At 35.0% G+C, this 60,466-nt stretch overlaps 1 pseudogene across 1 annotated transcript; it reads right to left on the bottom strand.

Moving 5' to 3' along the window:
• Nucleotides 1-3,051: 3,051 nt before the first annotated feature.
• LOC149176694 (protein PMR5-like) lies at nucleotides 3,052-48,504 on the bottom strand (annotated as a pseudogene). Its single transcript, XR_016258356.1, has 7 exons — nucleotides 48,444-48,504; nucleotides 48,287-48,312; nucleotides 48,152-48,229; nucleotides 3,905-4,161; nucleotides 3,629-3,800; nucleotides 3,358-3,547; nucleotides 3,052-3,235 (listed from the first exon to the last, which is right to left on the bottom strand). The product of XR_016258356.1 is annotated as a protein PMR5-like (transcript).
• Between the last annotated feature and the right edge of the window lie 11,962 nt (nucleotides 48,505-60,466).

Below are 60,466 nucleotides of genomic sequence, written 5' to 3'. Positions count from 1 at the left end.
TAAGGTATATAAACCTTAATATAAATATTGTAAAACATAAAATAAACATGGTTGACCATGGGTGATTTCCATATTGAGACAATCCTTATCATAATATAACGTCGAACCATGGTTGACCATGGTGGGTCATGATTGATTTTCATATCGAGACAATCTTTGTTACAATGCAATGTTGGACCATGGTTGATCTTCATGTTGAGACAATCAATGTCACAATGCGATATTCAACCATGGTTGACGATGGTTAACCATGGTTGGCTATAATTAATGATGGCTAACCATGATTGATATTATAAACCCAAGGGATTGATATTATAAATCCAAAGGAATAATAAACCCAAGGGATTAATACTAAAACCCCAAGGTATTATGAACCCAAGGGACTAATATTATAAACCCAAGATATATAAACCCTAAGATAAATATTATAAACACTAAAATAAACATGGTTGACCATGGTTGATTTTCATATTGAGCCAATCCTTGTCATAATGCGACGTTGGATCATGGTCGACCATGCTTAACCATGGTCAATTTCCATATCAAGGAAATATTTGTCACAATGCGACGTTCGACCATGATTGACCATGGATGACCATGTTTTCTTTTATAAAACATGGTTGAACATGGTTGACCAATGTTAACTATGATTGAACATGATTGACCATAGTTGACCATGAATATCATATTTAGACAATCTTTGTCATAATCTGACATTGGACCATGGTTGAGACAATAATTGATATTCATATTGAGACAATCTTTGTCACAATGTGATGTTGGACCATGGTTGACCATGAGTAATCATGGTTAACTAAGATTGATTTTATAAAATATGGTTGTTCATGATTTACCATGATTGAATTTATAAAACATGATTGACCATGATTGATATTATAAACCCAAGGGAATAATAAACATTAGGTTTTAATACGAAAAATACAAGGGACTATAAACCAAAGTGAATAATATTAAACCCTAAGAATATGAACCCTTAGATTATTAAACACAATGGATTGATATTATAAACCCAAGGGAATAATAAACCCCATGGATTAGTGCTAAAACCATAAGGGACTATAAAACATGGTTGACCATGATCGATATTATAAACCCAAGGGAATATAAACCCTAGCGATTAGCACTAAAAACCCAATGGATTATAAACCTAAAGGAATAATATTAAAACCTAGGAATATGAACCCTTAGATTAATAAACCCTAGGGTTTTATATTATAAACCCAAGGGAATAATAAAACTAAGGGATAAAAATTATAAACCCAAGGTATATAAACCTTAAGATAAATATTATAAACCCTAAAATAAACATGGTTGACCATGGTTCATTTCCATTTTGAGACAATCCTTGTCACAATGCAATGTTGGACCATGCTTGACCATGCTTGACCATGATTGATTTTCATATCAAGACAATCTTTGTCACAATGCGACGTTGGACCATGGTTGACCATGGTTAATTTTCATATTGAGACAATCATTGTCACAATGTGATATTAGACCATGGTGGACTATGATTGACCATGGTTGACCATGATTGATATTATAAACCCAAAGGAATAACAAAGCCTAAGGATTGATATTATAAACCCAAGGGAATAACAAAGCCTAAGGATTGATATTATAAACCCAAGGGAATAATAAACCCATTGGGTTATGAACCCAAGGGATTAATATTAAACCCAATTCCAACAAATATTTTAAACCCAAGGCATATAAACCCTCAGATAAATATTATAAACACTAAAATAAGCATGGTTGAACATGATTGATTTTCATATTGTGACAATCCTTGTCACAATGCAACATTAAACCATGGCTGAGACAATGATTGATTTTAATATTGAGATAATATTTGTCACCATGCAACGTTGGACCATGGTTGACTACAATTGATTTTAGAAAATATGGTTGATCATGGTTGACTGCGATTAAATTTATAAAAAAATGTTGACGATGGTTAACCATGATTGATATTATAAACCCAAGGGAATAATAAACCATAGGGATTAATACTAAAAACACAAGGGACTATAACCCTAAGTGAATAAAAAAACCCTAGGAATATGAACCCTTAGATGATTATACCCAAGGGATTGATAGTATAAAATGAAGGGAGTAATAAACCCAAGGGATAAAAATTATAAGCCTAAGGTATATAAACCCTAAAATAAATATTATAAGCCCTAAAATAAACATGGTTTCCTATGTTTGATTTCAATATTAAGACAATCCTTGTCACAATGCTACATTGGACCATGGTTGATCATGCTTGGCCATGATTGATTTTCATATCGAAACAATATTTAGCACAATATGATGTTGGACCATGGTTGACCATGGTTTATTTCCATATCCAAACAATATTTGCCACAATGTGACGTTTGACCATGATTGACCATGGTTTGCCATGTTTTGATTTTATAAAACATGGTTGAACATGATTAGCCATGGCTGACCATCGTTGACCATGATTGTCCATGGTTGACCATCATTGTTGATCATGATGAAAGGGATTTTAATCAAGGTTGATCGTGGTTGATGAAATTTATCCATGGTTAATCATGGTTGACCATCATTGACCATGGTTGATCATGGTTGACCATAAAGATATTGACCATGGTTGACCATAATCAAGCATGATTAACCATCATTTATCATGGTTGACTGTAGAGACATATCAAGATAGCCAACAACAATTAACAACACTAAACAACAGTAAACAAAAACCAACAACAATTAACAACATATCAAGACAACCATTGTCAAAACCAGAGGTTGGACAATGGTTGACCATGGATGATTTAAAATGAAAATATCAAATTAAAAATTAAAAATGAAAAGAGATTATAAAACATAACACACACACATAATTGTGAAATATAATAAAATATGTTATCGAAAGAAATGATGATTCATAACTATAATATTTTTAAGTTTAATTTTTATATTTAATTAATAGTACTGCAAAGCACAAAGATTCATTAAAAAATCAAGCAAACGCCATTCATCACAAGCAATTTTTTCACATTTTCAACCGGATCTGAGATTACTAAACCTGGAATGCGAGGGCGAGAAACTGCGGAAAAGGACTTCCGTTCTGCTGGTATCGATGTTGGAATCAATCCACTTTACCCACGTAGTCATTCCTTTCCGGTAAGCCACCATGAAATCCATGCTCGTGTATAAAGTATTCCCTTCCTGCAGGTAATCCCAACTGCTTTGTTTTTTTACCCGAACAAAGTGTCAGTCATCCAGTCCGCCATTAAAGATCACAGTGCCATAAAAGATCAGAGTAAAAAATCTAACAGTTACCATTAATGGCTTGCGTAAAAGTACCCTCTGAGATTGCCTCTGTGAGTCCACTAATGGCCCGAGTTAAAAACAAGAATATCGGCTCCCTTCCATCCTCTGCCATTACTCTCGGCCGAGTCCAGACGAAGCACCACTTTCTGCTTTCCTTGAACCGTAGTGGTCACCATATCCACCAGGTAGGAGCTCGATAAAATGACATTGTAACTCGGTAATCCTGCCAATACCCAAATCATAACAATTTAGCTTAATACAATAACATCACAGAGATCATATTAACTAAGCTACCAGTACCCACCATGGCTCTGAAACTGGAAAGAATATCTCCAGAAACCACGTATGTTCTGCCTTGCGGCAACGCTGCGTGAAGAAGGCAAATCATGGACTGCCATTGATCTCGATCCAGTGAATCTCCCACAAACATTAATGTTTTCCCCCTCAGCTTCTGCAGCATGTCCAGCGCGTTGAATCTGCGACAATAAAACAGCAAAATCATTTTAATCACTGCAATATAATATTTAATTACTCGAGCAAAGTGTACATATAAATTTATTTGGGATTTTTGTATTCGTGCCTTCGAAGGTTGCAGTAACCAGGCTTCCATCTCCATTTCTGGTAGTCCGAATCAGGTCTTCCATTCTTCTGACAGTTGAATTCGCCATCGATATAAGGGCATTTACTCCAGTCATACAGCGGGTACGATAAATCGTGAACCCAGTGCCCAGAGAATATATTGCATCTGGTTCCAATGGCTATATCCGACATTGTGAGGTTCTGGATGGATTTAACTTCTTCTTTGCATAACAGGGCTAGGTACAATGCACAGCAGAACTAGGAGGTGAAAAAGAAGGCAACTCAACTAATATTTGGAAAAAAACATTGAAATTGCAACTCATGCTTGCTAGATGACACTTCAAATCAATGGTTGAAAGTATCTCACTTGATGGGACAGAACTGGATAAAAATGGGACAGAACTGGATAAAAATGTTGACAAGTGTTAATGCATAGGAAAACCTATCGACCTAATTACACATAATGATATGGATGGTTATGAAGGAATTGTGGAAAACAGATTGAAAAGGTATGTAAACTCATTGAGTAACATTGGGACAAACGGATGGAAATGCTCGATTTAATACAAAGGTAGCTGGGAAATGCAATTGAAAAATGTGTGTGTTTCATGTGAGAATTTAGTGGATAAGTGAACATTACGACACTATACAGAACTTTTACGATCACAACACAACAGCGATACAAGGATGTTGCCGCTAGATATACCTCATTATCACCAACCAAGTTCAAAAGTATCTAGCTTTCACCTACCCCATTGACTAAGGAAGTCATGAGAAGAGCACTCTAAACCAAAAGGTTGGAAGAATTGATGTAACGAACTCTTTCCAATTCTGCCCATTTCAATCCTGCACATAAAGATAAAACAACAAAAATCCTTCTCACATCTTTCCGTTCCTGCTGAAATGATCGCAAACGCAGAATTCTGGGACGTGTAGAGCGCAAAACATGAACAATTTAATGCAGTATTTCGAATCTTCAAAGCGATCATTTCAGATATCGGATGGAAGACTACTTGGAGCGAAGACTTTGGAATGCCTTTGGATGAGTTTCGTATAAATGGGCCTCAAGCATTTAATTACTCATGAAAATGGAATGCCAAACAATTCCATGTGACTCAATTGGTACAACACGTTTCATGTGACTCGTCCTTCAAGGGTAAGGGAAGTAATTCATGTTATTTATTTGGTGTCAGTATTTCGAATCTTCAAAGTGATCATTTTAGATATCGGATGGAAGACTACTTGGAGCGAAGACATTGGAATGCCTTTGGATGAGTTTCGTATAAATGAGCCTCAAGCATTCAATTAATCATGAAAATGGAATGCTCTGTATCACATAACTGACATGACTGGAGCATAACAAAGAATTCCATGTGACTCAATTGGTACAACACGTTTCATGTGACTCGTCCTTCAAGGGTAAGGGAAGTAATTCATGTTATTTATTTGGTTTCATGTGAATCGTCTCATGTATCCATCACATCAGAAATACATGGCAGCTTTGACCGGCGAATGAATGCATTGGAGAATCTTTCGGTCGGGAGATTCCGTGGTGCCAATCAGAAATCGTCGCTCAATGCTGCATTAACGCGTGAGCGAATATATCTGAACCCCTCTTAAGTTTTGGGCAGAATGTCCCATGGTGCCAATCACAATCAAATCGGGTTAATATATTATTCACAGAAATGTAGTATGAGATGCCAATGCTTTAGATTCGAGGCGATATATCCAAAAATATAAATTGCGTTTAGTAGTAGCTTAACATCGAATTACATAGACGCCAAATGACATTGCATTTAATGAAACAAGCTTCCCACATATTTCAAAATTTCGAATATAGGAATTAAAAAATAATCGACATGAAAATTGTAAGATAGTTAAAATATTCAAATTAACAATTATTTTTAAAAAATTAAGAATATTTTAATTTATAAATTTATTTTTATTTACAATTATATAAATGAATTGTTGAATTGGGACTTCTGTCATCCAAAATAGTTATAAGGAGTAAATCACATATAGAAAGACCTTTTTCGACGTGTTTAGAACCAGTCAAGTTGAAGAAAGAGATCCAGCTTTGCGTGTTAAATAGTCTGAGCAGGGCCTCCAACAACTATCTAGATTAACGGCTAGCTTTGACTTAGGGACAGTCAAAAAGTCAAATTGATTATTTCAAGAAAGATAGTAATGACCATAACTATATATAAATATATAATTATATAAATGAAATAATTTAAGAAGGGGTTTACTTTAATAATTTGTTAAAATGTATAATTTAATAATTAAAAATTTTTATTAAATGGGAATTAGTTAAATTGAAGACCTAACTTATTTATAAATAAGGTAAATGTAATTAAATAAAATAAATAATAATAATACAAATCAGCAAATAAATACATAATAATAATATATATTTGCTAGATAAATAAATAAATAGATAAAAATCTATATAAAAATAAAAAATAATAATAATATATATGAATTAGTTATGAAATAAATAATAAAGTAAATAATGATAAGAAAATAACTAATATATATCCGTTAATAAATAGATAAATTACCAACACTAACAATATATAAAAATTACTTACCAAAAAATAATAATAATAATATATATTCCTTAATAGATAAATAAAATTAGTATATAATAAAATAATAATAATATTTATCAAAATTAGTTACAAAGAACTAATAAATAAATAATAATAATAAAAACATAACTAAATAAATATTTGTTATAACAATAATAATTAAGGAAAAGGGGACGACTCAACAATAAAAATAAGCAAAATAATAATAATAATAATATATATTCGTTAATAGATAAATAAATAATTAATTAAAATATATATATATATATATATATAAAAGATAAATTAATTAATTAAATATATATATATATATATATATATATATATATATATATATATATATATATAATAAGTAAATAAATATTAGCTATGATAATAGATACCAATATCAATTAAGGAAAAAAGAGCGACACAAAATAAACAGGAGAAGGCTTGGAAAGAGTCCAGAGCCAAAAAGGATAAACCCTAGGAGATAGGAAGGCTCCAGGGAAACGACGAAAGCGAAAAAGATGAAAGAGGGGGGGAGACTAAGATGAAAGGGCAGGGATCCAACATCTACTGATCTTCCAGCCGTCAATAGAGATGACAACTGGAAGATCAGTAGATGTTGGATCCCTGCCCTTTCATCTTAGTCTCCCCCCCTCTTTCATCTTTTTCGCTTTCGTCGTTCCCCTGGAGCCTTCCTATCTCCTAGGGTTTATCCTTTTTGGCTCTGGACTCTTTCCAGGCCTTCTCCTGTTTATTTTGTGTCGCTCCTTTTTCCCTGATTGATATTGGTATCTATTATCATAGCTAATATTTATTTACTTATTATTATTATTATTATTATTATTATTTTATATATATATATATATATATTATTTTATTTTATTTATCTTTTATATATATATATATATATATATATATTAATTAATTAATTATCTATTAGCGAATATATATTATTATTATTATTATTATTTTATTATTTTTTCGTAACTAATTTTTATATATTGTTAGTATTGGTAATTTATTTATTTATCAATGGATATATATTAGTTATTTTCTTATCATTATTAACTTTATTATTTCTTTCATAGCTAATTCATATATATTATTATTATTTTTTATTTTTATATAGATTTTTATCTATTTATTTATTTATTTAGCGAATATATTATTATTATTATTATGTATTTATTTGCTGATTTATATTATTATTATTTATTTTATTTAATTAAATTTACCTTATTTATAAATAAGTTAGGTCTTCAATTTAACTAATTCCCATTTAATAAAAAAATTTAATTATTAAATTATACATTTTAACTAATTATTAAAGTAAACCCCTTCTTAAATTATTTCATTTATATAATTATATATTTATATATAGGTATGGTCATTACTATCTTCCTTGAAATAATCAATTTGACTTTTTGACTGTCCCTAAGTCAAAGCTAGCCATTAATCTAGATAGCTGTTGGAGGCCCTGCTCAGACTATTTAACACACAAAGCTGGATCTGTTTCTTCAACTTGTCCTGACGATGAGCCACACTTGCTGGCTCGAAACGCATCGACAAAGGTCTTTCTATATGTGATTTACACCGAAGCTCTTCTTATAACTATATAAATGAAATTATTTATTCAAATCTTCAGGTATAGATTCAAACTTCATCTTTAAATAAAATAAAATTATATACTATCAAGAGTGCACGGAGCTCTTACAAATTCATTCATTCTCATGATGCTTGGGATTGGTAATTTGACAATTTCCATATCTAACAACACTGTTAATATTGTCTAAGAGATAATTAAAGATTTTCTTAAAAAGTGTAATTTTAATTAAAATGCAAAATCTAAGTAAAATTATTAATATTAGACATATATATAATAAGCTTATATATAACTAATACAACTATATTAATTAATAAATGTAGTTGATATATATTTATAATTATAATTATTAATTAATATTAATTATTATTATTTTTATTTTTATTTTTATTGTTAAATAAATTTAATAACATTATTAATTAATAAATGTTAATGATAATTAATTTATTAATTTATATTTTATTCATTATTAATTAGTTCATTAGATAATTAATTATTTATTTATTAAATAATAAATAAAAAAATTTATTTATTTTTATTTTATTCATTAAATAATTAAATATTTAATTTAATGCATAATTAATTAAATCATTTATTAATTATTTGGTGATGGTGGTGGTGGTCCACTAAGTCCAATGTGGTCTATTGGACCTAAAGAAATGAGAGTCTTATTGTCATTTTCAAAATCTTATTTATGTGATCAAAGAGCAAGGAAAGAAGCGTTACAAGGTTGTTATAATTGGTCTGACTTAATAAGTCAAGAAGATTGGAGGTGTGGCTGATGATAGGGAATTGAGAGTGTATGTGGGCAAGAGTCGGGTAGTCTAAAAGGAAGTGATTTTCATCTTCCGCCTAGTTAGTATAAAAAATTTGACAAATTCTATCGTCCTAGGGAGTCTTGGGAGTAGACTACCGATCAGTTTAACTAGGAAGCTTGTGAGAGTTAGTTCTAATCCTAGCACTATTCATTTTCTTCTTAGTGCTAGTCAACATAGAGAGATAATTTTGGTTATCGGGGGTGGGGTTGATCACCTCCTTATAGTACCTTAGCTTAGTATTAAGGGATTAATACTAAAATCCCAAGGGATTATGAACCTAAGGGAATAATATTAAACCTAAGGGACTAATCTCATAAACCCAAAGTCCATAAACCCTAAGATAAATACTATAAACACTAAAATAAACATGGTTGACCATGGTTGAACATGGTTGAGACAATCCTTGGACCATGGCTAAGTATGCTTAACCATGGTTTATTTTCATATTAACACAATCTTTGTGACAATGCGATGTTTGACCATGATTGACTATGATTTACCATGGCTGACAATGTTTGAATTTATAAAACATGGTTGACCGTGGTTAACCATGGCTAACCATGAATAACCATCGTTGAGCATGGTTGACGATGATTATTATATTGAGACAATCTTTATCATAATGCGACGTTGGACCATGGTTGAGACAATGATTGATTTTCATATTGAGACAATCTTTGTCACAATGTGACGTTAGACCATGGTTGACCATGGTTGAATAATATTAAACCCAAGGTATATAAACCCTAAGATAAATATTATAAACACTAAAAGAAGTTTGGTTTACCATGGTTGATTTTCATATTGAGACAAACCTTGTCACAATGTGACATTCAACCATCCTTGACCATGATTGATTTTCAAATCGACAAAATCTTTGTCATAATATGACATTAGACCATGGTTAACCATGGTTGATTCTCATATTGAGATAATATTTGTCATAATGTGATGTTTGACTAGGGTTGACTATGTTTGAATTTATAAAACATGTTTGAATATTATCGATATTATAAACCCAAGGGAATAAAAAACCTAGGGATTAATACTAAAAACCCAAGGGATTATAAATCTAAGAGAATAATATTAAACCCTAGGAATAATAAACCTTATATACCCAAGAAAATAATAAACCGAAGGGATAAAAATTAAAAACCTAAGGTATGTAAACCCTAAGATACATATTTTAAACCCTAAAATAAACATGGGTGATCATGGTTGATCATGGTTGATTTTCACATTGAGACAATCCTTGCTACAATGCAACATTGGACCATGGTTGTCCATGCTTGATAATGATTGATTTTCATATCGAGACAATATTTGTCACAATGGAATGTTCAACCACGGTTGACCATGGTTGGCTATTATTAACTGTGGTTGTCCATGCTTGATATTATAAACCCGAGGGAATAATAAACACATGGATTGATATTATAAACCCAATGGATTAATACTAAAACCCAAGGGTTTATGAACCCAAGGAAATAATATTAAACCCAAGGGACTAATATTATAAACCCTAAGATAAATAGTTTAAACACTAAAATAAACATGGTTGATCACAATTGATTTTAATATTGAGACAATCCTTGTCACAATGTGACATTGGACCATTGTTGATCATGCTTAACCATGGTTGATTTTTGTATCAAGACAATCTTTGTTACAATGCAACGTTTTACCATGGTTGACCATGATTGACCATGATTGACCATGGGTGACCATGTTTGATTTTATAAAATGTGGTTCAACATGATTGACCAAGGTTGACCATGATTGACCATGGTTAATCATGGTTGACCATGATTATCATACTGAGACAATATTTGGCATAATGCAAGGTTGGACCATGGTTGAAACAATGATTTATTTTCATAATGAGGCAATTTTGTTACAATGGGATGTTGGACCATGGTTGAACACGATTGATTTTATAAAATATGGTTTACCATTATTGAATTTGTAAAAAATGGTTGACCATGATCATTACTATAAACCCAAGGGAATAATAAACCCTAGGGATTAATACTAAAAACCCAAAGGGCTATAAACCTAAGGGAATAATATTAAACCCTAGGAATATGGACCCTTATATTAATAAGAAGAAGGGAATAATAAACCCAAAGGATAAAAATTATAAACCCAACATAGATAAAATCTAAGATAAATATTATAAACCCTAAAAGAAGCATGGTTGACAATGGTTGATTTCCATATAAAGAAAATCCTTATCACAATGCAACGTTCGACCAGGGTTGACCATGATTGATTTTCATATCGAGACAATCTTTGTCACCATGTGACGTTGGACCATGGTTGACCATGATTGATTTTCATATTGCGACAAACATTGTCATAATGTGATATTTGACCATGGTTGGCTAGGATTGACCATGGTTGACCATGATTGATAATATAAACCCAAGGGATTGATATTATAAACCCAAGGGATTAATACTAAAACCCCAAGGGATTATGAACCCAAGGGAATAATATTAAACTGAAGGTTTAATATAAACACTAAAATAAACATGGTTGACCATGGTTGCTTTTCATATTGAGACAATCCTTGTCACAATGTGACATTGGACCATGGTTGACCATGCTTAACAATGGTTGATTTTCATATTAAAACGATGTTTGTCACAATGCGACATGTGACCATGGTTGAATATGATTGACCATGGTTGACCATGTTTGATTTTATGAGACATGGTTGACCATGGTTAACTAAGGTTGACCATGATTATCATATTGAGACAATATTTTTCATAATGCGACATTGGACTATGGTTGAGACAATGATTGATTTTCATATTGAGACAATATTTGACATAATGAAACATTGGACCATGGTTGATCATGATTAAGACCACGATTGATTTAATAAAATATGGTTGACCATTATTGGAATTATAAAACATGGTTGACCATGATTAATATTATAAACGCATGGGAATAATAAACCCCAAGTATTAATACTAAAAACACAAGGGACTATAAAACATGGTTTACCATGATCAATGTTATAAACCCTAGGGATTAACACTAAAAACCCAAGTGATTATAAACCTAAGGGAATAATATTAAACCCTAGGAATATGAACCCTAGGGACTGATATTATAAACCCAAGGGAATATTAAGCCAAAGGGATAAAAATTATAAACTTAAGGTATATAAACCTTAATATAAATATTGTAAAACATAAAATAAACATGGTTGACCATGGGTGATTTCCATATTGAGACAATCCTTATCATAATATAACGTCGAACCATGGTTGACCATGGTGGGTCATGATTGATTTTCATATCGAGACAATCTTTGTTACAATGCAATGTTGGACCATGGTTGATCTTCATGTTGAGACAATCAATGTCACAATGCGATATTCAACCATGGTTGACGATGGTTAACCATGGTTGGCTATAATTAATGATGGCTAACCATGATTGATATTATAAACCCAAGGGATTGATATTATAAATCCAAAGGAATAATAAACCCAAGGGATTAATACTAAAACCCCAAGGTATTATGAACCCAAGGGACTAATATTATAAACCCAAGATATATAAACCCTAAGATAAATATTATAAACACTAAAATAAACATGGTTGACCATGGTTGATTTTCATATTGAGCCAATCCTTGTCATAATGCGACGTTGGATCATGGTCGACCATGCTTAACCATGGTCAATTTCCATATCAAGGAAATATTTGTCACAATGCGACGTTCGACCATGATTGACCATGGATGACCATGTTTTCTTTTATAAAACATGGTTGAACATGGTTGACCAATGTTAACTATGATTGAACATGATTGACCATAGTTGACCATGAATATCATATTTAGACAATCTTTGTCATAATCTGACATTGGACCATGGTTGAGACAATAATTGATATTCATATTGAGACAATCTTTGTCACAATGTGATGTTGGACCATGGTTGACCATGAGTAATCATGGTTAACTAAGATTGATTTTATAAAATATGGTTGTTCATGATTTACCATGATTGAATTTATAAAACATGATTGACCATGATTGATATTATAAACCCAAGGGAATAATAAACATTAGGTTTTAATACGAAAAATACAAGGGACTATAAACCAAAGTGAATAATATTAAACCCTAAGAATATGAACCCTTAGATTATTAAACACAATGGATTGATATTATAAACCCAAGGGAATAATAAACCCCGGGGATTAATGCTAAAAACACAAGGGACTATAAAACATGGTTGACCATGATCGATATTATAAACCCAAGGGAATATAAACCCTAGGGATTAACACTAAAAACCCAATGGATTATAAACCTAAAGGAATAATATTAAAACCTAGGAATATGAACCCTTAGATTAATAAACCCAAGGGATTTATATTATAAACCCAAGGGAATAATAAACCTAAGGGATAAAAATTATAAACCCAAGGTATATAAACCTTAAGATAAATATTATAAACCCTAAAATAAACATGGTTGACCATGGTTCATTTCCATATTGAGACAATCCTTGTCACAATGCAATGTTGGACCATGCTTGACCATGCTTGACCATGATTGATTTTCATATCAAGACAATCTTTGTCACAATGCGACGTTGGACCATGGTTGACCATGGTTAATTTTCATATTGAGACAATCATTGTCACAATGTGATATTCGACCATGGTTGACTATGATTGACCATGGTTGACCATGATTGATATTATAAACCCAAAGGAATAACAAAGCCTAAGGATTGATATTATAAACCCAAGGGAATAACAAAGCCTAAGGATTGATATTATAAACCCAAGGGAATAATAAACCCATTGGGTTATGAACCCAAGGGATTAATATTAAACCCAATTCCAACAAATATTTTAAACCCAAGGCATATAAACCCTCAGATAAATATTATAAACACTAAAATAAGCATGGTTGAACATGATTGATTTTCATATTGTGACAATCCTTGTCACAATGCAACATTAAACCATGGCTGAGACAATGATTGATTTTAATATTGAGATAGTATTTGTCACCATGCAACGTTGGACCATGGTTGACTACAATTGATTTTAGAAAATATGGTTGATCATGGTTGACTGCGATTAAATTTATAAAAAAATGTTGACGATGGTTAACCATGATTGATATTATAAACCCAAGGGAATAATAAACCATAGGGATTAATACTAAAAACACAAGGGACTATAACCCTAAGTGAATAAAAAAACCCTAGGAATATGAACCCTTAGATGATTATACCCAAGGGATTGATAGTATAAAATGAAGGGAGTAATAAACCCAAGGGATAAAAATTATAAGCCTAAGGTATATAAACCCTAAAATAAATATTATAAGCCCTAAAATAAACATGGTTTCCTATGTTTGATTTCAATATTAAGACAATCCTTGTCACAATGCTACATTGGACCATGGTTGATCATGCTTGGCCATGATTGATTTTCATATCGAAACAATATTTAGCACAATATGATGTTGGACCATGGTTGACCATGGTTTATTTCCATATCCAAACAATATTTGCCACAATGTGACGTTTGACCATGATTGACCATGGTTTGCCATGTTTTGATTTTATAAAACATGGTTGAACATGATTAGCCATGGCTGACCATCGTTGACCATGATTGTCCATGGTTGACCATCATTGTTGATCATGATGAAAGGGATTTTAATCAAGGTTGATCGTGGTTGATGAAATTTATCCATGGTTAATAATGGTTGACCATCATTGACCATGGTTGATCATGGTTGACCATAAAGATATTGACCATGGTTGACCATAGTCAAGCATGATTAACCATCATTTATCATGGTTGACTGTAGAGACATATCAAGATAGCCAACAACAATTAACAACACTAAACAACAGTAAACAAAAACCAACAACAATTAACAACATATCAAGACAACCATTGTCACAACCAGAGGTTGGACAATGGTTGACCATGGATGATTTAAAATTAAAATATCAAATTAAAAATTAAAAATGAAAAGAGATTATAAAACATAACACACACACATAATTGTGAAATATAATAAAATATGTTATCGAAAGAAATGATGATTCATAACTATAATATTTTTAAGTTTAATTTTTATATTTAATTAATAAATATATAAAAACTCAAAAACATAATATCATTGGGATAATGGCACAAATATTATGGAATTGAAGAGAAGGGATGGCTGATGAGCCCCGGAAATGGGTAACTATATGGGCTCATTTTGCCTATTATTCTCATTTAATCCACAATTCTCCATAGTTTTATGCATGCTTTTCAATATATTTATGTTAATTGTGTGAAAGGGAATAGTCACTTTATCACAAGGTCCAATACGTGCTTATTGCAGATTTTTGGACATTTTTAGACCAAGATCAAGCATTTATGAGTAGATTGGCAGCCAAATACGAGGACACAAGGCTGAGGTTTTGTAGGAGGGGTGTCTACTACACTAAATGACCCCTTCCTCAAGTTCTCCACCATCAGCTTGGAGTTCTACAACGCACCAAAGATGATTTCAAGGGGCAACCGAGCAGGTCTAGTGAAGTGGTCGATTAGCTGCAGTTTTGGGCAGCCAAGCTCCTAAAGTTAAGGAGGATTGTTGGGGGTCCTCGTATGCATAAGTAGGAAGGCTTCAAGACTTGGTAGTTTAGTCATTTTGTTAGTCTATTTTCTCACTTTAGTGCAGCTCTGTATCAACACATTTTCGAGCTTCTTCTTGTAGACAGTTTTTGGGATGTAACTATTATTTTTTTTATCAATGAAGATGAATCCAACTTTTCACTAGCTATGATCTTTCTTAGGAGGTTGTAGCTCTTTAGGTTGGGCCCAACCCAAGTGCTAGTACCTCCTTTGTGTACTTTTATGTGTTTTTATTACATTCATAGACTAATTTATGTTATTTAGGTTAAAATCTTGCTTCATTTCTTAGGTTGTTTTTGATAATTAAGATAGTTGTTCATGCTTTAGGTTGATTTCGCCCTCCTTGGGATCATGAATTGAGACCAAGGTACACTTGCTACCACAAAAACATTGTTTTTTCCTTCCAATGCAGTCACTAGTGTTAGATTTTAGGTTGGAAAAGTTGATATCAGTTGTGTTTCCATGTTTAGATCTGTTCTTGCTCAGTTTTCATAAGCTCTCTTGTATGATTTTCTATCTATGAACTGTTGTTCATCATATTTCTGGTTTTTAAGAGTAGATTAGGTCAAAATAAATAGATCTCTATTTTTTAGTCTTTGTTTGGATCAGTTTTTGGAAAGTAATGTGTAGAACACCTGTAATACATTCCTACCTACCCTTCCTCCATCATACAACCTGCTCCAGCCCCTCACTCAATATTTCTTCCCTTCATTCGCCACACTCTCCCAACTTACGCTAATTTCTACATTTTTGTGCAACATTGCTTTCTTCATCCTTGAACAAATCCAACCATCTTCATCACTCCTTAGCTTCATTACCAGGTCCTACACCTCTTAACATCCTTATCCATCCTTCATTTCCACTTCCCCACAGTTTTTCCTCCATCAATATTCTAAAAAATCACTTTCAACCTGTTCCTGTAGAACTTCCTGTAGAATTTCCTGTAGATCCCCCATAGCCTCTTGTAGAAGATAATGCAAGCAGTTTTTTGAGATCTGAGCATGGTGGAAATCTCCAGAAGGGTGCTAGGGATGCCTTAGGTCCTCTCCACACCTTCCTAACCCCATGAAATGCCCACTCCATTTTCTTTCACCAATAAACCTTTGCACAGTAAAAAATAGTTAAAACACATGCATAATAATTTTGCATAAAATTGCTCAAAAATACAAAAAGATGAATTTTCCATATTTTTCTTCAAAAATAGCTTAAAAACATGTATTTTTCCTCTACAATAGTCCATGGCATCCATTTCAGTAGTTTTACATCTCTTTTCTTGCACAAGTAGGGTTAGTCAGTGAAACTAGGGTTTGTTAGGGTTTGCACTTCCTTTCAGCTTTCATCTTCTTTCTGCAAGTAGACTAGCCTCTTTTGAGTTAGATTTCATCCATCATAGTTAAAAGATTCTTCTAAGAACTCATAGAAGTTGGCTTAAGATCCTAGCGCACTTGTGCCAACTGATCAAGTGACAGTTTGCAGTAAGAGCTAGTACTTGTGCATATAGCATTGTCGCTTCCAAGTTTGTTACGAACTACCGGGTTGATAACAGTAAATACAGTGACATTGAATTCGGCTAGGGTTTCCTCCACCTACAACCGCAAAAGGGGGTTCTATACCTGTGCTCCCTCCTCGCCCAGCGAGAGCCTCGGGCCACATTTGCTCTCCTTTTTTGACACCTTATGGCACCTGGCATCAGGTTCGGTTTTGATTTTCTTCTACCCATCACTTTTTGTCGATGAGTATGGAGGAGGACTTGGTAGACTATACGGATGACCCGAATGATTCAGTGCCCATTTGGACTACTACTCCTTCTCCACTGTCAGTCGCATCACCATCTGCTGTCCCTGTTACTTCTATCAATAACCTTAGGGATGGCTCCGAGTCTTACCCTACCTGCCCTAGCTCCTCGCAGCCAATCATCTCCTCACCTATGGACTCCAATCCCTAGATGGGTTCTGATTACTCTCCCCCTTCTCCGGCATCCCAACATTTCCTGGCAACTTGTTTGGATACAAATACCCCCTCTTATCCTCCAGGAAATGTTATTACTTTTCCTTATGTTAGCTTCCCTCTCAACTCTCCTTCGGAGCCAAGTCATATGTTTCCTTCCTCAGTGTGCCCTATTAAACCTCCTCTATCTCATTCTACACCCTCCTCCCATCAAGATACTGCACCCCTCTCTTTCGGTTTTTTTGAAGGCCCTTCTACTGACCTGTCTGCATGTGGTTTTGATCCTAGGGTTGATGATGTTCAGGATAACCCCCATGAGCCCTCCTCCACTCCTCAGGCAGACAAGTCCTCCAAGTCTGCGAAGAAGTCTAAGTGTGTAAAATCTAGGAACAAGGGAATTTCTCTCTGCTTTTGGGAAGGGCTCCAGATGGGGGATTTTATTAACACTGCAGACAAGGTTTTGGTCAGGAGAGTGTGTGGTCACACTTACTCTAGAATGAGATTACAGCAGTAGATCATTGAAATTTGGGGGCAGGTACTCTTAGAACTGCCATCGATCACTACTCTCTCACATGGGTGGTTCGCTCTCCAATTTCAACATGCAGATTATACATCTTGGGTGCTCTCAAAATATTGGCACATTCAATTGGATCTTGTCCTTCTCAAGCGGTGAAGTCCTATGTTTGACCAAGAATGTGAAAAATTCGGGGGCTGGACCCATCTGGGTTTGCTTATTGAGTTTGTTGCTTCACTTCTGGTCTGAAGGCATCTTCATCGCATTGGAAATGCTCTCAGAACCTATCTAGATTAGAACAAATCTTATATTTTTTCAGGCAATATGTCGCTCACCTGCATTCTGGTCCATCTAGACACCTGGGAGGGTTTGGAGGAGGAAATTACTTTATTTTGGAAGCATTTTACTCATATCTATATTCTTGACTCTGAAGGGGTGTCATTTAGATGTAGAAACTTTCATAAGGTGGGGAACTTGTACAAGGAATGTCTACTGGTTCTATCATCCTCCCCCCATGAGAATGCACCAAAAATCATCATATTAGAAAACCAAATTGGTTCTCAGGACAAGTGGATTCCCAGAGAACTTAGAAAAGTAGTCAAAGAAAAAATTCCGGGAGAAAGGGAATGTGACAAAGCTGGTTTACCCTCCCTCGCCCCCTCTTACGAGGTCTAATGCGACGACCAAAACAATGCTCTCATCGGGTAATCCTTCTTCCTGTACTTCCTCCATGACTCAATGTTACATGTCATCTGCATGCTCATCGCGCCCACTGACCTATCCCTCGTTTATTCCTCCCCATTTTCTCCAACATTCCTCCATCCTTCTCTAGTCATTCTCCTTCATTCCCTTCGATTGAGGCTTTGGATGCTTCATGTCCTTCTCACTCCTACAATTTGCTCTCCTTGGAAAAAATTTCTTCCTTCGACGTCTGTAGAATTGGTAGACATTCATCCATTTCTAAGGCCATCCATCAAGCTAGTATAGACGTGGGTCAAGGAAGAAAAATTTCTATTGATAGGGTTCTTAGACCAAAGAACACCCTATATTCTCCACACCCCTCCCCATGAAGTGGCTATCCCTAAATTTCCACAGGCTAGCTAGGCTTACTAAAAAGATAGCCTTTAAAAGACCCTTGGACACTGAATTGGTGGATGTGATATTCCTACAAGAAACTCTTAGACTTATTGACCAGATTATCCTCGCTTTGGAATCCCTTATCCATGGTTGGAAATTCCAAGTCCTTGATGTTCGAAGGCAATCTAGGGGAGTTGATTTTGGGTTCAATCCATGGTCTTCCAGGCTTATTAATATTTGGGGATGAGTTGGTTTCATTGGCGCAGACATCTTCTCATCAGACTTGGGGAAGGAACTAAGTTTGATCAATATGTATGGTCACTGTCATAATCGGACTACTTTTTGGGACCACTTCCTCAATTTATCTCTTTTGCAAGAAGACAATATCATATTGGGAGGCGACCTCAATTTTTCTATGGGCCATGCTCAGTCCTCGGGGCGCAATTCTCAGATTGATCCCCTATTTGATTTTATGGAACAACTCTTGGAAAATAATCGACTCATAGACATTCCAATGGCTCGGCCTCAACCTACCTGGAGGAACAGAAGGACTGGAGAGGCCATGCTGGCTCAAAGACTGGATCATTCTCTTATCAAAGAACCTCTTATTGGGTTTCTTTCTATCTAGAGACAATGGGAAGGACTAGGTGGACTATCTGACCACTCCCCCATTTACCTTGAGATCATTGGTCATGCTCGCAAGCCTAAAGCCCCATTTACGTTTAATGCTACCTGGTTAAAGGACATGGACCGCATCAAATTGGTCTTGGAATTTTGGAAGGATCACCCCCTTGATTCTAGACGGTTTATCACTGAAGGATTTTCCAATAACCTTCTTAGACATAAGATATTAACCATTGATTGGGTCAAAGACAAAAGAATGAAGGATGTATATGCCTACACTCTTTCTCTAATGCAAAGTGTAAAAGGTGTTTGAGGATGATCAACTCAGCAATGTTGTTTGTTCTAATGCCCAAACCGATCTAAATTTTGAAAAAATGATTATTAGATAGATGAAAAATGACAACTCCTCCACAATCATTCTCTTAGGAAAACCCGTCAAAATAAGCCCATGGCAGACTCCTATCTATGAATTTAAGGATAATAGTTCTCTAAGGCATAAGTCGATCATTGTCTAGAATGATGGTGTATAAAGATATTATATGGGCATATGCCTATGACCAAAGAGGTTCAATACCCTTAAAAATAGATTTGTTATGAAGCAACCAAATAGACCAGCAAACAATAATAGGGAGGTTCCTAATTTTAGCAGGTTGAGAAGATTTCCACCATGATTGCTAGGCCTCAAGGGTGGATTACCACTGTCATCTTAAGGTAATTGAGAGCGAAGACAGAACCAGAGTCTAGAAAGGTTGAATGGAGGGGTAGTGAAGGAAAGGGTGATTAATCGACTTAGATGTCTTTTGGTAAAGGATGTACCAGGTAGGTCCATGGAAAGAATGCCTCATTAAGTTTTCTCCCATAGGGGCTTTATATCATAGGACAGTCCAAATGAATAGTCTAGTACGAGGTGGGGCCTTCAACGTCCACAATGCACTCCACCACCAGTCAATAGCAGGGGGCTTATGAGCAACATAAATGATAGTATACCCTTCCTTTGGAGTTTATTTTCCATGATGAGCATGAACCCATATGAGTTCATCCTCCCCATCACTAATCCTTACATGAGCTTTAGCAAGAGAATTAATGTAGTTGATCCAGTCTTGATGCCAAATGTCAGGCATGTCTAATTATAAAGTAGATTTCCAAGACTGAGAAAAATATTAGTGTTCTTTGGATTTTCTATATGAGATAGATATGATATAACAGAATTAGATAAAAAAAGTATGAGATCATGAGGAATCCTATAAGCATTACCACAACTGAACCATGGATCCATACTAATGGAAACAGAGGAACCAAATCTTATTCTCCATATCAGTCCATCACGGATGAATGTTATGGAATTTAAAACAGCTCGCCAAATGGATGAGATATTGGAGTTGTTCTAAGTAGGGAGTCTGACCCAATCAATGATGTGAAGAGCCCATATATATTTCTGATGAACCACCTCTATCCATAAAAATTTTGCAATGAGGACTTGCCAACCCATCTTGGCAGCAAGCGCTTTAGAGAAGTAGTCAAGATTCTTTAGTCCCCCAACCTCACCATTTCTTGGGTAAAGAAATCAAATCCCATCTGGCCCACGCATAGATGTGGCCATCCTATTTCCCTTTCCATATAAATCTGCAACACATCTGTTGAATTCTCTTCAAAATACCCTTAGGTATCCATGCCATGGACATCCAATAAACTAAGTGGCTTCCAATACATATTTTATTAAGACAAGATGATGTGCACTAGAAAGATATATGTGATGCCAAATATTCGACCGCCTTTCAATCTTGGCCACTATCCAGGTCCAATCAACAATTTTATAATGGAGGGGTTTGAGCCGAAACCCAAGATACTTGAGCCCTTCATCTAGGGGTAGAACTGCATAGCAAAATCTCTGGTGAGCATAACGAATCTCATGTGGTGAGCATCTAGAAGATGGGATTGTAGATTTCCTATGATTACACTCCATACTAATGGCTAGACTGAATAATTTCAATATAGAAAAAAGTGTTGAAGAATCACCAATACCCCCATTAAGAAATATTAAAACATCATTGACAAAAAGAAGATGTGAAATAATGCAATTATTGGTGATCTTAATTCTCTACAGATGACCAAGCATTTGTTCTTTAGATATGAGCTGACTCATACCTTCCATGACATGTAGAAATAGGAGGGGGGACAGGGGACAACCTATTTAAGGCCACACTCAGAATGGAAGAAAGGGGAGGGTGATTCATTTATAAGAACACTGTATGAGACCTTGGTAATGCAACACGTAATCCAATTCATGAAATTTAGGGGGAAACCAAAATGAGTAAGGAGTTTTCTTAGATATAACAAACTAGTATGACCAAAATCCTTTGATAAGTTAATCTTATGGATCATTCCCTTGATCTCTTAATAGTGATAGAGTGTAAGATCTCCTGAGTAGTACCAATAAAATCATGGATTTGATGGTGATTTAGAAAGGAAAATTGTTCAGATGAAATGTGAGGGGACAGAATAGGTTTAAGATGATTAGCAATGATCTTGGCAATAATCTTATAAATGCAATTACAGAGGGAGATGGATCAGAAATCGTTGAAGGTCTGAGGGGAGTTAGTTTTGGGTATAAGAGAAATGAAAGTCGAGTTGAATGCATCATACATTTGACCACTAATTCAACAGTCCTCAATAACCTACAACAGATCTTTCCCAATTAATTTGAAGAAGGCCAAGTAGAATTCAACCAACCATCCATCTGGCCCAGGGCTCGTATCCTTTTTAAACCATTTTAATTTTCCCTCCATTTCCCCCATAGAAACATGCTTATTGATATCTTTGGTTGTGTCATTATCAATGAAGTGAGGGAAGAGACCAGCCACCCTAATAATCTCGGCTAGGGAGGCTTCCCGAGGGGCCTTGTAAAGCTGACTGAAATATGATGAGTCGAGTGATGCAAGTTGATTGAAGGTTTGGAATCTCTAGCCTTCCTCATTATTCATCATCCATATGGTATTGATATCCCGAAGACCATTTTCAAATTGATGATAGAACTTTGTAGTATCATCCCCTTCTTGTAACCAAATGGCTCGACTCCTGAGTTGCCAAGTTTCTTCTCTATCTTTTAGAATCCTATTCCTTTCGGCCTCCAGCTCATTAAGATGGGATTTAGCTTCAACATATGTGTAACCTCTCCCATCAACATCTTATAGAATAGCGAGATCAAGTTCAATATTGGCAACTCTAAGATCATCATTAACTGGTTCAACAACATATCTATTTGTCATGTGCACACACTTAGGAATATTATGGATGATGTTCTACTTTTGAAATCACATTTTGATTCCATTTATTGTCATCACATCTATAGGGAACAGGTTTCTGACTGATTATCCAAGGAAGCCTCGATCTAGCCTAGGGGTTTATTACTGATTCAGTAATAAAGGGGACATAACTTCTATGACTGTTTCCATCGCCCATACATTCATCAGAGGATTCAGGGGGCAGATAGGCCTTGATTTCATGGATTTTTTTATTCTGAGACAAACTTTTTCTTCTAGTACAATGGTTTCTTTATGTACATATCTATATCAAACTTGTAATTATGTAATTCCCTGAGGGGCTTTTTGTATAAGAACATCTGAAGATGGACTACCGCACTATATTGCATTTGCTTCGCAAAGCATCTACAATATGTAATTTTCAGCTTATTAATGAAAATTACGATTTTGCCTTGGGGAGAATATATATATATATATATAAACTTGATATTTATAATAACATTTCTTCATATATAACTTATTATATACAATTCATATTAGAAAATAAAATTTAAAAATGTCAAAAAAATGCCATGAGTATATGTCTATAACTATAGGTATGATTAACATAGATTCATTTCAAATTTGGATATATATATATATATATATATATATATATATATATATATTGTGTAAAAAAAAAATCAGAAAAATAAAAAATTTTGCATTTTGAAATATTTAATCACTTAACTTAATAAATTTGAATTTGAAGTTAAAATAAATATTACTCACCATCACACTCCCCATAGGTATTTATTATGATAATGTTAATACCATGAAATACATACTATGTTGCCTAGGATCAAATATATGTCAAATTAGATGTCAATACTATAACCATGTCATGACATACAATAAATTATCGATCCAACAATTTATTGTGATAATGTTAATACCATGAACTACATACTATGTTTCCTAAGAACAAACATATGTCAAATAAGATGTCAACACTATAACCATGCCATGACATACGATAAATTATCGATCCAACAAATTAACTATGAATCAATATGTTTAGCTACTTTTCAAAAAATAGCTGTTTAGCTACTTTTCGGAAAATAGTATATATGAACATGAAGAAAGAAAAATAATTTCATTTCCTTGGTTTAGTAAATATTTGTTGTTTACATATAATTGTGCTCCAAAGACAATTTTGAAAAATTGCCATTGAAACACAATTACATTTAATATTCCTAATAAATTTATGATACCATTAATATTACACTCACCCTCTCACCAATTATTTTGTTTGTTTTAACAAATCCAAAAAAAATATAATAAAAACAACAACATTGAAATGAGTATGAAATTCAAACAAAATATATACAAAATTAATTACAATGACAATTTTTATATCAGCAAATATCAAATATCCCAAATATAGTGCACTTTATAAATTTAAAAATGAATTAAAACAAAAAATCAGGTATACAAACTATCAACATGTATCAAAAACATGAATATTAAAAAAAGCATATATCAATATGTATATTATTTTTTATCAACGCCACTTGGTCAAAAGAATTTTATGTTTATTATTAATCATTAACTAATTGAATTTAAAAAGACAATGATTAATTTGTAAAAATGAGGAGAGAGTTTAATTATTGAGTAAAAGTAAACAATAGGCTTTTTATCAACAGCATTTACTAATGAGGAAAGGTCTGTTACAGGGAAAGAGTTTAATTCCAGAGTAAAAATGAGAGAAAGTCTTTATGCCCAATCTAATCTAACTATTCAATATCTTTGTTTTTCCGTTGAATTTCAATTTTCTCTTTTTCTTTTTTAAGTTATTTAAAATTAATAACTTAAATTATGTTTTTCTTAATAAACACATTATTTTGATTTAATTAAAAAGGGAGACATTTGCTAATAAAACATATAACACATATTAGCGTGTGGCTAAATGAAATAATCAGACTTGGCAATACGAGAAAAAATCACGTCGAATCTCATCAAGCATAGAACAAACATCCACTTTCTAGCTCTGAAAGACTTACATTGGAAAAGCCAAAGTCGAAGTTATTAAGAAGAATCAAGCGTGGTGGTCATACGACTGTTGGTTATAACTTTGTCAGTCAAATATCAAAGTGAAAGGCCAAAATGTGGATCCTACTACAGAATTCGATCATTTCCACTTGTAGGGTTATAACCTCGCTTGGTCACACAAATTTAGATATGCTAACGGATTAAAAGCGAGGACTGGGATGCATTAATCCTTTCAATATCATGGCCGCCTTTGAAGCCAATTCTAAAATATGGATTGACCCGAAGTAAACAGATTTGAAAACATCCAGTCTCTAGTCAATGTTGAGCAGCACTGACTTAAATTCTCACGTGGAGCTCTCATCAATGCCAGGGTCCTCTCTGGCTCATCGCACCCTCAGCTTCATCGTATTGAACCCCCAAACGTTGCTTTCGCTACACTAAAACTTCTACTGAAATATCAAATAAATATGGAGCTTATGTTCAATGGCCATAGAAGCCAGTTGTTCATATTCGGGATCATCTACCATCCATATCACTTTTGAATGTAAAGTTCTATCACAACACATGTAAAGTGTTTGCCATGTGTAGAGAAATTACCCGAAAGGAAAATCTATCTTCTTGAATTAAAAATATTGTACAAAACATTGTATTAGCTGATATTTTGAGTTTAAACTTTCACAACCTGCACACTATTATAATAATGAAAATTCAGTTTATCAACAATATAGAGGTCCTCATTATCACCAACCCAATGTTTGATATGATCCATTTGTCCTATTTACTGTAAAATCAAACAAGCATTTATCATGAATATCTTCACTCATTACAAAATGTATCAAGTTTCAAAATGTATCAGCTTGACAGCGAAGAAGAAAACACACAAATATTAGTGATTAGTATAATGTACATAAGTCTAGAGGATTATAAGATGATTTCACCAAAATTTATAGCATAAGACAAAAATGAGTTATGTCATTGAAACTCTAATTTTGTAAAAGTAAATGGATTTGTGAGTGGGTGAGAAGCTACGTAGAAAGCTTTTGTAGGCGGCCCTACCCATATGGATAAGAGTAACGACAATCCTCTGTTCCTTATGTTTTGCATTTGTCGGAATTATTTAATAATTGATTTATTAATAAGTGCACTTTCTAGGGGATAATGTTTAAACTAGGTTATGTAATTGTTGATAAATTAGCTAGTAAATTTTATGTTATGAGTTATCATAATTACGGCAGTAAACTATTATTCAGTAAATTATTAGGGGCACTAGATTAGTTAGATAATGGATAATCAAATTAGAAATATGTCAGCTATATAATCATGTATTCATTGCACTTATGGAGATATGAGATTCCAATGAGAGTTCCGCTCATGGATTGAGAATCAGACTTCTCTTATCAGAGCTATGTTAAGGGAGTTGATTTATGTGTAAACTATGAGTTGTTGGCAGGAGGTTTCAAAAGTTTGTGAAAGCCATTTGCAAGAGTTTTCATAATTTTTTGAATCCTGTGCATATTCAAGTTATTGGTGTTAGTGCTCAGCAGTTAGCAACAACGACCAACAATATGAATATTTCTAAGACACAAATACCAGTTTTTAAAGGCGAGAACTTTGGTTTTTGGAGATTTAAGAGAAAACATTATTTATTTCATAAGATTTGTGGGATTCCATAGAAAATGGATATATTGCTCAAACACTTGCCCGCTGTACTCAGGACCAAAGAACACAACTAGAGGAAAATCATATGAATGATTCAAAGGCTCTCTTCCTAATACAACAAGAAGCAGTGCATGATTCTATCTTTCCAAGGCTAGTTGGAGCAACAAAATCAAAGGAGGCATGGGATTCTTTGCAACAATCATATCAAGGAACTGATAAGGTAAAAATTGTTAAGTTGTAGTCCTTAAGCAGAGAATTTTAAACTTTGTGCATGCAAAACTCAATCTATTCGAGGTTTTCTCGCTAGAGTTATGGGTATAGTGAATGAAATTAGGTCTTATGGAGAAGATTTAAAAGATCAAAAAAATTTTGAGAAGATTTTAAGAAGTTTGCTTGCAAAATTTGATAGGGTTTTTGTTTCTATTGAGGAGTATAAGGATCGAACTCAGTTGTTTGTGAATGAGCTAATGGGGTCTCTTCAATCTCATGAGCAGAGAATCAATAGATCTTTTGAAAAATCTATTGAGTAAGTTTTTCAAACGAGGAAATATTTTCAAAGACAAAAGTGGTTCCTCTCATGAGGAAAGCCAGAACACTTCTGGAAGAGGAAGAGGAAGAGGAAGAGGAAAAACATACAGAGGAAGCAGAGGTCGAGGAATATTTTTTCTGCAAACAAAAAAGGAAGAGTTAATGATGATAGTGATGGAGGTAAAAGATTTAATAAATCCCAAGTTCAATGTTTTTATTGTAAAATATTTGGCCATTATGAAAGAAATTGTTGGAAAAAACAAAAACAAAAAACAAGCTAATTTCTCTAAAGAAAAAGAAGAGGTTGCCACTTTATTCTTAGCTTGTGATTCAACTAAGAATGTTTCCAAAGAGGTGTGGCTTATGGATAGCGGTTGAAAGAATCACATGATAGGAAACAAGGATGGCTTTGTAGAGATAGATGAATCTACATAATCTGATGTACTATTGGGAGATGACAAGCGAGTCGAAGCTAAAGGTAAGGGAACAATTGTTGTGAAGACAAAACAAGGAAAACAAAAGCACATTAATGATGTTTTATATGTTCATGGTCTAGCACATAATCTTTTTAGGGGTGGGGCAGCTCCTTGGAAAGGGATATTTAATTGTTTTCAAGGACAAGCAATGCATAATCTATGATAAAAATGATCAAAGTAAAATTATTGCTAAGACTAATATGCTGCAAAATAGAATTTTTTCTTTCAATCTCCCTTGTAAAGAAAGTACAACATTGATTGTTGCTTATGATGATAGTTCCTAGCTATATGGCACATAAGGTATGGACATTTGAATATGAAAGGCTTGAAATTGTTATATGACAAGAAAATGGTCAAAGGGTTGCCACTTATTGGTTCTATTGATAAAGTCTGTGAAGGGTGTATTGTTGGTAAGCAACATAGAGATTCATTTCCAATAGGAAAATCATTGAGAGCAGGTAAACCATTGGAACTAGTGCATGCAGATATATCTGGTTCTATGCAAACTTTGTCTCTCAACAAAATTAAGTATTTCAATATTTTTGTGGATGATTTTAGTAGAAGAACATGGGTATATTTCATTAAATAAAAATCTAATGCATTTGTCATATTTCAACAATTTAAAGCTCTTGTGGAAAAGCAAAGCGGTTATTGTCTATAAACATTACACACATAGAGATGGGGAGAATTCACGTCTAATAAGTTTGATTCTTATTGTAAAAATGAATGGCATTCAAAGGAAATTGACAGGTAGTTATACTCCCCAATAGAATGGGATTGTTGAACGTAAGAATAGAACAATTGTTGAAATGGCTAGGAGCATGATGAAAGGTAAAAGCCTTCCAAACATTTTTTGGGCTGAAGCTGTAGCTACATCTGTTTATTTTCTTAATAGACGACCAACAAGAAGTGTGCAAAATATTACCCCTTATGAAGAATGGTGTGGAAGAAAACCTTTCTCATTTTAAGAGTATTTGGTTGCATTGCCTATGCTCATGTTCCTACTGAAAAGAGAAGAAAGCTTGCTGATAAAAGTGTGAAATGCATTTTTATTGGATATTGTGAGGAAACCAAAGGTTATAGATTGTAGAATCCACAAACTCAAAAATTAATGATTAGTCGTGATGTGTTCTTTGATGAGAAAGAAGAATGGAAGTGGAATCAAGATGTGCAACAACAAACTCCAAGTATTGTTGTATAATAAGATGAATATTTTGTTTCTGTCAATCCATCCAGTAATCAAAATACTTCAGAGGCCACATCCACTCCATCGTCTTCTGCTACTTCAAGTCCTATTTCAAGTCCAAGTCCTCCTCCTAAAAAGGCAAAATCTTTAAATGAAATGTATGGCTATACTAATTTTTCTTTGATGTTTCAGATTGAAGCAGAGCCAAGATCTTTTGAAGACACGGGAAAAGAGTTAGTTTGGTGCAAAAAAATGGACGGAGAGATGGCAACGATTAAAAATAATGAAACATGGGAGCTTGTGGATCCTCCTACTGAAAAAGAAGTCATTGGGGTGAAATGGTTGTATAAAACCAATTATGCAGTTGATGAATCAATACAAAGGGACAAAGCAAGGTTAGTAGCAAAGAGATATGCTCAACAAGTAGGTATTGACTACAATGAAACATATGCTCCTGTTGCAAGATTTGATACAATCAGAACTGTATTGGCATTGGAAACACAATATAGATGGTTAATTTATAGATTTGATGTTAAATCAGCCTTTCTAAATGGTGAGTTGAAAGAAGATGTATATGTTCACCAGCCCCAAGGATATGAAGAAGTAGGAAATGAACGCAACGTCTACAAACTGAAAAAGGATCTTTATGGGCTTAAACAATCTCCAAGATCATGGTATAGTAGAATTGACACTTATTTTTTGAAAAAGGGGTTTAATAGAAGTGAAAATGAACACACATTATATATCAAGTCAAATGGTAATGATATAATAATTGCGTGCTATGTAGATGACTTGATATACACGTCTTCAATTGATTTGTTAGTGGAAGAGTTCAGGTAGGCTATGATGACTGAATTTTGAATGACTGATTTGGGTTTGCTCCATTAATTTCTTTCCATAGAAGTGACACAAATGAATGAGGGAATGTTTATTTCACAAGAAAAATATGTTTCAAATCTTCTTAAAAAATGGAAAATGGAAAATTGTAAACCCATGAGCATACCCATGAATACAAATGAAAAATTTTCTGTAAAAGATGGAGCTGAAAAGGTAGATGCTCAATCGTATAGGAGTCTGGTAGGAAGCCTTTTGTCTCTTACTACCACTAGGCCTTATATAATGCATGTAGTAGGCTTGATTTCTGGATTCATGCAAAGTCTAAGTAAAATTCATTTTGGAGCAGCAAAAAGAATTTTGAGGTATCTCTATGGAACAAGAAATTATGGAATTTGGTATACTTCATAAAATAATTTTGGGTTGGTTGGTTATACAAATAGTGGTTGGGCTATAACTTTTGATGATAGAAAAATCACTTCACGTTATGTATTCATCCTTGGATCAGGTGTAGTATTTGGTGTTCAAAGAAGCAACCAACTATTTCATTGTCCTCTATAGAGGCAGTGCATATTGCAGCAACAACAACAACATGTGAAGCAATTTTGTTGAAGAAAGTATTGTTACATATAAAACAAGAACAAAAATATGCCACAACTATTTACTATGATAACTTGTCTACCATTGCCATAACTAAAAATCCGGTGTTTCATAATTGCACCAAACACATTGATATCAAATATCATTTCATAAGAGACTGTGGCAAGAGGAGAAATTGAAATAAAGTTTTGTACAACAAATGAACAGCTTGTAGATATATTTACCAAAGCACTACCTAAAGGGAAGTTCGAATAGATGAGGGATATTCTTGGAATCACCTCATTAAGCATTAAGGGGGAGTCGTGAGGATAATGCTTCAACTAAGTTATGTAATTGCTAACAAATTAGCCAACAAATTTTTTGTTCTGAGTTATGAGAATTAGGGCAGCAAATTAATAGATGTAGTCAATTATCATTCAACAATTTATTAGGGGCAGTATATTAGTCACAAATGGATAATCAAATTAGAAATATGTTGGCTATATAATAATTTATTCATTGCACCTATGGAGATATGAGATTCCCATGAGAGTTCAGCTTATGGATTGAGAATCAGACTCCTCTTATTTTTTTTCATTAGTTTTGTTTATGTTTTCATATGTATGCTCTTCATAGATTTAACATACTCAAATCAACTAACTGAACCAGGATCAAATAAACTAATTGAAATCCCTAATCCCTAAACCCACACTGTCAAATAACATTTGAACGGAATGCACAGAAAGAATGTTAAATATAAAAAAACATCTGAATTGTACATGCTAGGGTTTTCGGGCTTCATTTATCCCTTGGGTTTATAGTGGTGAACCCACAATCTCCATAATATCTCTAGCCATGACAGACATGACAACTTTTGGAATTAAATAAAAAACCATAACCATGGTGGTAGAAATATCATTTGTAGGAAAAACACAACAATGTTAATCCATTGCCCAATCCCGTGGAAAAATTTCGTCTGCACCACAGAATCTGCAATCTCAATTTAGATGGAAATAGATGCTAAAGCTTTCCTCTAGTGTTTTGGGCAGCAGAGCCCCTGGAATGCTCTGGTTGAAATAAAAATCAAATTTACCAATGTCATTAATTGTTTTTGGTGTTCGTCCACAAGTAGTTTAACCTGGAACTATCTGAATCGACGGAGTAATAAAAATTATCTTAGTCCATCACTCGACTTGACTCAACGGTCAACACTCAGTTAATTGATTCTCTAATTTTATCCAACTCGTCATGGAGGATTAATTACAATTTCTCACACTCCCCCTTAATCACGACTGTATGACTCAACATAACTCAAACATGATTCAACATGAGCCAACTATGCTTGTTATGCTTACAATTGAATTTGACTCAATTATCACTCAAACATGCTCGTTGGTCTGTGTCTCAACTAGGCTTACAACGACTTAATACTTTCACAATTTTGAATTTTCTTTTTCTCTTCTTCCAAATTTTATATCCTCCATACTGCTTCATTCTCTGTTGCGCTTTCTTGTTGTAGGCTCCATATTCCTTTACTTGTTATTGCTGCAATTTTTCTTTGAATTTTCTTGAATTTGTGCTGAAACATGATTTAACCTTGTCTATTACATCTTCCTCTCCGAATATTCTTTCAAATATGGATTTTTGCCACAACATTGCATATTCAAAGTGTCTTATTTTCTCTGCTTCTTGCGCTTTATATTCACGACTTTCTTTCTGCCATATTTCTTAATAGTAGAATCTTATCTCTTCTTGACTCCATTGCTGAAAAATGGTTTCAATACATTCATCTTTGTCTTTAGAAACATCCATATCATTCTTTTCACTCTCATCATTAGGTATTGCTGCAGTTTTCCTGTAATATGCACACTCGAGATCATTAACCACCATTTCATTCAATTCTTTTATTCCAGCGGTTGCTTTAAGACTGCCATCAATTTGTTCTACTGGTTTCTGAATCGATTCTTCAATGAGCTTCAAACACATCAAATTTATTAACAACCTTGCTTTCAACTTCTTCTCCCATGCTATTTTGAACACCTGCATATTCAAAAAAAATGTTAAAAACATCTTTAATATGACTCTCTTCAGTGAAAGCTTTCTTCTTTACATCTTCCTTCTTTTCAACAACATGGAGGTTGTCTTCCACTGTTATGTTGTTAGTGGATGTTCTCATAAAAAACTCTTCAATCAATTTATCATGTTCTTGATCATTAATTGTTGCTAGATGACATACTGCTTCATGAGAAGTTCCAACTGCTTCATATTTTGCTGCTATAGTGGCAACTTCAACCTTCAATGTTTAATCAAACATGGTGCTTATCATATTTCCACAATCAATCCCTGTTTCAAAAAATAAACCACACATATTATCAACATAATGCTCATTCGTGCTATGGTGGGATATCCGGGTATTCCTGTGCTCATTATCAATTTCATTGACAATTTCAAATTCACTAAATCCATCACCTGCGACTGGATTCACCAATTCAGATATCACTTTGGAGTCATCATCCAAATGTGTCTCATCAGTTTGGGATTTACAATTATCTACATAATCCACGTTACAATGGAGTCCTTCAACATTTATTTGCTCTTGCTCTGTTTCACATGCAAAGGCTTCAACTTCTCTCTCTGCAATTCTTGTTGCATCTTCATCCATATGCATGCTTGCATAATGGTTTTCAATTTTATGGTCTTGACAACCATCATCCACTTTTGAGTGGGATTCTCCAAGCTCTGTTTTCCTCTCAGAGTCTTGCTCATCTACTCTCAGATCTGTGGCTGACTTCTTTGCTTGTGACAAACCTGATGTTGCATGTCGCTCCCCGTTGCACCAAACTTTATTTCCAGGACTTCCATGCTTCCTTGGAAGTTGTACTTTTGCTACCTTGCACAAACAATTCTCATCCAATGTCTATTTTATAAAATTCAGTGCTAAAGCATCGCATACTTCATCATATGGGTTATTAGACTCGTACTAAATTAAATCTTTAGCTTGAAGAAAAGTTAACATCTTGATAACCCAATGATCAAAATATGTACATGTAAACATAGGAGGTGGTAGTAGATCAAAGCTACACCAATCACCCTCAATTTCTTCTTTGTCTTCTGCTAGACTTCTCAGTTCCTCGGCTGTGGCCTAAACCTCTCTAACCATGGCAACAATCTCTGCCTCTTCTTTTCAATTCCTTTTATTGGACTTCTTCAGTCATACTTTGCAACCCATCAATGTTGTCATTCCTTTTCTTATCACTGCTTTGCTGATTGCATGAGGCTGTTTTCCATATCGCCCCTGAAAAAAAATATAATTTTCAATATGTGCCCCGTAAGGCATAATCTTCACCAAAAAAACTGTCATGCTTGACAAAACACCAAAGAATTTTGCAAACTACCACACTTTTCAAAGCCCTAAAATCTTGCTAATAAAAATCCGATAAAAATTTATTCTTTCTAATAAAAAAATCCCAAATTTTATGTTTTTTTTTTTAATAAAACTTTTAAAAAATCGTTTTCCAAAACCCTTTTCAAAAAACCCTTTTTGAAAACTTTAATAAAAAAACTTTTCACCACTTTAATACCATATAACAAATATGTCACTTATATATTGAAAAAAGTCTTTTAATATGGGGCAAAACATACCCACGGAACTTAGATACCATTTAAGCTTTTCCTTACCTTGACTTTTACATTCGAGGCTCACGTCGATTTCAAACCCTCTACGGGAGGTGGTTATCCATGGACTTCTCACGACAACGCTGGTTGTGGCCATCTAATAACTCGACTTTGAATCTTTTATCGAAAAAAATTCCTCTTGGCTCTATTAACGAGACCTTGTTTGATGATGCGTTGCATGCGAACACTATCCACGATATAGACGGACTGCGGCTCTATGCTAAGCCCACGAGCATTATAACACCCTGAATACTATTGTACGGTGTGTTATAGCTGAAACAAGAGAGAAAAATTATTTCTCTCTTTTCTCTTACGGATTTTGGCTGATTTGCTCTCCATGGCTTTTTTTAACCCTATTTTGATTAATTTGTTGGAAAGGAAGAACCAAAACATAAATTCATATACAAATCACATTTGCTGCGGCTTTTTTATCAATCACACAAAACATAATTCTTATAATACCAATTGAATCACGTAATTGTTACTACAATTAAATCATGTAATTGTGACTCCAATTGACTCATTTAATCATATTGACTCATGTAACTAATCCCAAAGAATTGGCCAAAGGGTTCATTGTAATCCTCGAAATTGGTACCAATTCTCGTTGAGGTTTTCGAAATCAACGTGAGCCTGGAATGTAAACTTCAGGGTAAGGAAAAGCTTAAATGGTATCAAAGTCACGTGGGTATCTTTTGCCCCATATTAAAAGACTTTTTTCAATATATAAGTGACATATTTGTTATATGGTATTAAGGTCGTGAAAAGGTTTTTTATTAAAGTTTTAAAAAGGGTTTTTGAAAAGGGTTTTGGAAAACGATTTTTTTAAATTTTTTTTTTAATTAAAAAATTAAAAACATAAAATTTGGGATTTTTTTATTAGAAAGAATAATCTTTTACATGGTTTTTATTGGCAAGAGAGTTTATGGATTTGAAAAGTTTCGTAGTCTGCAAAATTCTTTGGTGTTCTGTCAAGCATGACAGGTTTTTTGGTGAAGATTGTGCCTTATAGGGGTGCATATTGAAAATTATATTTTTTTTCGAGTGCGATATGGAAGACAACCTCATGCAATCATAAAAACAATTATAAGAAAAGGAATGACAACGTCATGGGTCACAAAGCACGTTTGAAGACGTCCAAGAAAAGGAATCGAAAAGAAGAGGCAGAGATTGTTTCCATTGTTAGAGAGGTTCATGCCGCAGTCAAGGAACTGAGAGGTCTAGTAGAAGACAAAGAATAAACCGAGGGTGATTGGTGTAGATTTGACCTGCTACCACCTCCAATGTTTACAAGTAAATATTTTGATCATTGGGTTATCAAGATGTTAACTTTTCTTCGAGCTAAAGAGTTAATTGAGTATGAGTCTAATAACCTATATGATGAAGCATGTGATGCTTTAACATTTAATTTTATAAAACAAACATTGGACTAGAAGTGTTTTTGCAAGGTAGAAAAAGCTACAACTTCCAAGGAAGCATGGAAGTTCCTAGAAGAGGAGTTTGGTGTAAGGAGGAGCGACATGCAACATCAGGTTATGTCACAAGAGAAGAAGTCAGTCACAGATCTGAGAGTAGATGAGCAAGACTCTGAGAGGAAAACAGAGGTTGGATAATCCCACTCAAAAGTGGATGATGGTTGTCAAGCCCATAAAATTGAAACCCATTCTGCAAGCATGCATATGCATGAAGAAGATGCAACAAGGATTGTAGCGAGATAGGTTGAAGCCTCTGTGTGTGAAACAGAGCAAGAGCAAATAAATGCTCAAGGAATCCACTGTAATGTGGATGATGCAGATGATTGTGAATCCCACACTGATGAGACACATGTGGATGATGATTGCAAAGTGATATCTTAATTGTTGAATCCAGTCGCAGCTGATGGATTTTGGGAAGTTGAAATTGTCAATGAAATTGACAATGAGCACAGGAATGCTCGGATATCCCACCATAGCGTGGATGAACATTATGTTGATAATATGTTTGGTTTCTTTTTTGAAACATGGACTGATTGTGGAAATATGATAAGCACCACGTTTGATGAAACATTGAAGGTTGAAGTTTCCACTATAGCAGCAAGATATGAAGCAGTTGGAACTGCTCATGAAGTAGTATGTCATCTGGCAGCAGTTATTGATCAACAACAGGATAAAACGATTGAAGAGTTTTTTATGAGAATATCCACTAACATCATAAGAGTGGAAGAAAACCTCCATGCAGTTGAAAAGAAGGCAGATGTAGAGCAAAAAGCTCTCATTGAAGAGAGTCATATTAAAGATGTTTTTAACATTGTTTTTGGATATGCAAGTGTTCAAAATACCATGGGAGCAGAAGTTGAAAGCAAGTTTGTTAATAAATTTGATGCTAATCTGAAGCTCATTGAAGAATGGATTTAGAAACCAATAAAACAAATCGATGTGAGTCTTAAAGCAGCGTCTGGAATAAAAGAATTGAATGAAATGGTGAATAATGATCTCGAGTGTGCAGATTACAGGAAAAAAGCAGCAGTACCTAATGATGAAAGTGAAAAGAATGATATGGATGTTTATGAAGACAAGATGAATGTATTGAAACCATTTTTTAGCAATGGAGTCAAGAAGATATAAGATTCTTCTATCAAGAAATATGGTAGAAAGAAAGTCACGAATATAAAGAGCAAGAAGCAAAGAAAATAAGACAGTTTGAAGATGCAATGTTGTGGCAGCAGTCCATGGTTGAACGAATATTTGAAGAGGAAGATGTAGTAGACAAGATCAAATTGTGTTTCAACACAAATTCAAGAAAAGTCAAAGAAAAATTGCAGCAACAACAAGTAAAGGAATATGGAACCTACAACAAGAAAGTGCAACAGAGAATGAAGCAATTTCGAGGATATAAAATTTGGAAGAAGAGAAAAAGAAAATACAAAATTGTGAAAGTCTTGAGTCGTTGTAAGTTGAGACATAGACCAGAAGGCATGTTCGAGTGATAATTGAGCCAATTTCTATTGTAAGTCTAACATGCATAGTTAAGTAATGTTGAATCATGTTTGAGTTATGTTGAGTCATACGGTCGTAATTAAGGGGGAGTGTTAGAAATTGTAATTACTCTCACATGAGGAGTTGGATAAAATTAGAGAATCAGTTAACTGAGTGTTGACTGTTGAGTCAAGTCGAGTGATGGATGAAGAGTTATGTGCAGTCCATATTTAGAGTATGAGTTAACTGAGTTAAGCTTATGTGAATGTCAAGATATTTTAGGTGATTCGCTACATGAAAAAGGTTAAATACCCTTCACTGGGTTCATTGTAAGAATCATGTTTTGTGTGATCAAATAAGAGTCGCAGATCATGGATTTGTGTGTGAATTATTTGTTTTTTCTCCTCTGCCTTTCCAACAAATCAGCTTCAACCTTTAATTCTTCATTTGAAGTTTTCAAGTGGTGACTCGTAATGCAGTTGGTTTGCTTTGGACTGTGATTCTCTATGGATGGTGGTTGGACCTTTCTTAAAGTCGATGCTGGTAGTGTCTTTTCACTCTCACGACAACTCTCCACCGTGACATATCGCTCACACAGTGCGATGGAGATTTTTTATCACTTACATGGTGGGGATCTACAAGTTGCAGTTGTAGATTCTATATCTTGACCTTGCTCTGATATCAATTTGTTGGAGAGGAAGAGGAGACAAAATAAATAATTCACACACAAATCCACGAGTTGCGGCTCTTCTTTGATCACACAAAACATGATTCTTACAATGAACTAGGTGAAGGGTATTTAAGCTTTTTGACTAGTGACTCAGTTATAATATCTTGACATGCAACCACACACTAGAATTCATCTATCACTTAACTTGACTTGATTCAACATGCCAACACTCAACCCTCAATCACTCAGCTAATTGACTCTCTATGTTTAGCCAACTCCAAATGCAGGATTAATTACAATATCTAACAAGTAGAAGATGTTTCACATTAGCAAACGATAATGCAAATGCTTCGCATGATCGGCATGATATGGGAGAATGGAAACACTCAACTCTCATGTTTCCATTATTTTTTATAACTTTCAAATATAGTTTTTCCATTGCTTAATGTCGTCGATGTGCGACTCAGACGACGAAGCATATTTTGGCCATATTTTCCTAGATCTAATTTTGACTTTTTATTTACATTTAAAAAAGAAATTCAAAGTCACCTCTTCCACCTGAGGTTGAAATAGGATTCCTTCAACGAATTATTGGAAAGGAAAAGGAGCTCAAACATAAATTCACACATAAAACTCACGAGTTGTGGCTCTTCTATTAATCACACAAAAACTTGATTATTACAATGAACCCGGGGAAGGGTATTTAACCTTTTCCAACTAGCGATTTGCCTAAATTATCTTGACATGTAATAACACACTTGACATGCAACCACACACTATAAGATCGACTATGAATTATCTTGAATTGATGCAACACTCAATTAAATGACACTCTAACTTTAGCCAACTCCTCATCCGGGAGTAATTAGGTTATTTTAACACTCCCCCTTATTTACAACTGCTAAACTAAGACTGACTCATAACAACTCAAGCATGCCTACTGATCTATGTCTCAGCTAGGCTTACAACACCCAAGTTTCTTCTATTAAACTCAAACACTTAGTTAATATATCAGCCAATTGTTCACTAGATTTACAAGGCTTCAAGTGAACTTCTCCATTGCTCACAAGTTCTCTAAGTGATATTTATTATCAATATGCTTGGTCTTTTGATGAAACACACTATTCTTGGATAGTGCAATTGCTAAGGTGTTGCCAAAATATATTGTTGTTGATCCTTGTTGTTTATACTTGACTCCATCAAATACTCTTCATAACCAAACTGTTTGACATGTTGTTGATGTTGTTGCTACATATTCTTCTTCTGTTGACGAAAGTGTCACAATCGGTTGCTTCTTAGATGCCCATGAAATCACACCTGAACCAATATGGAACACAAAACCACAAATGCTCTTCCTATCATCTAAACTACCTGCAAAAGAACTATCTGTGTATCCAATCAAATCCTTCTTTTTTGTGCTTACATACATTATGGAATAATCTCTAGTTCCTTCTATGCATCTCAAAATTATTTTTCTTGCACTCCAATGTGTGTCTTTTGGAGTCTCCATAAATCTAGAAATCAAACTCACTCCTTGCTTGATATCCAGTCTTAAAGTTGTGAGATACATGACGTTGCAAACCAATCTTTTGAATATATTTGGATTGAGGTTTGATCCTTCATCATCCTTGCTTAACTTTGTACCTGTTGCAACTGGTGTAGGGATAGTTTTGTAATTCTCCATCCTGCATATTTTCAAAAAATCCTTGGCATATTTATTTTGACAAATAAAAATTCCTGTTTCATATTTCTCAACTTCTATGCCAAGAAAATATTTCATGAGACCAAGATTTGTCATCTCAAGTTATTTCATCATGGCTGATTTAAATTCATCTAACTAAAAATCACCCGTAAAAATCATGTCATCAACATATAAGAAAACAATCAAAATATGTCCATGCTCATTTACCTTTTTGTACAACGTAGGCTCAATGACACTTTTGCAAAATCCATTCTTGATCATGTAACTGCCAATTTTGCTATACCAAGCTCTAGGTGCTTGCTTGAGTCCATAGAGCACTTTTTTCAACCTATAAACTTTATTTTTGTTACATTCAACTTCACAACCTCGAGATTGCTGCACATAAATTTATTCTTTTAGAATTCCATTCAAGAAGGTTGATTTCACATCCATCTAATATACTTTCCACTTGTTCTGAGTTGTTGTGGCTAGAACTTCTCTTACAGTATCCAATTTGGCTACCTGAGAAAACGTTTCTCCAAAAATTAGGGGAATTTTGAGGTCTAAAATGGGACTCCTAATTAAATTATAAAATAATAGTGGAAATAATAAAATAAGATTATATTAAATCATCAAATTTTAGAGGGAAAAAAGAAAAAACTAGCTTTTCAAATCATGTTTTCAACTTATCTCCCTATGGGTTTACTCAAATTTCGAGCAGAAACACTCATTGGATGCATAGTTTGATTTCTCATACAAGGAATACCCATATTCCAAACTTTTGATGGAGCTTACTACACACAAAATGATAAATACAAGAAAAACATTATTGTGATAACGTTTTTTCATGTATTTCTCATTTTTCGTGTAGTAGGGTCCATCAAAAGTATGCAACATGGGTACTCCTTGGATGATGAATTAAAATTTTCATCCAAGAGTACTCTCGCTCGAAATTTGAGTAAAACCTAGGGGAGATAAGTTGAAAATATGAGTTGAAAAAATAGATTTATTATTTTATTATTTTTTAATCATTTTACTTTTTTACTCCAAAAATGGTGAATCATCCCCCATGGTTGACATCATCGTCTTGAATCCTATTAGTTCTTATAAAGTTTATTTTGGTTGTACATTTTTCTTAGGAGGTCAATTTTAGACCTCGAAATTCCCCTAATCGTCTATTCCAGGTTGCTGCGAGAATCTGTTTGCTACAAGTCTTGCTTTAAATATGTCAATTTCACCTTTCTCATTCAACTTTGTCTTGTACACCCACTTTACACCAATGAGATTTTTGTACTTTGATAAATCAATCAAATCCCATGTATCATTCTTTTCAGTAGCTTCAATTTATTCATCCATGGCTTGGACCCAATTTTCACCTCTGATTGGTTCTTCAAATGAAGAAGGTTGGAATGAAAACAATGCAAAATTTGAACTAACATCCAAATCATCATAAGTATCTTTCAGAATTCTCATCTTTCTCTTACCATTACTTGATTAATCACCTGATTGGTTGTTAGGAGGACCTTGATCTTTTGATCTTCTTGAAGATCCATGCTACTCAGAAAATCTTGGAGTCCTTGTTGGTGTTTCTCTATTTGGTGTCTTCACCTGTGATTCTGGCTACTCCTTTTCTGCTACTTCATCTTCTTCCATCAGTGGCACTTGTGCATCAACTGTTTTATCTATACTACTATTCCACGACTCTTGTTCTTTGGACACAACATCTCTACTAATTATGGTATTCTTGGTGATAGGGCTATACAATTCGTAAGCTTTTGATTGCTCACTATAACTAATAAATATGTATTTTTCACTTTTATCATCCAATTTTTCTCTTTTCTCTTTAGTCACATGTGCATAAGCTACACATCCAAATACTCTAAGATGAGATACGGCACAAGAAATACCTGACCATGCTTGTTATGGTACTCGGTTCATCACACTCTTTGTAGGAGATATGTTGATCAAATAAATATCACTTGCAACTACTTCTACCCAATACGCATTAGAAATGGTTCTACCTTTCAACATACTTCTTACCATGTTCATAATTTTTATGTTCTTTCTCTCTGTTACACAATTCTATTGCGGTGTGTACCTGGTTGTAAATTATCTTATGATTCGTTGTTGTTTGCCGTAATCATGGAATTCCTTTGAACCATATTCTCGACAACGATCTAACCTCAATACCTTGATTTGTCGATCAATTTGGTTCTCTACTAGGGCTTTGAATTCTTTAAACCTTGCAAAAGTTTCAGACTTCTACTTCAAGAAGTAAACCCAATTCTTTCTGCTATAATCATCAATGAAAGTGAGGAAGTAACAACTTCCACCAATTGACTGTGGCCTCACAGGTCCACACAATTATGTATGCACTAGCTCAAGAGGTTGGTTTTCTTGCTATGCAACTCCCTTTAGAAAAATTTCATGGTGTTTCTTTCCCAAGACACAACACTCACAAGTACTAGTAGGTTCTTTGATGGGAGGTAACCCTCTGCCCATCTATTTGTGCTACAATAATCTTAAACCAGAAAAGTGCAAGTGTCCAAACCGAAAGTGCCATAACCAATAATCATCAAAACACGCAATTGTAAAAGAATTGACCTAATCATTGTAATTCATAATTAGAGGAAAGAGTTTGTTCTTCATCATCTACACCTTCGCTATCAGTTGCTTGCCTCGAGGATTTTCATATATAACACATTCTTGACCTTTAAAGATAACTCTCTATCCTTTCTCTGCCAATTGACCAACACTTATGAAATTATGTTTAAGACTAGGAACATAATACACCTCAGAGATTTTCTTTGAGCCGCCCCCCCCCCCCCCCCCCCCCCCCCCCCTCCTCTTCTTGGTCAGAATTTTGACCACTCCTTTGCCATCTACATCCATAATCTTTTCAGTCCCCAACTTTACCTCTATTTTCACAGATTGATCCAAATTTGCAACCAAATTCTTGTTTCCTGCCATGTGGTTACTGCAACCATTGCCTAATATCCACACACTACCAAAAGGCTCATGCATGGTATGGAAATCTAGAAACATGGATTTAGTACTCTCTGTAGTGACATTAGCTCCCTGGTTACCTTGATCAACTATCGTCTTCTTGCAATCACGAGCATAGTGACCAAATTTATTGCAATGATAACATCTCACCTTTGATTTGTCAAATCTTTGATTATTGTTGAAGTTTATGTAGTTACTTCCAATTTCATGTTCATGCTCTTCTCGACCATCTCTCTGACCACCATATCCTTCACATCATCCTCTGCCTCTCAATCTACTTCTGCCTCGACCTCTGTCTCTTGAAATAGAAACCTAAATTTTGAAAGTGGTCTCTAAAGTGGAATCCTTATTTTTGTCTATCCTTGCCTCATGTGATAAAAGTGATCCCATCAACTCATCAACTGTTAATGATGCCAAATCCTTGGCTTTTTCTATGGCTGCTACCACAACATCAAATTTGGTAGACAAAGATCTGAGGACCTTCTCAACCACTATTTTATCTTTAATTTCCTCACCATATATTTTTAACTAATTTACGATAGTCATGACTTGATTCATGAAAGAATCGATGTCCTTTGTCTCCATCTACAGAATTTCAAAATCTCTCTTAGTATTCTTCGACTTAACATATTGACTTTGGCTAGACCTTTATAGCTTGTCGCCAAATTATCCCATGCTTCCTTTAATAAATACGTGATCATAATCTTCTAGAACACTGCTCGGTCCACTCCTTGTTGTATAAGGGGCAATTCTTGTGCATTATTGTTCTTGTCTTTCTTACATTGTTCCCTCTCTGCATTAGTGAGAGCTCATTCTGTTGCTTAATCCTTCGGTTTTCAAAACCCAAACTAGACATAATCCTAAACATGATGAGCCTACAATGTGGTTGTCATATTAATGGCCCACACATCATAATCCTTCCCTGTAGACGGTGAGTACTGAGGCTGGAAATTTGAGAAAGCCATCTTTCTTCAAAAAAAATTATTTAAAAAAAATCCCTTAAATTTCTCCTTTCGTCAACTTTACAAAGTTTATTTTTCCAAAAAATACCCTTTCAATAAAACCCTAAATTTTTATTTCTCATATTAAAAAAAAAATTAAAAAAAAATTCCTTCGTAATTTTTTTTTTATATATAAAATCTTTTTTAAAATTTTATTTATAAAAAAATCTTTATACATAACCATAAAAGTCCCACTCAGAAAAAGACTCACTCCACGTGACTTTTCAAATATGTAACATTAACAAAACCTTTAATAATAGCCCATTTAAAAAACTACCCATATGAGATTTGAAAATCAAAGTCCTCCACGTGAGTCATAAAAACTTTGACTTCGAAATCCACACAACAAGTTCATGCTCCACGCCAGGTTTCAAATTAAAGCTTTCACCCAGGCCTGGAATTTCAAATTCTTTTTGCCTGTCAAATTAAAATTTGACGACGTTTTTGTATTTTTTTTACCTTTCATTTTACGTTTTAACTAAATATGTGAGTGTCACGGAAAACGCTATTTTAACAATTTTTGTAAATTGATTCCACAAACAATAAGTCATGAAATGGACGCTGATAATGATGGCTGATAATGACTGTTATTTATAATGATTCTTGTTAGATTGAAATTGCAGATTTGTACTCTATCAGATTTATAGCTCAGATTTATAAAATCATTGCAAAAAACTTACAATCCATGAACTATAAATAAATTATCTAGTGAGATTATAAATAAATCGTGGACTATAAATAAATCATCTAGAGAAAATACAGAAAAGTTGTGTAATAATAAACAGTGATTATACTTCATTAAAAGTCAAACTTTCTGGAGAAACTACAAATTTTTTTATCAATAGGAATATCTCAATACATAGATCCTCTATGAAACATAAACTAGAAGAATTTTCAAAGCTCAAGAATCCTTCTTGACTTTTTATCTATCCATATCTCATATACTGCATGCCAATCAACATTAGATGATTCAGGTCCATTCAAAGATACTCTCATTAGAGCATCTAGTGTATCCAACCCAAGCCTCGATTTTCTAATGTCCTTGATGATGTTTTGCTTAGAAAATCCCCTTTCACAATCCACTGTACTTTTAGGAATAATGAGGACAGCTTGCCATAATTTCATCATATTAGGATAGGTTTTGTGCCATTGTTTTTTGTTACGAAAGACTTTCCATGCTTATTTCATAGAAAACCCCTCACAAGCCAGATTTAATAAATCAACAAAAGGGTGCAACTCTCTTTTACAAGCCTTAACATCAAATAAAGCTACAAATCCAACATCACTAGATACGGTATGTTGCAAATGTTGAAAAAGCTTTAAAAACCAACGATCTGAATTTTTCTCACGACTACGACGCTCTTCTGAATAATAACAAGGGCTGAACAATTTCGCTGCATTAAAAAGATGAAGGTATGGAAATCTTTCATTCAAAGAGTCTATCAGAGTCTCTGTATAACCTTCAGTGAGTTGCTGACAATTCTCTTGTGTACCTTCAATACAAGGTTTCATAGATTGTTTCCTTGCTTCATTGGATTCAATATCCATGGCTGAGATAGAGATGGATTGTAACTCATGTCTATTTACAACTTTCCCTTCATCTTTAATATCAATGTATCCATTTTGAGAATCATTTCAAAACTTTGAAAGATAAGTTGTGCCTTCTGCAAATGTCTCTTTTCTCAAAAACCATCTAGATAATGTGCTTATAGTTACTTCAAGAGCCAACCCAATAGTTGTAATGTCTACATTTTCTTCTTGAAAAGTCAAATTCAACTTGTTCAATTCCCCTAGCACATCAGCAAGCATATGTAAACAAAACTGGACAGAATATATTCTTGTCTTATCATACCAAGATGAAGTTTTTTTTCATTTTTCCACAAAGTTAAAATTGCTGGCATAAGCTTCACAAGCCCTATAATAACTTCCCCCCTGGATAACCATCTCACTGAATGTATTTGTAGAACATCAAGAACATCAATTTGCATGACTCTAAGAAAATCATTAAGTTCGCTATTTCTCTTTGGAGAGTTTTGAACCCATGAATACACTTTGTTTGCAATTTTTTCAACAAATAATAACTCAGGGAATTTCTTAGAAGCATCTGCTGCTGCTAAAGACTCATGATGAGCCACACAATGAACTGTAATAAGGTTTGGATTGTTATTTTTCAAAAATGAAACAAAGCCATTTTCATGTCCAATCATTGCTGAAGCTCCATCTGTAGAAACAACTATCAAATCTTTATATTGAAGGCCTCTGACATCTATTAATTAATTGACACTATCATATATTGTTTTTCCTTTTCCATCTACTACATCTTTGAGCTTCATAAACTGCGAGATAAGTGGCCTGAGACCCTTTGAGTCTAAATATGTTGCATAAATAACAAGGTGTTTCTCTAAGGTTCGATCAACGCTTTCATCAACCATCAATGAGAAGAAAGGAATTTCCAACATATTTTTTATCTGAATATGTTCAAGATGTTTTGATATGCAATATATAAAATCATTTGCAGACTTACAATTAGTATATGAAGAGTACTCTTGAGACTTTGGCATATTTGGAGTTTTTGCATCCATTAGAAATTTGCAAAGCTTCTCATACTTTGATAGAGATAAATCTTCTTGACAAGTGAAATATGATATTTTCATTGTAGAAATCACTCTTTCCTTATTGGCATCTCTCATCTGTCTAATATGATCTGGAATTGGTTTCATCTTTCCCTCTAATGCATTAATCCATCTTTCCTTAGCATCTTTATGCGCCCATGATTTTTCATGAGTAACAAGAGCATCATGTTGTAATGTGGTGCAACCATTCCCTAAACCCCATGGTCCATTCATCCTATACTTCTCACAATAGTTACACTTCATAGTTATTTTATCATCAAACCTCACAGAATTCAACCAAACAAACTTATTTAACCATTCCATGCAAAATTGTCTTTTTGTTTGCACTTTCATTTCTGAATTATCACCACCCTCTTCTTCAACTTCATTTGTTTCTTCATCTACATCATGTTCAGAAGAACTTCCAAAAATTTCATGTAATTGTTGTTCCACATGAGCATTATGGGTTTCTTCAAGTGTTTCTGAATTCTGTTGAGTCTCAGAAGTTTTCCCTTTTGTCCATCCATACATTTCCCCAATTGTAACTTGTATCTTTCTCTTTTGAGACATTAGTAGGTTTGTGACCACCTATATAAAATATAGAATAAATAAGAAAAACATAAATATATCTGAAAATGAACTTCAGCCTGCCAAAATTTGCATCCCAAATATGCAACAAACCAAACAGAGACTCCAGCACTATCAATTTAATGTGAAAGTAAATAGCCGCATACTGCCTCAGAAATAAGATATGGGGGAAAGAACCGGAATAGTTAGCCGGAAATTATAGAGCAAACAGGTTGAGTGCAGTGGCCCAGAAATGGAGAAAATTACCAGAGTATTCAGTGCAGATAGATCATACTTGTTAAATACTATAAACCATCACAACAGCAAAGGAAAAAATAGCCCTTGCAAGTCCACCAAAAGACCCCCCGACAAAATCTAAACTACAAGCATTGTTGTGTGATATAGAAAGGATTAAATAATTATGAACAGTGCAAATTCCCTCCAGACACCAGACCATAACAACCTTCAAGTGACAAAGAAAAACAATGGCATAGAAATTACTCAATATCCAGATGCATGTGAGCGTCGTAACACAGTCAACCTATTTTTTACTATCTTCAACCTACAGGGGCGAAACAACCCAGAAACCTCAAAAAGATTTAAAAGGGGGAGAAATCTATGAATATAAACCACGTTGCAAATTCTTTGAAGAAGGAATATTTTTCCTGGTTCATTGCAATTTGTATGTTCGTGATACTGAAATTCTTCTAAATACATTTTCAAACCTATGATGTGTATACTTCTGAATGGATCCGTACTGAATTTTTCGCATTGTGGAATTTTTTTCATAACAATTGTATTTAAATACGTCTTCGTAATCAAATCTCGCCACTATAATTTCAATGAAAAAAGACAACCAATATGTCACTAACAACCTAAAATGTGCAGACCATGAACATTAGACCTGTATAATTCAACGTCAATCACAAGTAGACTTGTAATTCAACGCCTAACACAATTACAGAAGAAAAGCTCTGGCCAAGGCATGCCTGACTACTCGCTAGGGTTGTTGTCTATTGCTTAGATAGCGTTTCAACTAATTATTTGGTAAATTCCAAAATTACAGAACATTCTAAAAGAATTCTCTTTAAGAAAAATGCCTTGAAGAAAAGACCACAAGGCACGATAAAAAAATCTTTATTATGACAAAGGAACTAATTATTTGGTAAACGCCAAACTTACAGAACATTCTAAAAGAATTCTCTTTAAGTAAAAACGCCTTCAAGAAAAGACCACGAGGCACGATAAAAAAATCTTTAATATGACAAAGGCTGATCTAGTCAACTTACAGAAATTGGATTTTCTTTGCCGTCAGACACAAAGAACGACGATTAATACAGAACTATTTCATATATATATATATAACATTTAGCAATTTTCTCAACATATTTATTACAGAGACAATGGGTTGGCCATTCAACGATTTGTTCACAATTGATATTGTGAGCGAAAAGACAAACAAAACAGCACGTATTCAATCCAACCATTCCTCTAGTAAGAAATCAACTCATGCTAAAAACAGAGCAAGAAAATAGATAAGGATTAATGCAATCTATTCATTGCATTAATTCAGTGCAAACAACACACCTTTATCCCAAAATTTGACAGGAAAAATAAATATCTACCCCAAAATTAAACCATGATTTAAACCCTAGAAACAAAACAAATGAGTTCAATGTTAACCGCCAAAGCTGTAGAGGGTTTTGCGGCCTGCCCAGACTGCGCTGCCTCTTGAGCGCATAGACGACATCCATGGCGCCGCTGTGACATTCGAACATACCACTACTGATTAAAAAAGCTAGTGAGTAATTGACATACCTGCAGATAGTGACCGGTAGCAGATTCTGGGTCGCGTCCAAACAATAACTATATCGAAACAGCTCATCTAAAATAGTAACAACATAGTAAGGACTCAGGAGCATCCACAGACCAGTATAGTATAGTGTGGGCAAGTTCAAAAAAAACATAAAAATACCATCTGCGGGAAGAGATATACCGGTATGGCCGCGCCGCCCAATGTCCAGCTCGTCTGCCATATCCTTTGGCAGGCCCTCGTATCTTTTAAAGTTATCATGCGCTCAATACGTTCCAAATATTAATGAAAACATAGGCCATTACGCGAAGTGGGGCCTGGCTATATCTCAATTTTGCTCCGACCTATAGAAGATTATAGTGAGTTTGTCTGGACTCTGCATATTATTATGAGCGCCAGCTATTATGGGCAAGGTAAGTCTAGCATAACAAGTTCACACGGTACCCATAAATGTAATGACATGTTCAAACCGTACCCATTGAAAAAAACTGTGTTTATTTAGAAGCCTACGCCCGCGGCCCGCAAGTTGCAACCCAAATGCAAACCAAGCGATGAAATTAATGAAAAATTCATAGCTTTTTCGAATTTGAGAACACTCCAGAATCCAGATAAGATTAACTCTCAGAGTCTCAGGCACAACGAAATTAAAGGAAGCGTACACTTGGCTTGACAAGAACTGCAGAATTTTTCGGTAATGAAACCTAAAGCACTTAATTTCAGTAAACGTGGCCGAATCGAGGATAAAGGCTGAACGGCGAAAAGAAAAAACAATTAATTTGGAGAATGCATCATATACTCCAGGCTGGTATGCACACAAGGGATTAATTAAGCCATAGGCCCGTATGACTCAACCTAGTACAATAGTCACAGACTTCAAGAGATAGGTATTACAAGTATTATAGATTTTTACGTTTTTTTATTGAAATTAAACGTCAAAACGACGGGTTGGGAAGGTATACCACACGTCTAACCTGATGTGGAAAATTTTCTCCGTGCTATCAAATACGTTCTAAAATCAAAAATACGTCCTGTGGGACATCAAATTCTAGGTCTGCTTTCACCTCAAGAAAACTAACCCACGTGATTCTTCCTTTTCCTGTAATTAATGGTGGAAGAGGTGTGCGCACCCCGGACCGCATAAAAAACTGTGTAATTAACCTGATATTTTTGAGAATAGTAGTTAAACGAAATTTATGTGGTCTCCTGTACTAATTAAGTGTGAAATTTGTGGATTTTTAACCACAAATTTGCAACACAATGTAAAAAAAAATGTCAGCGTTTTTCTCTTGGTCCTATTCTCACTTGCTCTATAGTCACCACAAACCTTGTGATCCTTTCTCAACTCTGATACCAATTTTTTCGAAAGGCAAAGGAGCTTAAACACAAATTCACACATAAAAGTCATGAGTTACGACACTTATATTGATCACACAAAAACTTGATTATTACAATGAATTCGGTGAAGGGTATTTAACCTTTTCCAACTAGCGATTCGCCTAAAATATCTTGACATGCAACCACACACTATAAGTTTGACTATGAACTATCTCGACTTGAGTCACCGCTCAGTTAACTACCTCTCTAACTTTACCAACTCCTCATGTAGGAGTAATTAGCTTATTTTAACACGAACAAGAGCCACTGTTACCAGTAGTCTTTGTTGATTTGGAATTTGAGAACATAAATGTTTTGTTTCTTAGAGATCTGGAACTTGAGATATTTCATATTGTAAATTATTTTATTATTGTATTTTTTATAATGTATTTTATGTAATTTCAGGGTTCTGTGCCGTTGCGCTAGACTTTTAATGTCTAATAATTCTACAGAGCTGGAACTTGATAAAGTATAAAGATGACCTTTAAATCCAATCCAAGCTTAGTAATTGGAAACTTGGTTTATATCATCCTTAGGAAATACCTCTAGTGCCTTATGAATCCATTATTTGCGGAGATACATCTACTATGTATATCAAATCTCGTGTTGCTACCATGTTTGTAAATTATAGCATTTTCTTGCTAACTCTTCCAATATCAATTTTCTATTATCCTATGGAGGTACTAAAAGTAATACTACACAAGTAGAATTTTTTATGTTTCTATTCATTTTGAAATAATACTTTACTTTTTTGAGATTCTATGAGTTAGTGTAGGCCAATCACCAATGCTTTCAAAAGTTAGTGTAAGAATAACATCACAGATAAATGGGAACATAATTTTTACTTTATACATAAATTACAAGAAATTTTAAATTTTGTGGCTTATGTAAATGATGTTTAATTTTGTAGATGATGATAAATGGATTTTTGACTATGGCCCACCTAGTGATACCAAAATACGGATAATATGAACTCAGTAGATTTAATTTAAGTAGTGTGAATGATCCAGACTTATGAAGGAACACAACAGAACACATATATAAACATAAACATAGAGATTCAATAGAAATAAAACGTCATTTCATTAACATCAAAGAAATGAAATATGCTTACATACAAAATGGAAATAAACTAGCTCAGACAATGGTAGCATGTCTCTGAGAAGATATGTGGTGGATACATGTCTCTGAACTTTTTTACAATGAGGCTCGAAGACCTATTTATTATTAAGATATAATGGAAAAACCTAACCCTAGGAGATAAAGCACCAAAATTGTGGGCCCCATTGGGGTAAAGAGGTACATCAACTTCTCAGAGTCATAAATTTGGCATACGAACCATGTTTGACATGTACGATACCTCGTTAGAAATATTTATCTAATGTCTACAACTTTCGATTGCAAACATCAATTGAAAAGACACATTTTCCCATTTTCAAGAAAATGTCGTTTAGGGCCTCAAAATGGCTCCAAAAGTTCAGGACTCGAAAAACTCCCAAAAATAGTAAATGATTCTCCAGTTAAGGAAACTCAAAAAAACAATGGTGGGGTCCGACTCGAATAGGTGGGTGGCCAATAATATCCACCTGGATCAGTTCTCCCCCCTTAGGAAGCAATGGTCCCCATTGCGTTGAGTGCCTCCATGAGATGAGGAAACTCCTATCAAACTTGGTCCCTTATGTGCCACCTGCCTTGGTGCACGGGTTGGTCAGCTTTGACAACATGATACACGTGGATCTTTTGTTTATGAGTGATCTTTATCTATGAGTCCATGATCCGATAAATTGTGGCTTGTTCCATGCAGTCCGGGTTTAACTTTGTTAGTGTGAGTTGTTTTGTAATGTCTGATGTGTCCAGTAATGGTGGAATATGGCCGAAGGCAGTCCATACTAAACACTAGGTGTAGGCCAAGGAATGGTGGAATGTAGACCTAAAAAGCATATCTCCTACAAACTTAGTTATGGTGTAACGCCCATATCAAAGTGGGTGAAGCTTGCGATGGACCCCAACAAGGCACTCCTTCTACAAAGGTAACCAAAATTTCTCGCCCACATGGAACTTGTGTGGGACCCAATGTTGATCAGGACACTGCTTGTACTTTAGATTTGTTCTATCCAATATCTCATTGACATGCTGGCGGATGTACTGAATGTGCCCAATGAAGTTGTTGGCCTTGTCAACCTCAGACTAGACATGAGCCGAATCTTCTTGAATAGCTGCAAATGGTATGGCAACATCAATGGGACATAGTGGTTGGAATCTCAGTCCCACCTAAAAGAGGTTGTGGCCAGTTGAGTTGTGGAGAGCCCTGTTGTAGCTATGTTGGACATAGGGGAGGCTATCATCCCATGTGTGTGGGTGCTTCAAGTTGTACATGTGCAAGATGTGCATGATCATCCTATTGACGACCTTTGTTTGGCCATCAGTTTGGGGTTAAAGGTTGTGGACATAGTGAGCTTGGTATCCAAAAACAACTAGAGGCTTGACCAGAATACACATAGGAACTCACTGTCTCGATTTGACATAATGGACTATGGTATCCCAAAGTTTACCCATACTCATTCAGAGAAGAGTTTGGCAGTGTATTCTGCTGAGATACTCTTCTTGCAAGCCATCGGAATGGTCATCCTAAAGAATCTTTCCATGACCATGAAAAAAGAGTCATTTCCATGCTTGGAAGAAGGAAGGTTTGACATGTAATCTATGGAGATGAATTTTGAGGGCCAGCTAGGAGTAGACAAAGGAATATACATGCATTTCTTCTTAACGGTAGGTTTGGAAATGGTGCAGGTAGTGCAGGAGCTAATGTACTTCCCAACATACTGTGGAAGTTTTGGAAAATAAAAATATTTTTGTAGTATTACCACTGTCTTTTCTACCCCAAAATGTCTAGTGACTCCACTGTAGTATGCCTCCCAAATCATCTTGGCACTCTCGCTTGAAGATACAGAGAGGTGTCCCAATTTACATAATAGCACTTCCTGGAGGTGAAAGTATAGAACTTTCTTTCCTTCCAGGATCATCTGGTATTTGGTGTTGAATTATGGATCCCTCTTATAAAGATGTGGCCATTACAAAGTCTCGTGTCCACAAGAGTCAACCAGAGTGGTCAGCTCCATGACTGGTGCTCAGCTAAGGTAGTCTACAACACTATTGGTGTTGCCCTTCCTGTACTTAATGTTAAAATGGAATTGTTGCATGTATGTGGACCACTTCTGAGGATGATCGTTGTATAACTTTTCTTGCGTTTGTATGACTTGCATGGGTCGGTGGCCTGTGTGGATGACCGTTTCTTTCCCCATAATGTAATTCATCCATTTTCGACAGGCCTACACAATGGAATACATCTCTTTGTAATATGTGGGATACGTTCAGACTATGTATGAAAGTGTCTCACTGTGATATGCCATTGGATTCCCTTGTGAGTAAGAATTGCACCAATAGCATAGTCGGAGACATCTGTCTCAATCTCAAATCGTTCTTGCGGGTCTGATAATATGAGGACTGGTGTAGAGTAGAGGTAATGATTTAACTCATAAAATTCCTTTTATTTGGATTCAGACCAAAAGAAATTTTATTTTGCTCTACCCTTGGTGACTAGAATTAAAGGCCAAGTGATATGAGAGAAACATAACATGAACCTACACTAGTAATTGGAAAGACACAAAAATATGCAGAGCTCTTTTAGAGTGGTTAGGGCTGGTTAATACCGAATAAATTGTACCTTGGTTGCATCCACATGTAAAGCTCACTCATCAATGATGTACCCCATATATTGAACCTGGGTTATACTGAAAGTTGATTTCTCCAAATTGGCACACAATTTGTGTTGATGTAGGATTTGGAGGACTTGTCGAATATGGTGAAGGTGCTCTTCCCAACTCTAGCTGAAGATTAGGATGTCTTCCAAACACACTACCAGGAATGAGTTGGTGAAGGGATGCAAGATTTCATCCGTTAGCCTCATGAAGGTTTTGGGGACAATCGTCAACCTGAAAGGCATGACAAGCCATTCAAAAAGGTTGTCCTTCAATTTTAAGGCAATCTTCCATATATCGGAGGATTTGATTGGTACCTAGTGATAATTGAACTTCAAGTCAATCTTGCTGAAATATTTGACCCCCTTGATCCGGTCTAAAAATTCATCAATCCGTGGGATTGGATACTTATTCCAGACATTGATCTTATTCAGTACCTCATAGTCAATACAGAGTCTCCAAGTCTTGTCCTTATTTTGTACCAACATGATCAGACTCCGACAGGGTGATGAACTTTGCTTGATGTTCCCTATTTGCAACAACTCTTGAATCTACCTCTCGATTTCATCATTCTCCAAAACAAAGTGTCGATAGGTAAGTCCATTGGGTAGCGATGCGCCCTGGGTCAGGTCAATGGAGTGCTTGACTTGACAATCTAGGGGTAGCCCTATGGGTAAGGTGAATATGTCCTTGTACTCCTCAATGACCTTGTCCATCTGCTGCTTTCGTGTGGAGGAGCCCTTTGTCCCACAATATTCTTCTTGCCCTAAGGGCGAGTCATAAGAAAGAAAAATTTTTCAGTTTTGGAAATGATCTTATTGCATTTCTTCGTAAAGATCAAAGAGATGATGGTAGGCTGTGCTAAATTCAGTATCCTATAGAACTTATTTCCCAAAGTAATAAGAAAAATCTGAGGCCTAGATTCATACATAGAACGATGCTTCCACAAGTATGGTTGGCCTAATAATACATCACAAAATTCAAGAGGATCAACATCACACATAACCTCATGTGTGAAGGGATTGATGTTATAGGGAAGGCGACACTACTGGTTGATGTGGATATCTTTTCCTTGGTGAAGCCACGTAATGGTGTATGGCTGCAGGTGTGGTGTGGTTAGTAGGCCCAACCGCTTCACGACATTTTCTAAAATGAGGTTATTTTGGCTTCCACCATCGATAATGAATTGTAGTGGAGAAACCTTCACCCACATCTTTGACTGGAAGAGTTGCTCCCCCTACTCTAGATCTTTGGACTCAATCTTCTGATTCTTGGTGGTGGCAATGGTGGCACTGGGACTCACATCAACCTTTTTTTCCCTTAGGTATTCTCCTTGTTGGGTTCTGAACCAAAGTCGGAACATGCATCTGATTCGGATGGCTTCATCTCGGCCACCAGTGACAACTTGGCTCGACACTCACTTATGTTGGGAGTGGGGACCTTATGGAACTCACACCATTTTCTTGTGTCCTTCTTTGTCTTCGTGGTATTGTTCTTTTCTTGTGGCTTCAACAAGTTTTCCTAGGTTTCCCCACCTTGGATTTGTCCTTTTCTCCTTGGTTTAGGGGCACCTTTCCCCTTCTTTGGATTCACAAACCCAAAGTCTCTCTCCTTCTATTTAAATTTCTACTTGTTCTTGACATTGTATCGATAAGTGATGCCAAGAGTGAAGATTTATGGGAACTCCATCTTGTCCTAGATGTACTTGTGCAGAAAACCGCGATACTTGAGTAAAAAATGTCACTCAAAATCCTTGATACCCAACTTCGTGTGAAGGGTGTGAAAAATATTTGTGAACTCTAGCACATCTTGGTCCCTTCCCAAATGAAGCATGGTCCACTTTATGTATTTATCTTGATATCTACAAGTAGTGTAATATTGTTCCTTGATGGCATCTCAAAAATAATTCCAAGTGGGTTCAATGAAAAAGAGTGAGGGTTCCCTCTCATCCTCCTGTTCACATAAGGTTTCCCACCAGTCTTTGATATGGGGGCGACTTTAAGAAGTGAAAAAATAATATTTTCCCAATTGGAAAACTCATGAATTGAAAAATATCCTTCCAACATATTTAACCATATATCTACAATGTCTACATCTATATGGCCTTCAAATATGGGAATTTCAAAGTTCAATTGTACCTTAAATGGAGTGGTGCGTCCAAAGTGGCTGTTGGATGAAGATGCATAGTGTGTGGGTGGCCGTCGAAGGATCTAGGGAAAGTTTTTCATCATATCATTCCTTTGTTACTTGAAGACTTCTTCAAGTAATATTTTAAAAGGATTTTATGCTCCCTTGTCTTTCTTTTCTTCCGACATTTGAGGCCATTAGGGTTTGTGAGGTTGGTCTTGCAAAGGTTCAACTAGTTCGAGCTCGAACTCCTTATACCCGGACCCCGTTGGGGATATGTAAAGAAAAACAAAGAATTAACATCATTCTCTAATAGTACTGATCCATACTTATGAAGGAATGCAACAAAACACATATATAAACATAAACACAAAGATGCATAAAAATTAAAACTTCATTTCATTAACATCAAAGAATTGAAATATGCTTACATACATAATGGAAATAAACTAGATCGAGTGATGGTATCTTATCTCTGAGAAGAGATGTGGCAGCTACATACCTCTTGATTGTGTTACAATGAGGCTCGAAGGCCTATTTATTATTAAGAAATAATGGAAAACCCTAAACATCCAAAAGCCTAACCCTTGGAGATGAAGCACCAAAATTGTGGGCCCCGTTGGGGTAAATTGGTACATCAACTTCTTGGGGTTGTAACTTTGGCATATGATCTTTGTTTGATGTTCACGCTACCTCATTAGAAATATCTATTTGATGACTACAACTTTCGACTACAAACCTCATTTAAACACTCATACTTTCCCATTTTCCAGAAAAAAAAAACGTCTTTTAGGGCCTCAAAACAACTATTCATCAACTTTCGACTACAAACATCATTCGAACACTCATATTTTCCCATTTTCCAGAAAAAACGTTGCTTAGGGCCTCAAAATGACTTAGAAAGTGTAGGGCCTCAAAAACTGCCAAAAATAAAAAATTGTGCAAGCAATTAAAGACACTGAAAAAACTAATGGTGGGAATCCAAGTGGAATAGGTGGATGCCCACCAATATCTACCTAGATGAGTGAAAAATCGTAAATTTCTCATACTTTAACCACTAGCCTGTAAAAAATAGAGCACCTTGGCTAGCATACAAGGTCACTACTATAGTTGTTGTTGATGGACTTCCATCTTGTGTGACCTCCCAGAATCATACGATTGAGGTTAGGAAAGCAAACTACCCAACAATCTATTGTGAAACCTATATCAATAGAATCATAATTCTGCAATTGAAACCTTCGTATACAAACTCCATTCAACCCTATTAAAGTGATGTCATCATTTTATCACATATTCAAAGAATTTCATTGTAGATTTTAACAATTATAACTTCTACACAATAATAGAGATTTAGTTGATTAGTAATTTCAAATAGTGTTAAAAAAAAATGATGTGGGGAAACAAAAAATACTAGGTTAATTTTGTTATGAGATTGATGCTTGCTACCATATAATTCAATAGGGGCATTGTCTTTAAACATGGAAAAAAAGAAGAAAAAATAGTGGAAATTTACCACAAAAATAAGCAAGCTGTGAAAAAAACCATGGCATCTTCTACATTATTCAAGATTAAATTAGAGGAATTTCCTATGTGCTAAAATGATGGAACTATAGGTTATACATGTCATTTGCAATGGTCCAGGGAAGTGTAATGCAATAATTTTTGTAGACTAGTATAGTAAGTTGTCATTTAATGTATGTGAAGGAAAGAAGAGAGTTGAGCTTAAAATCCAGACAAATCCAAGCTAGAGAGAAAATAAGGAAGACCATTTGTGATTAACAATAAAGAACATAATAAAATTAAATAATTAGAGACAAGAATAAATTGTTGCGTTGTTTCAAATAATATAACTTATTCGAATTCATGAAATACAAGCATATGTCTATGGAACCAAAGCCTTGGGTGAAAACTTGTTAACATGTTCCACTAGAGGATTAGAAACATTAATTCATGGTCACAACACTCTATGAACTTGTGGGCCTTGATTAGGCACCATTGCTTTCCCAACATCTTTAGCATAATCCTAAGTAGTAGCAATGAATTAAATTATAAGTATCTATTTCCACTAACTAATTAGTGGATCTAGATCATCTAAAGTAGGCCAACAATTAAAAAAAAAGATTGAATAATTCGAGGCTTCTATCACATTGTCAACTTTCTAAAATTATTTATAAATGTTTAATCTAAGTTAGAGTTAAATTTTGTTGAAATACAAGGTAGCTATGGTCGACATTTTTCATCAAAGCATGGACAAGAAATTACTTATTGATCATCCACAAGTCGTCTCTATCACTCCTTCAAGTTAGCTTCTAGGCAGAAATCATGCCAACTTAATAGGGATAATTAAGCCTCACACTGCACCTATAAGTTGAGAACCATTGATCCTCATTTTGACCAATCAAGCAAGAAAGGAATTCAGTTTGCAATCTAGTGACGGTGTTGGACCTGCTCACAAAGGGGATCTCCCCGATGTGAATTACCAACTAGACCTCACACCATTTCGTGTGGGAGTCCCATCTGATATCAAGGCTCAATTTCCATGTACTTAGAGATATCCCTTGGCTCTAGTTGTCAACACATGAGAGTATTACACTGGTATCTTCAAACAATAATGTACAAGTGCCTAGTGAGTGTGTAATGTAACTGTGTCAAGGTTCTCTTACTGCAAAGGGGGGAGAGTAAAGTGAGCCTCTAAATGAGAGGTAGTAGTACCACCTAGGAAGAGATATATGCAAACCAAAAAGGGTTGTTTAGCATCTAGCGGAATAGTCCATAGTGGATGCGGCAATCATTAAAACAAGATGAAGGGGAAAACACGTACACCACCCAATGGATTAGTCCACAAAGATGTGATGGTCATTATAACCAAAAAACGGAGATAGTATGTCAAGTATGCCACAGAGTAGTCCACAAGGATGTGAAACGGTGATAACTAATACACAAAGGTGGCCGGTTTAGTATCTTCAACAATGTAAGTACTAAAATAACAAAAGTAGTTGAACTATCTTAGTACAGGTTAATAGAACATGCATTACAAAGGTTTAAATAGTATTCTTACAAAGATCTACAAAATATGAGTGAAAATGCATTGGCCTTAACATGCTTCTGAATTAAGCAAAAGTCCCAAGACAAATTATTACACAAGACATCAGTAGTCCCAGTAGTGGGACATTAGAGCCACTACTCGCTTCTCAAAGAACAGACTACAAATTATCAAGGATATGTGGGAGGAGCCAAGGTGAAAAGTATTTTTCTCATACAATGAGGGGATATATATAACCAAGGGTGATGCTTGGCCCTTGTGACTCTTGGACTTGCCTCACGACTGTTCAACTTTCTATGACTATTCATCTGAAATGACTCTTCAACTTCATATGTGCATCCATTGGAATTTCACTTTACATTACATTATATTACAACAAGTATGGCCCATACTAGTGATGTGGATGAGACAACTCATGACACAACTCGACGTGACACTACTGACATGTACTGGCTGACTGTGGTATCCATGTCAAGCTACTGCATTGTTGAGTGATAGATATGTTCTTTGACATGCTTTGTCTTCTCCTCTCCATGGCTTGATGTTGTGCGGTCTTCAATGGTCTTGGCCGTGCAAGATGGTTCCATGCATGTGTTCCTTTCACTTGCTACTTGATGTGCTTTATTATTCCGTACAAATGTAAGTATTCTAGCATGTTTCCTCCTTCTTCATCCCATTCATTGTCTCCCGATGTTTCATCAATGTACATGTTCCTACAATTCACTCATGACACGAGGAAATCAAATCCAAAACCTCCTAATATAGCATGATGCATTGTTTTGAAGTTCGACTGACGGGGAGGGAGGAAACATCACTGAGAAAGTGAATAACACAACTTAGGCTGGGATGAGGCACTTCAGGAACAGTCTTCACTATTCGAGAAAACTACAGAGTGGTCATTGAGAGGAGGAATTGCGTAGTGAACACCACCAGTGGCAGCTACAAGGTGGGACCCTGGTGAGCAGTTCTGCGGAGTTTATGGTCAGAGGAAAAGACATGGTTGTAAAGGACCACATGGGTAGTTTTGCGCAGTTCTGGGGAAGAAGACAGGTTAGAGCAATAGGATAGTTCTATGTAGTTTCCAGAGGGAAGACATAGTAGGGCAACGAAGGAACAACTGGGAAATTATATGCAGTTAGGGAGAGTAGGGAGTCTCGGCTGAGGGAAGTTACTGGGAGGACATCTCTATGCAATTGATGAGAGTAGTGTAGGCCTAAGTCTTTATGAAATGCCAGGTTCTAGCATAAAGGAAGGAGGCTTCATGACTGTTCTTGCGGAATGTGTAGTTCAGATGAGGCATGGAGGCAGTTTTTGCATAGTTCTAGGGAGGAAGACAATTTGCTAACCTTTGGGATTGCATAGTGGAACTGACCTAGAGGACCGCCTCAAGCAATGCATAGTTCTAGGCACCAAAACAGGGTCACTAAGGACTGAGATTGCCTAGTGCAGCTCAGTCTAGGCCTGATGGAAAATAGTTTTCCAATTGGAAAGAAATTCAGGAAAATGGATAAGTGTGGGGAGAAAGTGAACTTGTGCAGACTTAACATTGTGATCAAACACTTAGCATACTTTGACGACATGACAACATAGACAACCATGAAAAAAAGACAAAACATGCCCCCTTTGAGATTGTCGTAAAGATGACAGTGACAAGTGCGACACTTGTGATGAACGTTTGGACGATCGTGATGAAACTTGTGCGACAGTTCTTACAACATTGTGTGTGTACGATGGATTTTCATAGAGTGAAGACAATCCAAACACACACAAAAAAGCCTCCAAAATGACCAAAACAAAATGCAAGCATGAAAAATCAATCAACATGCCAAAGATAACAATGGTTCCAACAAGTGAACGGGAGCAAGACATGTAGAGGAAACGCA

Source organism: Pinus tabuliformis, chromosome 4_1, assembly GCF_031772625.1.
Source record: "Pinus tabuliformis cultivar Carrire ecotype Pingquan chromosome 4_1, CPIR1, whole genome shotgun sequence".
Taxonomy (NCBI): domain Eukaryota; kingdom Viridiplantae; phylum Streptophyta; class Pinopsida; order Pinales; family Pinaceae; genus Pinus; species Pinus tabuliformis.
The sequence above is the reverse complement of the archived record's forward strand: the minus strand, read 5'-3'. Positions and strand labels throughout refer to the sequence as shown.